At 35.1% G+C, this 60,319-nt stretch overlaps 2 protein-coding genes across 2 annotated transcripts; one reads left to right on the top strand and one right to left on the bottom strand.

Moving 5' to 3' along the window:
* Positions 1-8,356: 8,356 nt before the first annotated feature.
* LOC116010433 lies at positions 8,357-20,256 on the bottom strand. Its single transcript, XM_031249846.1, has 3 exons — positions 17,917-20,256; positions 8,574-8,634; positions 8,357-8,454 (listed from the first exon to the last, which is right to left on the bottom strand). The coding sequence occupies exons 1-3, from the start codon at positions 20,254-20,256 to the stop codon at positions 8,357-8,359; spliced, it is 2,499 nt and encodes an 832-aa protein (XP_031105706.1).
* A 12,146-nt stretch (positions 20,257-32,402) lies between these two features.
* Positions 32,403-36,485, top strand: LOC115999243. Its single transcript, XM_031239086.1, has 7 exons — positions 32,403-32,651; positions 33,258-33,375; positions 33,752-33,840; positions 33,943-33,989; positions 34,095-34,183; positions 35,271-35,404; positions 35,694-36,485. The coding sequence occupies exons 1-7, from the start codon at positions 32,553-32,555 to the stop codon at positions 36,381-36,383; spliced, it is 1,266 nt and encodes a 421-aa protein (XP_031094946.1). The 5' UTR covers positions 32,403-32,552; the 3' UTR covers positions 36,384-36,485.
* The last annotated feature ends 23,834 nt before the right edge of the window (positions 36,486-60,319 follow it).

Below are 60,319 nucleotides of genomic sequence, written 5' to 3'. Positions count from 1 at the left end.
TGATATAACTACAGTTTCATTCGATAATATCAAACACAAATGTGAAACTGTTATTCAGTATCTTTTCATATACACTGCAGTTACATTTCAACACAACTACAGTTACATTTTGATATAACTACAGTTTCATTCGATAATATCAAAACAAATGTAAGGCAGTATCTTTTGGAATGAACTGTAGTGTCAATTACGGGGCTCCGTCTCCCACTTACTAAAATGACGTCGTTTTGGGACCGCGGTCCACGATATAAGAACTGGTCTAAGATACTCACGGATCATCAGCATATGTTAAAGAAAGCAGATGAGTCCCGGAAAAATGTTGTTGCCATTGCAAATGTTACTCAACCGTCCTCCAAAAATGGATGGTCGTCTCAAGGTAACTCTTACGCAAATCGTCGCAATAGTAGTCAGTATGCGAATACCTGACCACCGTGGCAAAATTACAACAACGGACGCCCCTCTCATAATGGTTTGGTGTGTAAGTTTTGTAATATTCTCGAACATGAGGTACGTTATTGTCGTAAACTAGTCCGATTTTTTAAAGAAAATAACATATCTCATATTTCATTTGCGAGTTCTAACTCAACCCCGTCTGTCAATATGTCCACCGCCCAACTAGTGTCGACACACCCGTAGTTATTTGACAGTGGTGCTTCTCATCATACCACGTCGAGCACCACTAATTAAATTCTTTCAGCGAATATGGTGGCCGGCATATGATACGCCTGGGTGATGGTAAGTACCTTCCTATAACTCACATTGGTCATATTACCCTATCCACATCATCTCGACCTCTTTCTCTTATCAATGTTCTGTGCGTTCCTAAGTTACATAGGAATTTAGTGTCAGTTTCTCAATTATGCCACACTAATTCTGTTTTAATTGAATTATTTTCTAATTTCTTTCTTGTGAAGGATTGTCAAATAGGAGCACCGTTGATGCGGGGGGAGACCGTTAATGGTCTCTACTATGCTCCTACCTCACTTCTGCCCCAAGTCAATGGAACTAGTTTAATGTCTCTGTCTAATTGGCATCATCGTTTGGGCCATCCATCTAATAAAGTAGTTGGTCGTGTTATTAGCCGTTGCATCAATGTTTCCAATTTTCCATTAAATCGTTTTCATTGTATTTCCTGCCACATTAATAAGAGTCACAAGTTACCCTTTGCAGAAAATTCTATGGTAAGCTCTAGACCTCTAGAATTAATTTATACAGATGTTTGAAGTTCGTCTCAAAAATCAAGTGATGGTTATGCTTACTATGTTATTTTTGTGGACCAGTATACACAATATATTTTGTTATACCCACTAAAAAAGAAGTCAGATGTGGCTCTTATTTTCCCGCAGTACAATAGGCTTGTGGAAAATTATTTCAATCAAAAAATTATCTCAATCTTCTCAGATGATGGAGGTGAATTCATTAAACTTGTTCCTATATTTAATAGTGAACGGATTTCTCACTTCACCACTCCCCCTCATACTCCGGAGCATAATGGCACGACTGAGCGTCGTCACCGCCACATAGTCGAGACTGGTATGTCTCTGTTACATTCTGCTTCGTTACCTTTATCTTTTTGGTCTCATGTGTTCCAAACTGTAGTTTATCTTATAAATAGATTTCTTACACTTGTCTTGGATAATCAGTCTCCTTTTGCAATCCTATATAAGTCTCAACCCAATTATGCTAAGCTGCAGCCGTTTGGGTGATTGTGTTTTCCATGGTTAAAACTGTACCGTTCTCATAAACTGGAGCCAAAGTCATCATCTTGTATTTTTTTGGGTTACTCAAATTCACAATCTGCTTATAATTGTTATGAACCTAACACAAAAAGAACCTTTCTCTCTAGACATGTTAAATTTGTCCCAACCCAATTTCCCTACAAAACGCTAAGTATGAAAGATTCTGCAAATTCATATCCTCACCTCCCAAGTAATATTTGTCAGTTTGCTAATTTGCCTACACAGCCACGTGTCTCCATCCTGGGAAGGTCGCCTTCGAAGAACTCTCGCCTACCTCGGTCAAGCATACCATCACAATTGTCGGCAATGTCACCTACGCCGGTAGTGGGTGTCAGTCAGCCAGGGTCCTCTGGTCTGACGCTCAGTAAGAGTCCTGGCACATCCACTCGTCAAGTTGCTGCAGTGCCATCCCCTCTGCCACAGTTATCTCCTCCACATGTATCATCCCCTTCACCTGCATCGTAACCACCACTAGTATCATCTCCTCCACCTACGTCACCACCTCCACCTACGTCATCACCTTCACTTGCGCCATCTCCTTCACCAGTTTCACGCCTTCCACCAACGTCACATATGGCAGAGCTGTCATCTTCTCCTCCGGTGATGGTAGCAGCTTCGTTGGATCCTTCTCCAGCAACGTTGACCACCTCGCCGGCAGTCTCTCTTCCTCAGGTATATATTACTCGGTTTAAACGTAACCTGAAACCTAATCCTAAATGCGTTGGTCCATCGTTTGTTAATACAGTTTCTGTACACCCCTTACCTCCTTGTCTTGAGCTTAACATTGTGACCAGGCGTTGAGAGATCCTTTGTGGTGTAAGGCGTTGGATGAGGAATATGAGGCTTTACTTTGGAATGGTACTTGGGATTTGGTACCACGACAATCCAAACCAATGGTTGGGTGCAAATGGGTGTTCCGTGTTAAACGTAAGTCAGATGGTTCTATTGACAGGTATAAAGCACGGCTTATCGCGAAGGGGTATTTACAACAGGCTGGTCGTGATTTTTTTGAAACATATAGCCAAGTAATGAAGCATGTTACTATATGTGTGGTTGTATCTATTGTTTTGCATAATAATTGGCCCATACGACAATTAGATATTAATAATGCGTTTTTGAATGGATCATTGACTGGATTTTTTTTATGGAACAACCATCGGGTTACGTTAATGTGGATTGTCCATCTCATATTTTTAAGCTTAAAAAGGCATTGTACGGCCTTAAACAAGCACTGCGAGCCTGGTACCTTGAACTTAGTCACTTTCTGTTGCGTTATGGTTTTGCCAAGTCACAAGCTGATGCGTCTGTGTTTGATTACTCCGATAATGGCGTTCTTATGTATTTTTTGGTGTATGATAATGATATCCTACTTACTGGGAGTAGTACTATGTGTGTTGAGTAGTGTGTGCGAGCGCTGTCTGATGCTTTCGCATTAAAAGATTTTGGTTCCTTACATCATTTTCTAGGTGTGGATGTAATTTCAACTATGTCTGGTGTCTTTTTGTCTCAATCCCAGCACAATTCTGATATTTTGATCAAGTTTCACATGGATGGAGCAAAGCTAGTTTCCACGCCTATGAGTTCTTCAGAAGTTCTGCCACTTCCAGACTCTTCTACAGTTGTTAATCCTACAAGTTTTCGCAAGCTTATTGGTATGATGCAATATTTAAGCGTTACACGTCCAGATGTTTTGTTTATTGTGAATCGTTTGTCGTAGTTTATGCATGTACCATCCGCGACACATTGGTCACTGCGAAGCGTGTTCTACGCTACCTTAAGGAGACGTTGTTCCATGACCTACTTCTCAAAGGGACAACTTCCTTTCGGGTCACTACTTTTTCATATTCTGATTGGGGTGGCTCTGGTACTTTGAGTCGTTCCACCACTACGTATGTTTTGTATCTTGGTTTTAACATTGTTTCTTGGAAGTCTACGCGACAAAAGTCAGTTTCTCGTTCTTCTACTGAGGTGGAGTATCGTGCCCTTGCGAATGCTACTACTGAGGTTCTATGGGTTCAGCATCTTCTGCGGGAGCTACGAGTTCCTTTGTTTGGTGCTCCTGTGTTGCTATGTGATAATCTCAGTTCTACTTATGTCTGCAAGAATCATGTGTCCCATTCTAGAATGAAGCATCTTGCCATTGACTATTTTTTTGTTCGTGAGTTGGTGACTCCTAGAGTGTTGGTTGTTCGTCATCTTCCTTCTAAAGAACAACTCGTTGATATCCTCCGACAGATCTTCCATCTTGCGGGGCATGTTAAACACATAGCATGAACTAGTCTTTAGATAGTTTTGTTATTTACTTTTATTTAGCCTTCAATTATGTTTTTATTATAACTTCCTCTGTAAAGCTCTATTTATACCTCCAATGTAAAGTCAGGGTCAATGCAGTTTTATTCTACTCTTCACAATGATGACTTCTATTTGGGGCTAAAATAGGGTTACACTTAAATTAAAGGACAGAGTTAAAAGGTCATTATCTCTTATATTTTAAAATAGAGTATATATATGTGATAAACACCCAAGATAACTAAGAATTAGGGTGTGAATTGGGGTGTATTAGTAGTGATTAGCATCCTTTTGTGAATAACTTATGGCATTTCATGCTCTAATGCGTATATCTTGTGCAAAGCTATTTCTTTGGTGTTTTAGAATTTTCTTTACAGGTCCCGGGAGCTATTGGGCGAAGCATAAGGGCGTAACGAGCATTCGGAGCGAATAAGGAGTCCCGGGATGGGGCGAAAGATCACCCCATGCGTGGAATTGGTGTGGATCGTTTCTAGTGTTGATCCACGCTAGGGCTCCACGCGTGGACAAGAGTGCGGGAAGAAAAATAAAAAGGGCAATTTTGAGAAGGCTATTTAAAGGATCTAGTTAGAAATTTCAAAGTGGTTGGATCATTTTTCAGATTTTACAATTCTTAGATTATCATTCTTAGTTGAGAGCAACCTTAGAGAGAGAAAGAGCAATTCTAGATTTAGATTCCAATTGTTGAAGGATTGAAGAACAAAGATGATTTGAAGATTGTATTTCATTTTTATTAGGTGAATTCTAATCCTAATCTAGCTTTTATTTCATTTCCAATTGCAATTTACATTTCTCTATTTTGAATTAGATTTTTGTGATTTTGAATTCATGAATATGAGTATTTTCTTTAGGGATTGAATTGTGTGATGTTATGCTTGCCTAGTGTGGATCCTGAATTCTAATTGTGGAAATTGATTTATTCTATTTTGGAAATATGTTCTTGCTCTTTGATTGTTGATTTGGTTTGATTCTAAGTTGATTTGGCCAATCTCTTGGAAGATTGAGGCCTTGATCTAATCATGAGTAGTGGTTAGTGTTGAGGAAAAACTTTTGCAATCATAGATCCTATGGAAATCTAGGTGTAGATTAGTAGGAAGGTGTGAAGGCTAAGTGTTTGATAAAATGCCTTTAAAGCTTTTGGTTACCTAACAAGTATTCCTATGCTAGAGAGCCTTAGTACACTATTTGTGGAAAAGGATTGTGAGATCACACCATTGAATAGCCAAAATAGTTGAATCAATCTTCCCTTGCTTAAGTCACACCATGAGGTATCATAATTAGCATGATTCATTCCCTTGCTTATTACAATTGTTATTTTTCTATTGTTTACTTCAATTGATCACACTTTCCACCAACAAATGTTAACTCTATGCACCTTGATATCCTCATTTGTTCCATTATGCATTCACTTGAATAAAGGCTAAGCAATCTTCCGCATTACCTCCTTCGACACCGAAACTCGGGGAGTCTTGACTCTTTGTTTTATTCTTTTGAGGAACATCCATACCATATCATACTCACCACGAGAAAACTACTATCTCAATATGGGTTCAGGTGAGAACACCTCCTCCGCTAAAAAGTGTGAACACACCTACACCTTCTATCTTGAGAAATGAAAGGCTAAGATCTTATCATTACAAAATTTTCAAGTTTGCCACAATTATAAAATAAACTCCGCTCTTAAAAGTTTTCAATAATTATAAAATTGACCCGTATTTTTTTTTTACTATAACCTTCAACCATTAATGAACACTGATGGATGGCTGGGATCGGTTGTTACTTTTTACAGGAGGACTATGTTCTTATTTGATCCTGCCCTACATACATACATACATACATACATACATACATATGATTTTATAGGAGGACCATGCATGTATGTATGTATGTATGTATATCTCAGGTCAAAACCGAATTAGTCTCACAATAGAAGTCAAACATAAGAAAATACACACTTTTTTCTCTTAATCATACATACTGACACTTTTCATTTCTCAATTGTATGCAATAAGATTTTATCATGAACATTATATTAATAAAACTCTATGCACTTTCCTCTTTATTGTTATCAATTCAGTGGTGCTTGCATGATCGAATTCATGAAATGGTATTATAGAAATTCAACGAACTCAAAGCTTCATGATGGCCATTATTGGGGTCATCAAGTCAAGTATAGTTGCACTTTCATTTTGAGAATGCTATTGGTCACTCTACTGTTGAAGGCAAGCTAAGTAAACTTTTATTCCTCATATTAATGGCATAATAAATTTCTCAGGTATTTGGATCTTAGATACAGGACTACAGGAGCTACAAATCATATTACTTACAGCTTAGACTATATATTATGAATCTTATAATAAGATGATTAATGGGCCAACGGTTAATTTGCCAAATGGACAATCAGTTCTTATTACATATGTTAGAAATATTAAGCTCACTAAAAGCATATGGTTAATTATAAAATATATGTTCTCTATATACCTTCATTTTAATTCAACATTTTATAAGCTAGTAAGTTAACTAAGTATATTCAAAGTGCAGCTTGTTTGTTATGAGTAATGAATGTTTAATCCAGGAAAAACTTAGTATGTTGAAGACTGGTTTTGGTAAGGAAGAGAAAGGTTTACATCATCTGTTAAATACTCTAGCAAAGGCGGATTTCCTGTATGTTTGAACTATAAACATTTATGGTGTGTTTAGTTTGCACATGAGAATCAGAATCGAAATAAGAATCAAATACTTGGTAATGAAAATCGGTTTTGATGGAAGTATTTTGCATATTTGGTATGTAGTAGGTGAAATCGGAATGATTACTAATATTGATATTTGATTATGTATGACCGAGAATAAATGTCTTAAAAATACAAAACAAAAACAAAACAAAAAAAACAAAAAAATCAAGGCAATTATGCTGAAGTGATTATTTTAGGGGAGGTAAGATGGAGATGTTAAAACGAGGAATAAGTTCCCTGAGTGTCGTATTCACAAGGATAGCAACTTGGAGAGTTTAGTCAGTCTTCCGCTAACTACTGTGACAACTTGGATTTGAGAAAATCATAAAGCATATGGTTGACAAGAGTAATGCTAAGGAATTAAACTTAATAAAAAACAAGGCGGATGGGAGTAGGACTTATCGGATCTTGCACTCTTGGGCTACGGTAGGGATTGAAATGCCATTTGGCCTAGCTAGGGGGACTAAACGCACGATACCGAGTGGCGTCACACTCGGTCTCCTAATCCTCATTCGGTTAGGGAATTTCATCGAACACTTGGTCTACGAATCCCCTCCAAACCTCATCCTTTCGGATAAAGGGCAGGAGATGTAAGCATCAAGCTCTCACACACATGCGATATCTCGCCAAGTGTGTGATCTTAGACTCTCGAAGAGATCGGGGCCCTCGATTCCACAAGATCACTACAATCACACCCACAACATAGCTAGAACAAAGGTAACTCAATTCCAAATTCAACAATTTCAATTCATTAGTGCAAGATCCTTAATCCTAATCCAATACTAAGGACTAGCCACTAACAAGCATGATCATCAACATCATCAATTCAATTTTCATTCTCAAAGCAAGAAGGTAAAGAGAATGTAACTTGACAAAATCTAAATTGCAATTCAAAGAAAGGAAATGAGTTCACCAAACAGAAATTGAAAGAATTACTAGAAAATTAAGAAAGCTTGTTACCAAATTGAATGATGCAATTTGTTATGAAATACTATTATGAAAATAATATTTCCAAAAAAATAACAAGCACAGATACGAAAGGATTTTCTGGAGGATGGTTAGCTTGAGTCGTGTACTCACTACAATATCCTTAAAACCTTATTTGCTACCTCCCTTGGTGCTAGGAGCGTTGTAGCCTAGATTTCCCAGGATAAAACACTACTACTACAAAAAAAGGATACTACGTCGCCTAATTAACGTTGGTTTTTGACAAACTGACGTTATATGTCAATTAAATAAAGTAAAAGTAATATATATTATTTACGACGTCGGTTTTTGGCAAAAACCGATGTCATATGTTAAAAAAAAATTAAAGACATACGACGTCAGTTCTCCTAGAACCGACGCCGTATGTTCTAAATAAATTTATAAAAAATAAAAAATAAATACATACGGCATTGGTTCTCCTTAAAACCGGCGTCATATGTGATAAATAATTTATTTAAAAAAAATTAAATACATACGGCGTCGATTCTCCCCAGAACCGACGCTGTAAGTCTTATTTTTTTTATTTAACAACACATATCAGACTTCTCTTCATCCCTTCACCGCCATAAAGCTACTCCGCTGACTCTTAGTCTAGAGCCATTCCAGTATCCTTCCAACTTTACTCAGTCCAGAGCCACCGGCTCCAAGCCCACTTCCAACCACCCCAACGACAGCACCAATGCCGCTACCTACCATACCAATGCCCCGTCAGTGGCATCCATAGTACGTGCTCCCTCCCTATCACACCTGCTGCTTTCAGCTTCTTTCTTTGTTCGAGAATGACCTTTTATCCAGTTTAATTACTCACCTGTCCACAACAAACAGTGAGCCTCCAGACCATCGGCGAGTTGAAATAGCGAGTGGCAGATCTATCTCCAAGAGCAGCGAAAAGCGACATTGAACAGCGAACACCGCAGCGACGTCGACGGCGGCCTCCAAACCATCTCTAATAGAGCAGCGAACCTGACTACGGCGTGAGCTCCCTCCGGTCGTCTCCTTCAGGTACGTACATCTTATTATTATTATTATTATTATTATTATTATTATTATTATTATTATTATTAGGCAAAAACTTGTGTGAGACCGTCTCACCATGAGATGGGTCGGGTCGGATCGAGATGTAAATGTAACACTTATATGCACAAATGTCATACTTATATGCTCAAATATAATACTAATCAGGAGTAAAATTTTTGTTACTTATTAGGGTAAATATAATACTTTTAAGGGAAAATACAATACTTTTACATTTTGATTTAAAAGTATTACATTTTTCTTTAAAAGTATTATATTTGCCCTTATAAGTGAGAGACACTTGTCAACATTACTTATTATGAAAAATGTATTACTTTTTCTCTATAAGTAACAAAAATTGTATTTTTTATTAGTGTTATATTTGAGCATATAAGTGTGAGATTTGCACATATAAGTATGACATTTGCATGATGCTTTGACCCGACCCGACCCGTCTCACGAATAAGGATCCGTGAAACGGTCTCACACAAGTGTGACCCTTATTATTATTATTATTATTATTATTATTATTATTATTATTGCTATTATTATTACTATTATATTATTATTATTATTATTATTATTATTATTATTATTATATATGCAGTCATTTGGTAGTTGTTGTAATTGATATGCCGCTTAGGCATTAAAAATTAATATCTTATTAATTTACATCTTAGATATTAGATATGCCGCTTTCCATTTTTAATTTACTGTTTACAGTTTTTATTTATTTTTAATTAAAAATTGATACGACATCGGTTTTTATATAAAACCGACATCGTATCTATTTTCTTTAAAAAAAATAGATACGACATTAGTGGCTCTGTGTTGGAAAAAATGTTACGAAAATTTGGCTCGCACGGCCAGCCAATTTTCCGAACGACATTCGTGCTCGCAGGTGCCGGCACACACGAGGCAAGCCTTTTTAGGCTCATTTTGGGATTTGATTTGCACCTCCCCTACGCGCGAGAGAGAGCCTTTATGCTATACAATTCACTGAGCCTAAGAAAGACTCTTATATAAATAGTGGTGGAAATCTACTTCCCAAACCAATGTGGGACAAATGCTTACTTCAAAGCTTTTCTCACCATTTTTCCAACTCAAATGGGTCAACTTTGAGAACCAATTTCTCATTCACTCATTTACCGTTTTGTGCGTACTATATATCAATCTCTTCGTCTAACTACGAATGAACCCGAATCTGCTATGACCCGACCCAAATTGGAAGTGGACCCTACATATATTTGTACCACAAAATAGCCACTAAAATTTTAATTTTATGCTATTTTTCCAACACAATTCACAATCCATACTTTGATCTTCTTTCCAACCTTGATTTATCCACTTCCTCTCTCTAGATTCTCAACCCTAGCTCTCTAATCTAAAAATGAAAGTGTGAAAACTGAATTGAACTCCCCTTCTACCTGAAATTGCTCCTCTTTAAATACTTCCCGCGCTAGGCATAAGTTGCTCGTCCAAGCCATGTCCATGCGTGGAGGCTTGGCATAGAGAACTACTTGAAAGGTTCCGCGCCAGCTCCACGCGTGGACAGGGTATTTCCCTCTCCTTTTTGCTCCATCGCTTGCTCAGGTTGGTTACGAGTGTGCCACGATCGGTTCTTCTTCCTGTTGATTGTATGCATCGTCTCCCAACTTTTTCATGGCCCCGAACCTAGTGAATTACTTCAAAAACATTCTACGAGTAGCAATCTTGCAATTGTTAGCACATCAAAGCGTAAACACCACATATTGGTTCACTCAAAGGCATTTAATTGATGTCAACAGCCCTTAATTGACCCAAAAAGTAGGTACTCTTGGCACCTATCATATGCTTAATATAGTAATATACGAACAAAAAAAAACAAAAAGCTCTAATCCAAACTTAAAAAATTAGATTACCAATAAGATGGAATGATACACATTTTAATTAATTAGGGGATGGGGTTTTTAATTGAATGGGTAATCAAATCTCATAGTTGTGTTTTAAAAAGTTGTCAACTAAATACTAAGCTAATTATGATTTTGATTCTCATTACTAGTGTGTAAACCCATGAACCAAACACACCCTTAATGTAATGCAGTTACGTACCTTAGAGACTATACATAAAATATCAGGGCATTTCCTATGAATAAGCTACATGTGTTGCATACCATGAATTGAAGTGTTATTTTCTGAATAAGAGCTTGGTTTGTCACGCATGTCATTTTGCTAAACATAAAAGAAATTAAAGAGTTAATACCTCCAATAGTCCTCTGAGTAGTAGCAATTTACCAGTTATAGTCCCTTGAATTTTAAATGACCTCCAATGGTCTTCCAAGTTTAAAAAAATACCCACCCATTGTCCTAATTTAAAAAAAAATCTGAGTTTAAAATGTCCACGAGACGTCCTAAAAGGATCACGGGTAGTTATTTTTAAAACTTGGAGGACTATTGGAAGTCATTTAAAAGTCGAGGGACCACAATTGGAGGTATAGAGGACCATTGGAGGTATTAACTCGAAATTAAATCATTTTTCTTTTAATAATACTTCTTCTTCTGCCAATTTTGAGTTGATCCATACTGATATATATATGAGATCCATTTGCTATATGTTCTATGCAAGTTGAATGATATTTTCTCACTATAGTAAATAACTATAGTAAGTTCACATACATAGGTACACTTAATGACTCACAAATCTAATACTAGAAGTTTGCTCAAAGATTTTTATAACTTTGTCAATATGCAATTTTGTACAAAAATCAAGGTGATAAGAAGTGATTGATACGTTATTTTTTGTGGACATTTCCCTCTTATTTTTGGATTGACTTTTGAGTTTAAGTGCATTAAATTACAATCTTTAATGGTAGCTTGGTTTAATGTTAGGTTTGATTAGTTTCTATTGTGTTTACTAGTGTTTTGGGACCACTGGTGAACATGTATTGAAACAGAGGGAAGATTATACTGGAACAAAAGTGGGGTTGAATGAGGGGTAAGAATGACATTTCCAAAAGTTTGGAGGAGTTCAACTTTGAGTTCAAGTGACATATTGTTTAAGGTTACAACGGGTTAAGTTTGACCCGTCGAACCCTCCTCTTGACACGTCAAACTCATGTTGTAGTCTTTTTTGAATTTCCATCATAAGTTTGACTTTTCGAAAGACCAATCGATGCATCGAACTCCTACTCTACAAATTTCAAACTTTGTGAAATTTCTATTTTGCCCCTTAAACCTTAAACTGGGCTATGTTTTGGGAAGGCCAATGATTGAGAAATAGTGTGATCCTTTCTTTCAACAACACCACTATGTTTTAGAGTCCCTGCTACTAAAAGTTTATGAAGAATTCCTTGTTTTTTATAAATTTTATGTCACGATCTGATCTTCACAATAGTGCATCCTTTATCATTTTGAACAAATCGAATTAGTTACAGTAATTTCTTAAAACTCTCACTCTTTTATTAAGACGATTTCCCAAGTTTTTCCAATGTAGTTATCTACTACTACTAAAGTATACTTCTTCCTACTGATGCTTGAAAGATCTACTAGAGTCCACAAATCTGATGATGCCACTTCAATAGTTTGGTCTGCTTTCGTACGAGTGGGATGAGTCTATCCATGTGTAACAACCCTCCAAACATTTACACCTTGAGCTTGTAAGTATATTTTCGTACGAGCCTCCAGTAAGCATAATTTGATCCCACGAGTTGAGGAGATCTCACTTGTCCTTCCATTCTCAATCTTGAAGATCAATGTACAGAGGAACAACACAAGAACAAGGTATACACGTAATCACAGAGTAATATCAATATAAAAGTGTTGAGCCAAGAAGAAAAATCAAGAAAAAGATTCTTGAAACCTACTCTGATACCAAGTGAAATTAGCAATCCAATGCTAGGAGTCCAATTACTTAAAAAAGATTTAAGTGTTAGTTAAACCACAAAGTAACGAACTCATTTAAGTAATTTTAGGTTCCTAGAATGATTACTCATTAAACTACTTCAGTGACCATTTGTTAGGTAGTTCACCCAAATAAGAACACACGTAATAACAAGAAAGCAATAAAGAACACTCAAGGTTTGGTAACCTAATTCGGAGAATTCAACTCCTACATCTGTCCAATTCTTCATTGATCTCAAGGAAGCGATATACTGAATCATAATGAAGAACACGAAGGACTCAAAATTGTTAAGACTCAACTAATCTCTGAAGAGCACCTTATGTGAAAATCAACATGTGATCTCCCGATCATTCGAATTGAGGCTCCCCTCAAGTGTAGCTGACTTGTATCAATTCCATGAGAATAATCAGCTCGTAATCAGCAACAAGTGGAATGGTTGACTTGATGTAGAAATCTTTATCAGCTCAAGAAGATTTATCAAGTCATTTGATTTAGCTCTTCAAAAAACTCTCTCAATTCCAAAGTGTATATGATCTTCTCTATAAATTTCTTGATTTATTAATTGGTAAAGAGAGAAGATAATTCTTAAATAGTCGTTCCCTATAAAAGTCTTAGCTAAATAACTGCCTTGAACTTCTGCTTGAACAATCTTCTTGTTGGTTTAGTCTTCAACTTTTCAGTCTGACATATGAACAACTTTGAACCATCTTCAAACACTAGTTCAGACTCTATCTAACTTAGTACACTGTCTGAACTACAATTTGAACAATTGCTTTGTTCTATAAATACTTAACAACATAGAGGAGTAAAAAGGTATTCATTTGTAACATAACTTTCCAAATAATCATTTTATTAACAACTCTTTTTCTAAAAAATAATAAAATTAAAAAATACAAAATTTATATTTCTCGTTTTGACATATGTTGTTAACCGTCCTATTCATAAACCTTGAATCTATAATCCTGAGAGGATATGTTGTTCCTCAACATAAATAGTTCTATTGATTCCAATCATTGTTAGATAATAAAATATCTATCAGAAGACCTAAACTCATGAAGTATAAACTTTTCCATTAGCCGATACATCTTCTAAGCTAAGTTGATAGATTTGATGATCGTGTCCTCTAAAAATATTTGCCCGACGATCTATTAAGATCTATTAGAACCAAATAGCAAACTTTCTATCAGATGACTTCTGTCAAAGTAAAGAACCGTTGTATAATATAACGTTCTATTGATCATAGGATCTTCTATACAAGATCTACTGATTAAGAATAAAACGGATAAGCTTAGTCCTATTTTAGCCTTTTACAAGTGTCCTACCAAACGAAATACAATCGATGAAAATTTGGGAATTTTGAATTCTTTATCTTTATGAATATTAACAACATCAAAATCTAAATAGCATCGTTCCTAACAATAGGTACCTAACCTAATTAGCTTACAGAACACTATATATATGAAGTACTATTTTGTTTTTCAAATTTAAGAATGGAAATTGAACAATCATTAACAGAATGAAGATGATGTGGTCATATCTAGTTATGTAGAGGTATAAAAAAAATGGGTTGACTAGGCTAGGGTTGTGCGTCGAACAGGTTCGGACGGATCGGATATTGAATCTGCCCACCCGTTCAGAGTTTGAATATTAATTTGTTAAACCAATCCTCATAACAACTTTCTCCACCTACTGAATCACAAATAGTCAATATCGCCTCCACTGAGGCTGGAACCCACCCCCTTCCATATGGAGTGCAACCGAGTGCCACTAGATCACAAGGTCATGGCTGTTAACCCAATCTTTTGATTTTACTTACACAAAACTTGCAGATATCATAAATATCGTTTTCGGACAGTGCGACTCAGATATTCTGTTATTTTCGAGTTTAACTAAATAATTCAAAAATTATTAAATTTAGTTAATTAATTGTATATTTGTACAAGTGCAAACTGCAAACTTTGTACAATTGTATATTTGTACTTAGAAATTACAAATTTAAACAATTAAACCTTACAAAAAAAAACTAACAAAGACATCTCACAATTATCACACAATTGTTAATTAATACTTTTACAATTCACAAGGTAGAAACCATCAAAGATCAAACCATAAAGGCATAAAGCATTAAAGGATTTAAAGCAATTCACAATCAAAGACTAAGAACTCAAAGTTTCAAAGTATATTTCTTCAAAGTTCAAAGTCACAATTCACATAATCACAAAGTGTATCCTTCATTACATCTACTCAGGTAGTCAGTTTAAAGAATTCAACTTAAACAGTAAAATGCATGAGGTAACTGAGAATCTGAGATAAGTAACATTGTGTATATATATATATATATATATATATATATATATATATATATATATATTTTTTTTTTGAAATTTAGACTAACTGAGTCTAGGTCCAGGAATTTATAAGTGGCTCCCAATTTGATGGGTGTCGAAACCAACAAATTTTTAAATGCTTACTCTTAAGAATTGTAATAGCGATGAGTAAGGTCGTATCCACAGAGACTGGTTAGACTTATTTTTAGCAATAGATTTAATAAATAATGAGATGGGAATATAAACTTAAATAGTAACAATAAAATAGATAATAATATCAAATAGCAAATAATTATCAAGTAAATGTCAATGGCAAATGGTATCCAACCCAAGGAATGATATCAGTTTAATTCTAACAAGACAAATATTGATATGCAAACCAAATTAACTTTACTCTTTACTAGATTGGTTATGGTTATTAACAAGCTCTAACAACATGTCTTTCCTTACTTCGTCAGTAATTAAAACAAGCTCTTTAATTACTTCCCTAGCTAATAAACAACCCTAAACAAGCTCTTAGGATTTAATTTACTAACAACATTAAAAGAATTAGAAAGACTATCAATCCTAGCCAACAAACTCATAAGCTCGGTTCATTTAAGTTAGACTATATATCTTCATAACACAAACTGAAACTCAGTTATAATCAAATTGTGCTATTTGCTACCGACATTAGAACACTTAAACAATTACGGATTCAAGGTTCTAACTAGCAATTTCATGACTTGATAATTGAACAATGGGCCTTATTGCAACAATTAACCAAGCAATAATTCATATATATGAATATAACAGAAGATATATAGATAATAAAGCGCAAAGAATAATTTAGGCTAAATAAAGCTTACTGGTCTTGTAGAATCAAACTTCAATAATCCTCGAATTGGAAAAAAAATATGAACTCAGCAGAACATCGTAGGGAGTCTTTACAAAGTGAATAAGACTATTCTATGAAAAACTGATTGATTCTGAAAAGAAAAGCCATCCCTATTTATACTAATTTCAGCTCAACAAACAGCCCTAATTTCCCTCTCATCAATTCAATTTCATCCATGCATAAGCCTACGAAGTCGCCGCACGTTGCACCAATTTTCGGTCGACCGAATCTCCGTCGCAGCACTTCACGGACGTTCCGCAATTGTCGCTGGCCAAGTCTTCAATCTGCTGCTTCCTAATCCCTACGTACAGACTCAATAACTAAAGAAACAAAAGGAAAAATTGGGTTTAAATGGATTTGGGCTTCAAAACATGTAAAAGAAAAAAAAACATTAGCATTGGGCCAAATTAAACAAACTAAGTAGAAAAAGGAATTAGCCCAACTCTTAATAACAAATGTAATATATATATTTAATGGTCCAAAATAATCTTTAAGCTTAATTATTTGAATAATTATTATATTAGTGCAAAATATAAAATAAAGTTTAAAATAAATATAATGTTAAATAAATAAAACTAATTTATTATAAGAATCAAATATAAATAGGTATAAAAATAGTGCTTATCAAAATTCCCCACACTAATCATTTGTTTGTCCTCAAGCAAAGAACAATATTTAAGAAAAAATATATAAACTCATAACACTTCATGAACATTGCTCAAAAGTGTTTAAAGGGTGTATAAATTTCACTCAAATCAATTCCTATAGAAATGCTCTACCATAGGCTTGCATATCTTCTCATTCTCCACTACAAGATAACATGCATGACCAAATCATAAGGACTTTCTCCTAGGTTGTAATGGGGCTTAGGGCAAAGGGTAGGAATTATTTGGAAAAGTAGTTCAAAACGCCTTCAAAACTAGAGGAGCATGATTAAATGAACTAACTCAAAAATAAAGACCAAATGAACCCAATCACTCTTGTTATTTTGATATTTCAACTCCAACCAAATAAACAATCACATCTCATAAGACCATAAACTATTCATACCTTATTCTGCAGGACTACTAATAACAACTAAAAATGATAATTTCATTTTCTCTTTTTCTCTTTTTTTTTTGTACTGCTACTTTTCGTTTTTTTTTCTCTTTTATTTTTCCTTTCTTTTGATTTTTTTTTTGTAGAAGAAGAAAGGCAATTTCCACAACACATTTCACCGTCTTTAGTGTAGAAACAATCTCAAATTGAAACACTATATCAACTCATTTTCTATTTGAAAATACCAACCAAAAAGCTCGTAGAAGCCCAATGACAATTTCATTATTCTCACTCATATAGACACTTTTGCCAACTTCTTTCCCCACACTCAATCTTTATGCATTTACCCTATCAAAGCTCCCCTAGAGTTCCAGGCAAGGTTAAGGAAATTAATTTCAGGGATGAGGCTTATAATGTATGGTTCAATAAGAAGAAAAATACGGTTAACAGGCTCAAAGTGGGTGACAAAAGAAAATAATTACGGTATGAACGGGCTATTTGGCTAGTGAGGCTAAAAATCAAAGATGGCCTTAATCATATTAAAAATCATGCATGAATCAAATTAGCTTTAAAGAGAATCAAGGCAAGTTCTAGAGATACAAGTCCATGGAAGATATCACACAAGAATATAATAATTGGACTGAAGTGTCAGTCAAAGGCTCAAATATCTCACAGGTTCATGCTTGGTTAGTTTAGCCACCACCATATCAAACAAAACACTAACTAAACACTCATAATATGCAAGATCAATTATTCAATTATGTTATGAATTTTAGTAAAAATACTATTATTTTTTTTGAACAAAATATTTAATAGAAAAAGAAAGATTTTTTTTTTTCAATTTGAAAGAGAAGAAAATAATCATATCCCTTCCCCACACTTATTCTTAACATTGTCCCCAATGTTAAATAGAATGTAAAGATAAGAGAAAAATTAATTAAATTGCAAAACAAATAAAGGAGAGAGTAGAATAAACTCCCTTTGGGTTGCCTCCCAAGTAGCGCCTTTCTTTAACGTCTTTGGCTAGACGCCATTCTCTTCCTAACATATCCTCATAGTTAGGATTTTTATTCAACGCAACATTCGGTTTATCATCACCAATCAAATGACAATTATCTTCTTGCAATAAAATATCCACAACAAAAACAGATGACATGCCATTCAAATGTTTCATGGTAGTATTAAATATATCAAATTTAACAATGTCACCATCAAACTCCATTGTCAATATACCATCATGCACATCAATTTTAGTTTTAGATGTTTTCAAAAATGGCCTCCCTAATAAGATCATTGAAGAATTAGGGGGATTATCTTCTTTCATATCTAGCACATAAAAATCAGCAGGAAAAATCAATCCATCAACTTGTACTAAAACATCCTCTAGAACCCCGACAGGATAAACATTCGATCTATCAGCAAGTTGAACAATTACACCAGTTTCTTTTAAGGAGCCAACATTTAAAGATGAATAAACAGATAAGGGCATGACATTAATTGAAGCTCCAAGATCTAGCATTGCGCTATCAACATTAACATTTCCAATTTTGCAAGGGATAGTAAACATACCTGGATCTTTGCATTTAGGAGGCAACTTTTTTTGTAAAACAGCTGAAACATTTTCCCCCATGCTCACCATTTCATTGCCTTTTAATTTTCTTTTGTTTGTGCACAACTCCTTGAGAAACTTAGCATATCGAGGAATTTGTTTAATAGCATCAAGTAAAGGAATATTTACCTCGACCTTTCGAAATGTCTCAAATATTTCTTTTTCTTCTTCAGCTTTCTTGGATTTGGCCAACCTACTAGGAAAAGGAGGAGGAATTACCAAAGACTTTGGATGCTCTTTGATAGGTTTTTGATCATTTTGAGGTTGATGGACTTCTTTTTCATTTTCCTCATCTCGGTTGAGTGTTTTTCTCACTTGAGTATGCTCTTCCAACCCTTTTCCACTTCTCAGGGTAATTGCACTCACATTTTGTTTTGGATTAACAATAGTTTGTGAGGCTAACTTCCCTTGAGATTCCAATCTACTCACGGTAGATGCTAGCTGGCTCATCTGACTTTCTAAGTGTTGAATACTTGTTCTTGTTTCTTGCTGAAATTGTTGTGTGTTAGTAGCAAGTGACTTAACGATATCTTCCAATGACATACTTGAATTAGAATATGGTTGTTGTGAAGATGAAGGTTGTTCTTGAATGAGTTGTCTAGGTTGAAACTGTGGAAATTGTGGACGTGGTTTGTAGCTGAAATTTGGATGATCCCTCCATCCTGGGTTGTATGTATTTGAATAGGGATCATAATTTCGTTGTGGTTGGCCTGGAAAGCCTCCAATTGCATTAGCTTGCTCACAATAATCATATTGAAGTGTCAGACACATGTCTGTTTGGTGTCCAGTAGCAGCACATATCCCACAAGCTTTTACCTGATGTGTACCTCCTACAGCTAATTGTTGAACAAGAGTAGTTAAGTGAGATATTTTTTTCTCAAGGGAAGAAATGTTCACCTCATTCACTCTTCTAGAAGGTGCGTCCTGTCTACATCCAAATTGTTGTGAATTGGCAGCCATAATGGATATCAAATCTCTAGCTTCACGAGGAGTTTTGTTCACTATAGCACCTCCACTAGCTGCATCCATCATCTTTCTTTCCATAGGAAGCAATCCCTCATAAAAGTATTGAATGAGGAGCTGTTCAGAAACTCCATGTTGAGGGCAACTTGCACACAGTTGCTTGAAGCGTTCCCAGTACTCGTGGAGAGTCTCTGTGTCTCTTTGCTTGATGCCACATATTTCCCTTCTAATGCTGGCAGCTCGTGATGCTGGGAAAAACTTTTCAAGAAATAGTCTTACCATTTCATCCCATGTGTTTATTGAGCCTGAAGAAAGGTAAAATAACCAGTCCTTTGCTCGATCGGCTAATGAGAATGGGAAAACACGTAGTTTGATTTGATCTTCCGTCACTCTTTGCGGTTTGAAGCTCGAACACACCACGTGGAACTCCTTCAGGTGCTTATGTGGATCTTCATTTTCAAGACCACGAAATGTTAGGAGTAGTTGAATCAAACCTGACCTTAATTCAAAACCAACCTCTAAGGCAGGATGTTGAATACAAAGAGGTTGTTGATTTAGATTTGGTGCAGAAAGTTCCCTTAAAGTTCTTTGTTCTTCAGCCACTACTTGATTTTCGGCCATTGTTTGTTCTTTTTCAGAATCGCCACAAGAGGCAATTGATTCAGTTGTGGTACTTGATTGTAGAGATGTTGATGGCAGTACTTTACTTTTACGCAATCTAGTCTCCTTCTTTAACTTCTTTGCAGTCTTCTCAATCTCAGGATCGTATTGCAATTGACCCATACGAGAAGAACGTGGCATAAAAATAAATCTAATTGACACCAGTCCCCGGCAACGGCGCCAAAAATTTGATGGGTGTCGAAACCAACAAATTTTTAAATGCTTACTCTTAAGAATTGTAATAGCGATGAGTAAGGTCGTATCCACAGAGACTGGTTAGACTTATTTTTAGCAATAGATTTAATAAATAATGAGATGGGAATATAAACTTAAATAGTAACAATAAAATAGATAATAATATCAAATAGCAAATAATTATCAAGTAAATGTCAATGGCAAATGGTATCCAACCCAAGGAATGATATCAGTTTAATTCTAACAAGACAAATATTGATATGCAAGCCAAATTAACTTTACTCTTTACTAGATTGGTTATGGTTATTAACAAGCTCTAACAACCTGTCTTTCCTTACTTCGTCGGTAATTAAAACAAGCTCTTTAATTACTTACGTAGCTAAGAAACAAACCTAAACAAGCTCTTAGGATTTAATTTACTAATAGCATTAAAAGAATTAGAAAGACTACCAATCCTAGCCAACAAACTCATAAGCTCGGTTCATTTAAGCTAGACTATATATCTTCATAACACAAACTGAAAATCAGTTATAATCAAATTGTGCTATTTGCTACTGACATTAGAACACTTAAACAATTACGGATTCAAGGTTCTAACTAGCAATTTCATGACTTGATAATTGAACAATGGGCCCTATTGCAACAATTAACCAAGCAATAATTCATATATATGAATATAACATAAGATATATAGATAATAAAGCGCAAAGAATAATTTAGGCTAAATAAAGCTTACTGGTCTTGTAGAATCAAACTTCAATAATCCTCGAATTGGAAAAAAAATAAGAACTCAGCAGAACATCGTAGGGAGTCTTTACAAAGTGAATAAGACTATTCTATGAAAAACTGATTGATTCTGAAAAGAAAAGCCATCCCTATTTATACTAATTTCAGCTCAACAAACAGCCCTAATTTCCCTCTCATCAATTCAATTTCGTCCATGCATAAGCCTACGAAGTCGCCGCACGTTGCACCAATTTTCGGTCGACCGAATCTCCGTCGCAGCACTTCACGGACGTTCCGCAATTGTCGCTGGCCAAGTCTTCAATCTGCTGCTTCCTAATCCCTACGTACAGACTCAATAACTAACGAAACAAAAGGAAAAATTGGGTTTAAATGCAATCATTATTGCATAGACCATGGTCCACACAGCTGTGTGGACCAAAAATAAAAAGTACATTATTTTTATACTGAAGGTACATTATTTTTATACTGTAGGTACATTATTTTAGTACTGAAGGTACATTATTTGATATATACTGTCAAATAATGTACCTACAGTACAAAAATAATGTACCTTCAGTATAAAAATAATGTACTTTTTATTTTTGGTCCACACAGCTGTGTGGACCATGGTCCATGCAATAATTTGCCGTTTAAATGGATTTGGGCTTCAAAACATGTAAAAGAAAAAAAACATTAGCATTGGGCCAAATTAAACAAACTAAGTAGAAAAAGGAATTAGCCCAACTCTTAATAACAAATGTAATATATATATTTAATGGTGCCCAACTCTTAATAACAAATGTAATATATATATTTAATGGTCCAAAATAATCTTTAAGCTTAATTATTTATATATTTAATGGTCCAAAATAATCTTTAAGCTTAATTATTTAAATAATTATTATATTAGTGCAAAATATAAAATGAAGTTTAAAATAAATATAATGTTAAATAAATAAAACTAATTTATTATAAGAATCAAATATAAATAGGTATAAAAATAGTGCTTATCAATGAACCTAATTGCTAGATTCATTGGAGGTCACTTAACGACAATTAGACCTAGTGCAGAGATTAGTTCTATTAAGATTGTGAAGCAATAATATATATATATATATCAAACTTCTAAAGCAGTAAAGACTCAAGCAATTGATAACATAGTTCGGAACCTCATTTCCTACATCTGGGGGCATCACTCTGATTGCCCAACTCTTCATTGATTAACACTATGAAATGTACCACCGATTACAGTTGTGGATCACACGATTGCTATAGAAATTTTTCACAGCTCCATTCTAGAGTTCAACCATGAAGAGTTGACAAGAACTTGATCTCCCGATCTTCTTGAATTGAGGCTCTCCCTCAACAGTTGCACGAACGGCTTTACAGAGTGAATGCTTGCCCAATTAACTTCATAGAGAATATGTATCTTGTGTCAAAGACTCAAAGGTAAGCTTTGCCAAGATTTCTCTTAAACTCATACAAAGATCTTATTTGCTGATTTTTCTGTGTAAAATTGTTCAACATCCACAATAAAGAGTTGGCTCTTATTTATCCTCTTCTGAATCTTGAAAACGGTGGTAACTTCAGTAACCAACTCTGAACATCTTTTATGTTCTGGTGCAGATACTCATTCAGTGAGTTGTCTTCAGAGTCTTCAAAGTCTTCTGAACTACTCCCTATACTATAACCTAAGGATAAAAGATTTGACCAACTAGATTTGAACTATCTGGTGAACTAAATACACATTGTCATGAAACTTAGTACAACTTACGGAGTTCCTTAAAAAGAACTTTGTTTATTATTTTTATTAACATATATATATATATATATATATATATATATATATATATATATATATATATATATATATATATGAACATATATATATATACATATATATATATATATGTATGTATGTATGTATATATGTATGTATGTATGTATATATTTGTTCAATAATTAAGGCTCAAGATGCATTTTTTTCCATACCAAAACACATGCAACATACCATCTTCATTTCACTAATTCAAACAATGGTCGAAACATTATAATAGCCAATAATAACAAATTAGTAACTTATTTTACAGTTTTAAATTAAACAAAAAAAAAAAGCAAGGGTCCAAGGGAAAGTGATATACCAGAATACCAGTGCAAGGGACATATTGTGTTTCACTGATTCCGAATCATTACCATAATACCAGATGTCGAATGGGAAACACCTAAGTGCCTAACTACCTATGGGCAGCAACATTTACAAAAATGTTACCAAGCCACTTAGCAATTAGCACTAAGCCTTATAACAGGTTGCTTACCTCAAAGCCCTCAATAGTTAACACAAATATACTATGAGTACATCTTTAGCAATCCAAATAAACAATTAAACATATGTTAAAACAGAAATAACAATGTTAATGAAAATATAGAAATGTATTTACATCAAAATTGTTGGCAGTGTTCCGACAGAACTTAAAGAAGAACCCACTCAAGTGGACAATTCTGCACAAAAAGAAAAACAAAAAGTTTAACAATTTAAATTGGGACAAAAATAAATAAAAGGGATAGGAAGTTAGTAATTGTATGTACTCTTCTCTAATCTTTCAACCTCATCCATGTTTTCCTCAACAGAGATTTGGTGATTGGGTGCCCTCAACCAATCTTGTGCATAGACTAGAGCTTCCACAATTTTAGGAGTTAAGGAACTCCTAAAGGAATCTAATACCCTACCACTAGTACTGAATGCACTCTCAGAAGCAACTATGGATATGGGAACAATTAGCACATCCCTTGCCATTTTTTAGAGAATAGGAAATCTCACACTATAAACCTTCCACCACATGAGCACATCAAATTTAGTAGATTCTTACTCTTCCACTATATTTTCACTCAAATAAATCTACAATTCAGTATGCTTACTGCTTCCACCACCACTCTCCATTCTCTATTTTTTTTCAGCATGTTTTTCGGTCTAGATTAAGGTTTTCCAATTGTAGTTTGAGAATCAACATGAATTGATTCAGATTGCACAGTAGAGGATGCAGATTGCGTATATGTAACATTGTAGGTGGTTGCATAGTCAATAAACAACTCAACCATTCCACCTTAAACATTTGCAAAGCATGATTTGCCTTTTTATTCACCATACAACTGGCAAATTGGTGAGGCATATACTAAATCTTATCCCTGGGATCCAAAATATTGACATAAAATATCAAAAAATTTATTTTTTCTGGATCTCCCCAATTTTTTAAAACTTTAGTTTCATTTGGAACCCCATTTCCTTAAAAAAAAAAAAACATAGAAACATAGAAATATAGATAGAAAAATCAGAAACATATTCAATTATTCACACATAAATCTCAAAAAAAATACACAAAAGAATCAGAAACAGTTTACCTTTTCACAACTTGTTTTAGATCCAACCATATCATCCAACATGCAACCAAAATCAGAAATCTCATAAAAGAAAGTATTTGAAGTGACATATAGAGAACAAGATATTCTCACAGTCATCTCATAAAAACCTTTCAAAAGGAGGACAAAGCTTTGCACAGAAAGCTAATCCAAATAAGTAGGAACGAAATTAGATAACTCAGTAGAAAATGAGGCAACATTCTCCTCATAAGCTTCAAAAACCTTCTGGTAAATGGCAGTGTTTAGCATGATGTATGTGTTGTTCCATCTTGTTGGAACATCAAGCTGTAAAGCATATTTCGCTCCCACCCTAATAAGATCAACAAGATCTCTAGACTTTTTTAGTCTTGCAAGTGAGTTCCTAACCCATCTCACTACATCCCTGACCTTCTTAACGGAAGAATCAATAAATCTCAATCCACCACTAACTTCAGAACATGGGATTATAGAAACGAGGTTCAGGAATAATAACGGGAGCCCACGGCACCTTCACCGAGTGGCGTCACACTCGGACTCCCAATCCTCATTCGGTTGAGGCATTTCATCAAACATGTGGTCTACCACTCCTCCCGGATCTCATCCTTCCGGATAGTAGGGCAGGGATGTGGATGATTTAGACTCGCGAGAGGCCGCTATCGCGCACACACTCACTTCCACTAAGTCTACTATCTACCCCGGCCGGAAATAGAAGCAAATCAAGAAGAACATCACCCACACAAGACTAACACCCTACTTCATCATTTTCACAATCATTATGGAAGAATTCAATCATCAATCACAAGAGCTAATATGGGGCAAACACTCCCCTCAACTAATATACTCAAACATCATTCAAATCTAAGAACAAAACAATAGAAAATAAAAAAGCAATCGAATTGAAATAGCAATCTATTAAGAACAAGAATAGAGTAGATATACGTATGGATTCAAGAGATCTATTACACCTTCATTGTCATCTTCTCCACCAAGCTAGCTAGATCTACCCCTAACTAAGGGATCTAACACTAAAATTTAGAAGGGAAATCCTCCCCAAAAAGGGGAGAGAACAATTAAAATCAGATCTAAGCTAAGAATTGGGGGGTCCTCCTTCCAAAATGCAGGGGAAGGGTTTAAATAGTTCTCAAAAAGTTGAAATCCCAAATTCGCCCTTAATGACCCGGTTTACGTTTCTTCCAATTCAAAAATTAGGACTTCTTCAAGCACAGGGGTATAACATTTCACTACCTCTTCAACACTCACCTCTTTACAATCATCTTGTTCTTTTTCAACCTCATGTACAACCCTTGGATTGGCTTCCAAAGTCAAGAGATCATCTACAATGGGGTAGTTAACCCGTAATGAGCTTGTCTTCATGAGCTCCTCCATCATAGATAGCATTTTTGTTTCAATCTCTTCTAATGGAAGACCTTCCTCCTGGAGGGTAGCAAGATAATCTTTCAATTCGCTCTTGATTTCGACTTTCAAATTAGTTGTGTCCTCCTTGGCCATCTTTGTTAATGTTTCTATCTTTTGTTTTAAGATCTCAATCTCGTCTTTGGCCGGTGTGAGGTAATCACAAGGATTGGTATGGGTAAAATATTGAATGGAAGGTGGTGTTTCAAAGAAATGTGAGGCATTTAATTGTGATGGAAGTGGGTAATGGGTGTTTGGGTGGGAATTGGGGAACGAATATGGCTCGTGAGTATAGCTTGGTTCAATATTTTTCATCATTTGGACAAGCTTACTCTCAACACTTTGGAATAAAGCTTTAAAGCTCAAAGAGTTATCTTGAAGAATGGGGGATTGGTGAGGGAGTTCTCTTTGACAAGGTGGGGGTGGGTGTGCATATGGTGGTGGATTATGGCTATGTACATAAGAGGTGGAATATGGGTATGGAGGTGGTGAGTAGTGGTGTGAGGATGGATAAGGATTTGGAGGTGGGTAGTGATATGTTGGCGGAGGGTAAGCATAGGTAAAATGGGGGTAATAGGGATATGGTTGGGGTGGAAAATCTCTCCAAGATTCTCTTCCATGGTGTGGATAACCATGGGGATACATATGAGCACACATTGGCAAGCTTTCAAATGATTTTCAACAAAAATTCCCTGCACAAAGCTTAGCCAACAACAAGTCTTTTGCAACTAAAAGTAGTTGCAACTGAGCCACAAGATATGCAATACAAATAAGCTCACTTCTTCAATCAATCAACAAAAATAAGAAGACAAATTAAGCAAAAACAAAAAGCAATTCAAGAACTCTTAACAAACAACTTCAAAAATGTCAAAACAAAATTCAAATACCGTTTGTCATCCCCGGGAACGGCGCCATTTTGAAGGTGTAGTTTTAGTGGTGGTGAATAGATGCGGTAAAACGAGGAAGAAGTTCCCCGAGTGTCGTGTTCTCAAGGATGACAAATTGGAGTTGAATTAGTGTTGGCATTTAGGAGGTTAAGAGGTAAGACTTACAAGAATTACTAGGAGAAAATTTAATCATGGATTAAGGGTTGCAAAGGTGAATCAAAACTAAACAATTTAAAAGAACAAGGGGTTGAATTCCTTAATTAGCCTATGTGATTGACCGCACTATTAGAATTATAGAAACGAGGTTCGGGAATAATCTCGGGTCCTGTTTTGTCCTACGGAAATGACTTTGAAACATAATATAAGCCGAGTTTGTTGATTTGATCACATCAGAGTATTTTACGCACGAAGTGATTACAAATAGGTGATCAAACCGCACATTAATGCCCTAAAACTGACCCTAAACTCGACTATTCTTGGCGCTTATCAATAGGCTATGCACCTCATATGCATGTACTGAATCCTAACAGATGAACTACCCCAAGACAATAGTTTGTTTTTTAAAGACCTAGAAGGGATTTGAAACCTAGAACAAGCAACTCTAACAAATTTCCATAACCTATGTCCCTCAACAATCTAAAAGAAAAGCTTATCTATAATGGTCATCTCACACAAAGCTCTCCTAATAGCCTCTTGATTGAAAACCCAAGTCCTCAAAACCCTTTGTTCAGAGGTTGAAACAACATTGAATGTGAGAAGGGCTGCCTTGTATCTTTAAAATGAGGATTTTTTAGGCACCCCAGCATATGGTTTCTCAAAGAGAAAGTGTCATGCTTTTTACTCTCACATGCAAAGATGTTTGCAAAGTACATGCACTTCCCCTTAATCAATTTGACTTCAGAATCAAGTATCTTTTCAAAGTGATCTCAAACTTTGGATCTAAACTCCACCTCTTTCCTCTTCTTTATAGGAACAATAACAGAAGGCATAGGTTGTTGAGGATTTACCTCAATGCCTTCGGCTTCTACTCCATGTTCATCCTTAGTTGAGGTTAGAGATTGTCCAGATGCACTCATACTTTCCATCTATAAAGATGGGCATCTTTAAACAAATGTCCACATAAAGCATAAACAAACATACAAACTATAGATTAAAGTAGATTACATATTAAAGTAGCTTAGACTTCCACCATAAAATCCATAATCAAAGCATAAACAAACATACTGATTACATATTAAAGTAGATTATAGATTAAAGCAGCTTAGGCTTCCATCATAAAATCCATAATCAATTGATAAATAGACATATAGATTACTTATTAAAGCAGATTATAGATTAAAGTAGCTTTGGGCCTTAGGCTCCCACCATACAATTCATAATCAAATTTGAATAATCAAATCATCATTTATATTGAATTGTCCAAAATTTAGGTCTTTAGGCTCATACAATCAACAATTCAATGCCAAAAATACACAGTAGGCTTCCTATTACCATAAGCATAAAACTATATATCAGAATTTTGTTAAACTCTTCATATATATATGGAAAACCCCAAAATTTAGGGCTTAGTGAGTTAGTGGCTCACGTATAAATTAAGTCTCACAAAGTCACAATTTCATTATATTTTTACAGAGTATACAGAATATATCAAAATATCAAACAATATAACACAATAAGTCAAGAACCCTAGAAAAATAGTATCAAAAATGTTTTAAATATACTTGTTTTCTCCAATATTTTCTTGGAGAACTAGGGCTTCAAGCAATCAACAGTAAAAAACAAATGGCTTCCACCATGGCACCACCGTCCACTGGTATCTAGTACGGACTTGGAGAGCGAACAGTCAAATAGAGACAAAGAGTGAGACAAAGGGAATCACCTAGCTATTCTTGGTTCTTATGTGCTTATGAGTTGAAATAAATGCAAGCTCTATTTTTGGTATATTTGAGTGTTTTTATAGGTCCTAGGCATGAAAGTGCTAGGCATGAGGACTAGACGAGCAAACGAAGCGAAGAAGAAAAGCACGGGGCAATCTGCACACCTCTCCACGCGTGGAGAGAGGCGTGGAACATTTCCAGTGCTGATCCACGTCGGCCTCCACGCGTGGAGGCATGCGTGGACAAGAGAGGCGGAATTATTAAAGGGCAAGGGGAAATTTCGGGGAAGCTATTTAAAGGTTTAGTTAGGAAATTTTGAAGGAGTTAGAAAAAAAAGTTAGATCATAATTTTAGATTACTGTTTACTTTCACAACATTGTAGAGAAAAGGGAGAGAAAACCTAAAGAGATTTGATCTTTGATTTCAAGTTTGAAGAAGACATTACATTGAAGCTTTGATATTGAATTCTTCTAGGTAATCTTCACTTCTATTATTGTTTCCATTTCAATTTAGATTGCAATTTCAATTCCTTGCATGAATCTATATTTTGTGATTTCAATTCCTAGTTATTATGAGTAGCTAATTTCTCCATAGGGATTGAATTGAGCAAAGTTAAGATGCTAAGTGTAGATCTCTAGTTCTTAATTGTGGAGATTGATCTATTCTAGTTGGAACTATTATTCTTGTTCATGATTGTTGTTTTGTGTGAATTCTATGAGATTTGGCCAATCTCTTGAATGTTTAAGGCTTTGATCTAGGCATGTTAGTGACTAGAGTTAATGCAAGCTCCTTTCAATCATGGATTCCTATGTAGATCTTAAACTAGGTTAGCAGAGAGGTGTGTGTGTGATATATATATCATATATGTGGGCCTAGACTATGCCAAAGCCTAGTTTGAGCATGTTCCATTCGGGTCAACTCTATCTGACTCGTCTACTATAGTACTCAATCTAGGACTAACTTGATTTATAGTATGGATTGGGCTATCTAGGCTATCATTTTTGTCCGTAGTCCAGCCTAGTCTATTGGCTTGTGATTTTATTTTAGAAAAAAAGAAACTAATGGGGGTAATCATTACCCCTCATTGTTATTATCGCAAGATCTGCCATTAAGTTCTCAATTTTGAATTTCCAATGGTAATAAAAGTCAATGGCCATTTAATACTATTGAACGTCTAAAAACTTAGTTGTTCAACGGTAACATTCTTCCCTCCCCCCCCCCCCACCCCCATTTTCTCACATGGTCTTTACCCCCAATTTTTAATTATGACATAGAGTGAGAGAGCCTAAATGCTTTGCCATTAAACTCTCAATAATTTTGAATGGCCAATGGTGATAAATTAAAAGTCAATGGTCATTTAATACTATTGAACACTAAAAATTTAGTTGTTCAACGGTAACATTCTCACATGGCCGTTACCCTTAATTACGACAGAGAGTGAGAGAGCCTAAATGCTTTGCCATTAAACTCTCAATTTTGAATGGCCAATGGTAATAAAATTCATTGACCATTTAATACTATAGAACGGCCAAAATTTTTGTTGTTCAACGGTAATATTCTATTTTCCCCCCTCAATTTGTCATTTTCTCCTATAAATACCACTTTATTTTTTTCTCACAACTCAACCCAATCTCTTAATCTTTTTTCATTTTACTCCCCGTCGCTTAGTATTTAGTAGTTGTAATTTGTAAGTTTGGTTTTATTTAGAATATTGATTCTTGATTTCTTGTAAAAAAATATTACCTAAGTAATTTTAATTTTTAAAAATATTTACTTAATTACTATTACCTCAAATCTTCAATAAAGATTGATTATTAGATTTAAAATATAAATATACTAGTTTTAAAAACTAAATAATTTTGAACTAATAAGTTATAATAAAAATATGTAATTATGTAAATAATTAACAATTTATATACTACAATATAATTTTTAATTTTTAATTTTTTTAAAAGTTTTTAGGCTATGGCCGATAAGCACCTTGTGCTCAGATGACATGTAGTGACTCTGCCATATGGAAGGTTATGATATCAAGCCTCAGTGGAGGCGATTTGGACTCTTGTGCTTTAACAGGCTGAGAAAGTATTGATAAACAGATACTACAATGTAATAGGAATTTTAAGGCTATGGCTAGACCAAACCAATCCAAACAATACACCAAACCTGTCCATTAGGCACCCCCGCTCTATATATATATATATATATATATATATCATTAATAAAACTCTAATTAAGATATTTTAAATGACACACATTGATATTTTTATTTTTATGTTTTAAATTAACATACAATTATATTAAGTCTCTATAAGGTTCATTTTCATACTATTGTAGGTTTATTTTTGCAATATCAATGCAAATACATCATTATATGATAAACAATACTGTAATGCAACAATATTATTATAATTATGGATCTCAAATATATTCATTAATGAAACGTTGTAGGTTCATTTTAATTATATTGGTCGTTCATTTTCACAATACTGCATCATAATTATATTGGTGGTTCATTTTAATTATATTGGTGGCTCATCTTTACAATAATATGTAATGCAACTACATCATAATGCTGAGGAATCTAAAATAGGTTCATTAAGAGAATACTAGAAGTTCATTTATACAATGCTAAAGGTTCATTTTATCAATATTGCATATCCATCAATAAACAACTAAGATTCAAAATATATTAATATGAATGTCATCCAAAAGATCTCAATGAGATTTTTTTTAATGATATATTTTGTAACATTGATTTTATTTATACAAACAATAAAGGATAATATGTGTAAATGATAATTTGAAAATTGATGTCATCTTAATGAACATACAATATTGTTATAATAAACCTACAATTTTATAACAATGAATCATGATCAATAATACCTTTTAATGAACCATTGTCCATGATGCAAGGTAGATCCTACCATGCATGATTCTGATATAATAAGTTGACTAATAAGAAGTACACATTAGTATTTTATAGATTATTTGCACAACATAATTCTAAAAGAAAGAAACAAAATCAAATAAAATATGATCCAATCAAATTTAAAAAAAAATTAATTATTAATATAATGTAATCCCATTATAATAAACAACCTTGTCGAACAATTAATTGTGAGGACAAATTTGGGCATGTGTCAAGTGCAGAGAGTGAGATGTTGAGAGAGGTTGCTCTCTCATATTCGTGCTTGGGAATTGACATACAATCCAACAATATTGGTGTGAAGCAGTGAGGGTGTACTATCTATTCAATATACAATACTCCATGAATTACGGGATTCGATTTTGTGACCTTTTCTCAAAGTGAATTATAGAGGTGTCAATTGAGTACAATATACTTGACAATTGAGTATAATATTTTATTTAGACTTTTATAAATTTTTAAAAACTTACTTGGCCCATAATCTTAAGTCTTAACAACTTTTAGATTAAAAAAATTAATTTAGGAGGGTTAAAATTAATATTGTGGCAATATTGTAGTGGCAAAAGTAATAAATTATAAAGTAGTGGATGAAAATAGAAAAATAAAAATTTAAAGTTGAATAATTGCGCACACAAGCATTTGAAAAGGATAAAAGAAGGAAAATTGGAGTTAGGTGGTGGCCCGTAGAGTTCCGTTACTCTTCCTTTTCCAGCCGCCGTTACATCGGACTTGTCACTCTCCCTATCATCCGCCACCGCTATATATACACACCGCCACTCCCTCTCCACTCTGCAAAATTCAACTCTCTCTCTCTCTCTCTACAAAACCTCCTTGCTTTTATAGTTTTGAAATGGTTGCGTGAAAAAGAAGAGTAGAATCTTTGTTGTGTTTTCTTTTCTTGAGAGATTCAAAATCTTCCTCTCTCTCTCTCTCTCTCTCTCTCTCTCTCTCTCTCTCTCTCTCTCTCTCTCTCTCTCTCTCTCTTGTTCTTTCTGGAAAATGGGGAAGGCAGATCAGAGTCCGGGCATGAAAGCCGACGAGAGGGTTGAAGCTGTCCTTCAACTTCTCAAGAAACATGCCCCTCTTACTCTTAAGCAGGTACATATATATATATATATATATATATATATATATATATATATATATATTTGTAATGTGATGAACTCACTTCACACACATATTTGAGTTGTTACTCCTCCTTGTATGTATATATGTAGCCTGCATGTGCAACTTTAAGCCAAAATTATCACCATATTCCAACAAGTTCATCAATACACCCATGAAAGGTTTTGCTGAGTTGACAAAACCAAATTCCCTCTTACATAAGGTCAAGTGGTATATGTCAGAACCCGCTTAACTCATTGGTTCAATAGGTAATATTTGAAACAATTGACTAAGGTTCAAAATTCAGCAGTGTCAGGGATTATGTCCAAAGTGGACAGATCTGTTGTGCATACCCCTCATTTGATGATTTATATCTTCCCAAATAGTCTATAATGTTTGGGTTTTTGGGTTAACGTTTTGGGGCAAGGTAAATCGGGAAAAAAAGAGTTATGTGTTATCACCACATATATGTCAACTCGACTACATAATGGGATCGTTACCAAAACGGTTTATGTTATGTTAGGTATGATATTGTTTTTGGACTATATATATTTATGAGTGTGCATGAGATATTAAAGGATTTTGTGGGATGAAAAACAGGAAAAATTCTGCAACAGAAGGTGCGTAGAGAGGTTCTTGAAAGCGAAAGGGGACAGTGTGAAGAAAGCTGCTAAGCACCTAAGAAGTTGTCTTTCTTGGAGAGACTCTATGGGAATTGGTAAACTATTCTTTCTTCTTTTTTCTCCAAAATTTATCTTCTTTTTTTTTTTTTTTTGAAGAAAATGATATATAATCTCAAGATTATTAAAACCCATTGAAGTCACAAGCCATCTCCATTTTTTAATATATATTTTTTTAATTATTTCCTTTTCCTGCTTGATGTAAAGAGAGAATTTGAGAATCTTTCTACTTTCTTGTTTGTATTCTGATTTTGGGTTTTGAAAACAGGGTGAGCTGAGCTCATTAAAGTACTCAAAATATTCTTACGGTTAAAGCAAATCTATCACTATGTCAAAAAGGATAATATTAAATAAATAAATAAATAAAAACTTTTTATATGTCACTGTTTTTTATGTTATTTATATAATTTTCAGATCAGTTGATGGCTGATGAATTCTCTGCTGAGCTTGCTGAAGGTGTAGCATATGTTGCTGGCCATGATGATGAATCAAGACCAGTCTTGGTATACTATTTTAATTAATTATATTTCCCTAAATTAATTAATTTTTTTCTAATAATAATTCCTTTTACTTAATTGATTTTGTCAATTTTGTTTATTTATTAGATTTTCCGGATCAAACAAGATTACCACAAATTCCATTCACAGAAACAGTATGTACATTAATATACATTTTACTGAATTAAATAATAATTTCAAAAAAATTAAAGTATTTATTATTTTTTATATATTTACCTTTTTTTGAAAATATTGTGTAGGTTTACTCGATTGCTAGTGTTTACAGTAGAAGTGGCTATTCAAACCATGGCTAAAAATGTTGAACAGCTTGTCATTCTCTTGGATGCCAGTAAGTTTATTTATTTTGATTCTTTTATATATGATTATGTATAATTACTTAGTTTATTAAGAATTAAAAAATTTAAAAAGATTAATTGTAATTTTGATTTTTTTTTTTCTCTGTAAAAAGTGAACATAATATGTCACATGTATATATGACAAGATTTGTGTTGAATGCAAACCAACATTGCTTACATATATGTAACGGCTAGCCCACATGTAAAAAAAAAAAGTTTATTTCTTTCATTAGATCCTAATTCTTACTAATTTGCATTTCAAATCTCAACTTTTTCCGGATTTTCGGGTTTACACTATTGAAAATCATCAAATTTTCAACCACCAAAAACTAGTCAAAAATAAAGCATTTTCGATAAGAAATATAGTTAATGAATTTTCTTCTTTTTTTTTTGTTTTGTTTTAGGATACAATTTCGTTTAAATTTGGACCATAAATTTAAATTGAATCTTATCACTCATCCCTCATTATTTGATATATTTACCTTTAAAACAAATTTAAAAAAAAAAGTATTCTCTATTTTGAAAAGTGATGATTGCAAGAGTAATGAGAGTGTATACTTTGTACATAAATAAATTTAAAGTAAAAGGAGATTACAGAATTTGGTAAGAATTAGATTATTTGAAATACTCCAAAATGCACCTTTTTCTGAAATTTAATATCAACTTCAAATTCCAATATCACATAATAAAATAATTTGAATAAATTAGTAAAGTAATCAGAAATGTGATTGAACCTATATAGACAAACATTTAGGCTACAAGAGGCTGTAACTTTTTCAGAGATTGCCTAGAAATGCCCTAGAGGTGTAGTTTTCAAGTTTGAGAACATGAGGGGTATAAATTGAAACCAAAATTTTCATTTTTATTTTATTTTTCCAAAAACCCTATAAATTCACCCAAAAAGTGCCAAGAACTTCACTTTTTCTACCCTGTCAGAACCCAAAATCACTAAAAGGCCACAGTGAATTTGATTTTCATGTTTAAGTTATTGTTTGGTGTCATGATGAATTTCATGATGATAATTTTTATTGGGGATTGTTTGACTAACTATATATTATTGGGTTGGCATGCATAATGCAGGCTTTTTCAGATCAGCCTCAGCTTTTATGAACATATTGTTGGGAGCACTGAAAGTCCTTGCAGAATACTATCCTGGCCAACTTCACAAGGCTTTTGTTATTGACCCTCCCTCTCTTTTCTCCTATCTTTGGAAGGTAGGTACAATACCCCACTAACTTATTACACCTATATCTCTAAATTTTAAATGTGTTATGACATTTTTTGGTTTATGTAATAACATATCAGCATATAATATATAAACATAAATGTGCAATCCAACTATCAGCTTAGCCTTTTAGTTGAGATGGAGCACATGATTTAATTTGGTATCAGACACGTGAGGAAAATAAATGTTCAATTCAACTATCAGTTATAATTTATAAGTTAAATGGAGTGATAAAATAAAGCTTTACTTAGGGTGATTTAGTTTCTTTGTTGGTGTAGGGTGCTAGGGCATTTGTGGAGCTAGCATCATTGACCATGGTGGTATCATCACTTGATTATGAAGACTCTTGGGAATATAATGACTTTGCATCCTATCCAAGGGCAGCATCATTTAGATTGAACCCTTCATCGGTGACATCATCAACGACTAAGATTGGTGGTCCATGCTCGTCTTCAAGATTTGCTTTCAGCGTATCACATCACAACGACTCTCTCAAGCCTTGGTATCTGTCATTCACCGACACACCGACATCAAAAGTAGGTCCAACTGTCCACTCATCAGCCCTATTGGGCCCGTCCATCTCTCCACTCAGTGGTCGATCCATGTCGTTCGCGTCACCCATTGGGAGGACTCCACGTGGCAATATTAGTAACAACATGAGAAAGAGCTTCTTTCCATCCACACCAATGCCACAGAAGACTCAAGAGCTAGACTCAAGTGTTAACCATCCAAGAGTTACAAAGGCATCATTCTTTCAATCCCCAGCAGTTTTCTTTAAGAAAGTTGATAGCCACATCAACCGAGTTGACATGAGTCGAAAGTCATTTTTACCCTTCTTGAAGTTCTATCGTAGGCCATATGATGAAATGACTTATAGGTCAAAGATGAGACCTCCGTTGGGTGGACTAATCGCCATCGTCCCTCATCATCTTAAGCGCCGCCACATGTCTCTCTCTCAACGGTTTTGATGAGGCTAATGCACATAATATATTGCCATTAATTATTTATTGAAAATGACTATTTTGATGGGAAATAATTGATTAACTATTTGTTTAAATTATGTCAATGGAATTTTAATAGGAAAATATTATTTGTATTTTTTGGTATATATTCTTATCATGCGATCTCCATTGATTGGGCACAAAAAGAAAAAAAAAAAATCTCTCAATATAATTATTAATAATGATCAATTAACACATCAGGAATAAGGAAAAGATACTACTAGAGATCAAATTTATTCATGAAAAAATCCATCGAGAATTACTAAAACATGTAAGTATTTAATTAGCAACTGATTTGGTAATAAAATACTAAAATTACTAAAACATGTAAGTATTTAATTAGCAACTGATTTCATTGGTAATAAAATACTAAAATTCGTAAGTATTTAACCTCTAACTATTTAATTAGTTATTAAATTTATTGTTATTTTACTATATTCTTATAGTGAGAATAAAAATACATGTTGATTGACCTTAATTTAAAATTAAAAAAAAGTCACAATTGTTTTTTTTTTTTTGGGGGTCTTTCGTTCATCAAATGAGATAAGAACATACTGTGCAAATAATATTCTCTAATAGTAGTGTCGTTTGGATCGAAAATCGGAAAAATGACTTCTAAAAAGTTATTTTCTGATTTTTCTGTGTTTGAATATTCAAGGAAAATAAATTCAAATGGAAAATATTTAGTCTAGTTAATAAAAAAAAATAATTTGACAAAAATGTCTTATTAGATTTTTAGTTGGAAGAAATTATTATTTATTTTCGCATTTTATCTTCTCTTTCATTTCTTTTATAGTTTCCACATTTTATTACCACCAACACATACAACCACCAAACCACCACAACTACCACCACCACCACCAGTCCACCACCAACAACAACCACCACCATAAAATCACCACCAGACCACTAGCAGTAGCACCACCACAACACTACACCAACATCACCACCACCACCACTACCATACCACTACCACAACCACACCACCATCACCACCACAACACCATAACCATACCAACACTTATTATTATTATTATTATTATTATTATGTTTATTTCTGGAAAAATGAACCAAATAGAAAAATGCAATTTCTTAACTTTCAACCTAACAAAAAAGATAATTTTCTAACTTTCAACCAAATATTCAAAAATTAAATTATTTTTTAAAAAAAAATGAGTCATTTTATAAAAATCAGTTTTCGAAAAATATTTTTCAGGTTTTTAAACCGACTCTTAATTTTTCCTATTATTATTATTATTATTATTATTATTATTATTATTATTTACCATACAATAATGATTTATTAGGGGTTAAGAAGAATAAAAAAGAAATAGCCGACTCCGTGGTATGTGGGATGTGGAATATTGTGCCCCGGCCCCCTTGTTTAATTTAGTGTTATGGGAGATTTATTGCTACTATTCACAAAGCCTTGCATCGCACAAACCACAAACCATGCATCGGTACAAGATAGCGTGGTCGAAACGGTATACATATAGGTTACTAAAATTAATTCAATTACTATGACTTGTGTTATGCTTAAATTAAAGGTATATGATATTAATTATTGATATTAAATTTCAATTTCAATCCATTCCTTTTCTATTAAGATGTTTCATAATATTAAAAAAAATGTATTGCAAGAAATATGCAAATTAATTTCTAAAATTTTTAATTGGGACGCCATCCACACTCATTAAAATTTTGGGTATTGCAAAGCTTACATTGCAATTTTTTTTTTTTAATTATACTTGGCCTTCCTCTTTGCAAGTCTGACACGGCAAACTTGCATTGCAAATTTTGCAACTGCAATGTCAAACTTGCAAAGAGGAGAGAGAGGGCATTTATATTTTTTTATTATATTATTATTAGTAATATTTTATTAATAAAAGTAATAATTTTTATAAGTTGATGTGATAGTGGGTCATTGTTTAAAGATGAGAGAGAATTACATATATGGATGTAGAGGGCAAATTATGCCGTGTAAGGTGGACCTGGGTCCAAACAACGTCCTTTTTGTCATCTTTTTTTTTTTTAGTAAACATATTGCTGAATATAGAGTTGTCCAAAAATGTGTGAATGTAGAGTATAGAAATCGTGAATGTAGATTTATGATTGTGTGAATGTAGAGTTGCCCAGAAATGTGTGAATGTGGAGGTCTCAAATTGTGAATATGGAGTATAGAAACCGTGAATGTAGAGTTATGCATGTGTGAATCTGTAATAGAGTTAAGAAGTTCTAGCAACTTGTAGTCATGTAATGTGTGAATGTGGAGTTCTCAAGTTGTGAATGTAGAGTATAGGACCTGTGAATATAGAGTTTTGAATGTGTGAATGTGAAGTTTACAAATTGTGAATGTAGAGTATAGTGTATGTGAATGTAGAGTATAGTTACTAAACATATAATCTTGTAATGTGTGAATGTGGAGTTTACAAATTGTGAATGTAGAGTATAGTGTATGTGAATGTAGACCCAGGTCCATCTTGCAAGGTGGACCTGAGTCCATGGCATAACAAGTGAATATATAGTGAATAATTATAAATTTAGTAATGTGATATTTTGAAAATGAGAGAGAATTGCATGGGTGGAGATAGCCAGCCTAATAATAATGCGATGTTATGGATTGAATTTTGCATCTCTCAATCATTATAATAATACTAAGAAGTGAAAAACTTAATCAGGTCAATTTACAACATCTCAATATGTATTGCAATAACTCTACAAATTTATAGAATTTTTAGTTTTGACAGTTTATAAGCATTCAATTTTCTCTCAAAAATGACAATCTTATTAATATATACTATAAAGAAAAAAAAATTGTACAATTGTCACTTAACATGTGTAGTGAAGTAAAATTAAAAAAAAAATAAAATTTATTGGTGAATCTTTTTATCCCATTTTATTATGTTACGCAAAACGAATATATAAGGGATTCAACTAATATTATATTAGACTTAACTAATGTCATATGGGATCCTACGAGTATGTGATTTTGCTATGTTTAGTCTTAAATTTTCAAATTGATCATGCATGGTCCTTCCACTTTCAAATCGTTACCGTCTGTGGTCCAAGTTTACCACTCATGGTCCTTCAACTTTCAAAATTTAACTAGTTGTGGTCCTCCTGGAAGGACCATGGGTGATTAACTTGGACTGCGGATGGTAACAATTTGAAAGTCGAAGGACCACGGGTGATCGATTTGAATGCATGTTTATGACTAAACCTGGCAAAATCACATCACTCGGAGGATCATAGATGGTATTAACTCAATAATCTATTATTACAAATTCTCAATCATGCATTATAGTAATACCATGAAGTGGGAAACCTAGGTCAACCCATACACACTCAACTTTTGAAAGTTTTCAAAATTGAATGGGGCATATGGGGAATCTATTATATATATCCTTTGCTTGGACTTTATAATGATTAATTCCAAAATAATGGAGGTAGTAAAGTTTGAAAACTTGTAGCTAGCGAGTTCCTATATATTTTGGTCAGTACATATATTATATTAAGCATGGCAGAAGCTTTGAGTAGGAATATGTGTCCTAAGTGATGTCTGATCTTCGTGCAAAAGTCAAAAGGTTGCTTCAGTTTACAAGGAGCTGACCGATAATGTTAAGTTTTTCTCAATTCTGTGAATATAGAATAGAATGGACAAATAATTATGATTATATTAGTGCCAGTAGTCTGACTGCTTTCATAATGTAATACATGGAGTAATTATATCTAATCTGCATCTAGAAAACTAATAAAAGTGAATAAAAGTTAGATCCCCATCATTTATGTCTTCTTTTTTTTTTGTTATTTTTTATACATTATATTATAAATGTTGTATTATACAAGTTTTTTTGACAAAAACATCTTTAACGTTATAACTTTTGTTATTTTTTTATGTTATCATGTACATGCATCCATTATATCTTTCTTATATTCCTAAATCATAACTTTAGAAAAATGATAATAATATATGTAGACATTATATTAGAGTAATATAATTTGATTTCATTTACATTAATACTATTATTATACAATAATATAAATATTGTCTATACATTTCTTAAATTTGATAAACAAAATTTACTTTTCTTTATATAAATTGCAAAAGATCATAGGAATTAAAAAAAAAAATTTGTATAATTTAAATATGATTATTATTCTAATATTGAACATAACAGTTAATACAATTAATCAAATAAAAATTGAACATAACTGATTATACAGTTTTATTATTTCACTTTACGCGGCACCGGGTCTCTGCGGGTGCCGCGTAAAGTTTCGGATCAATTTTTTAATTTATTTTTGAGAATCCACTACACCTGTTTAAACAAGTGTAGTGTAAAGTGATGCTTATATAATCAATTTTGTAGCAATGAGTATTACATTTGAGCATATAAGTATGACATTTGCATGTTGATTCAATTCGATCCGACTTATCTCACAAATAATGATCCGTGAAACGGTCTCACACAAATATGACCCAACTTATAAAGAGTTACGGGTTTTATCATCGGTATTAAAACCGCAAACCCCATTAGTAAGCAAAAAATTAAAAAGAAAAAAAAAACACATATAGCTCATTTTATTTTTTTTTATTGAAAACACATCATTTAATCCTTCTTCTGACGAATTTTATTATTTTGGATGAAAACCTAAATAACACTAATATAGAAAGGCCAATGAAAAATTATATTTTCAGTATGAATTTCTTCCTTATTACTTGTAACTGAAATAAGAAGTTGTCGTTTTAGCTATTCAGCCCTTATTTTGTAATTCGATACTCTCTTAGTTGATTAAAGGATTGCCACTCCTTATTTTCATATATAATAGATTGTAAAAATGTAAATTTTTCATTTACAACCTCACACATACATGAGTAACTTGCCCATATGTACTTGATTGAGAAATGGGGAAAACAATATCATATCAATCCCTAGATCAATTAAGAGAATAGAATTGTGCTGCAAAACTAGGGGATGAATGAATAGCTAAAGTGACAATCTCTCATTCGAGTTATAAGTAAAAAAGAAAGAAATCGAAACTAAAAATATAATGTTGTCCTTTAATATTAGTTTTATATAAGTTTTCATCTAAAATAACATCCATCAAAAGGATAGCTAAATATATAAGCTACCTTGGTAACTAATTAAATGGTGCTATTGCAACTCAATGTTAATTAGAGACAAAAAATTACACTTATTCTATAATTTCAGGATTAAAGTGAAATGTTTCCTTTTTGTAAAGTTAAGAATGTATTGTGCTACAGTTAAAAGATATACTAAAACAATTAAAATTACATAACTGAAGAACTAAAAGCACATTTTTCTCTAAAACAAAAAGAGTTTAAACCAAGCTAAAAGAACTAAAACATAGTTCATTCCCTAGTTCAAAAGTCAAAACTAAAAAAAACTTCAATTCCCTTGAAAAGAAAGGAAAAAAAAAATTGTTACTCCATAGGTATCAGTTATAAAATTCCGGTCCGTATATATAACTTTTATTCCCTTTTGTATTTCCTTCTCCCAAAAGGATGAATCTCCAACCCAAGGGCCCCATAGAACATTTGGAAGGATGTAAATTAGAGTGAGTCAATGGCTCACACACAAGAGATCTGTCCATTTTGAACTTAATTTCCATACTACCGCTATCGAGATTCGAACTTTAGTCTCTTCTTCTAAATACTGCCTACTGAACTAGTGAATTAAACACATGCCGACACCCGCTTTGTTTTCGGATCCTTTGTTATATGGAGTGGATGACTGGCAAACGCAGTTTACGTATGGTTTGTCTTGTAATTGTTTGTCGACAAGCAATCAAGGTAGCTGACGTTAAACAATAAATATGTTGGTTGCATGTTTGTTCGAGATTTGTTGTTTGATTCTGGAGTTGGATTTTAGTTGTTGATAAGCTTTGATGTGGACAAGAGTGCATGTGTTTAATTTGTACTAGCAGCTAGCACAAGTCTCTTTTGAGTTTGCAGTTTATTGTTTTTATCTTTATTGCTTCATTATTTAAGTTCATTCAATTTTTATTTATTTAGTTTTAAATTTTCTGATTGTCTTCTTCCTTGGGTCTCACAAGAACAAGGATTGAACAACACGGAGAAGTGATAGACTGATAGAGCTTGTCATTGTCATAATAATGGTAAAACTAAGCAATAATTGGTACTCCTTTGTTGATGTGTGTATATATATTAATGTGTAATCTCTGATCATAGAGCTTTTTGTATGCAGTAGACACGGGGTGCTAGCCACTCGTCCAGGGAAGAAGTGAGAACGCATGTCATCTGTTCACATGTTCAGATCTACCGGATTAGAAATATTGATTTTTTTTAAAAAGCAATGGTATTTTCGTAAATAATTGAACAATAAAGTGCAAGTAAAATGTATTACACGTGCAAGTAATATATATTACAAGTGCAAATATCAGTTTCATATAGTAAACATCAGTGCAAGTAAATTGTATTATAAGTGCAAGTAAAATGTATTACATGTGCAAATAAAATGCACACTGAGCATCAATACTAAGTGCACCTAACATTACAACTAGTTGCACCTAACGTTATAATTAGGTGCACGAATGTTAACAAGGTAAGTTACTTGCACTTTTTGCTTGCAAATGTGCATCATCTACTTGCACTTATAACACATTTACTTACAACAAAGTTCAAGTTATTTACGAAAATGCTATCGCGTCGTTTCTTTAAAATTACATCTGATTCGTTGATCTGGACACGTGGATGATTGTGAATGGTTTTTATTTCTCTCTTAGGCGAGAGTTCTTACCTAAGCGCGCCCCTGTTATATATATATATATATATATATATATATATATATATATATATATATATATATATTGGTCCGTGAGAATCATGCAAAACACTTAAATATGCAATATGTAACAACTAAATATGTTAACCTGGAGCCAAAAGCCTTGAGGTCGAGCCGCATAGCTGTGACTTCTCAAATGAGAGGTCTTAGGTTTGAACCACAGTGTGGGGACATTGACTCTTTGTGCTAGTAGGTTGAGAAATTCTTTCTATGAACAGATAGTACTCAAAAAAAGATATGTTAACCTGGATAAATTTTAAAAATCAATGGAAAACTAAATTTTAAATTTAAATCGTAAATGTTAGACCCTAAGCAGTAAAAAGTGATCTTTAAACCAAATAAACCCAAAAACTCAGTCATAAACTCTAAAATCCAAATACTAAGTGCAATGTACTTTTATATTTTTTAAAAGTGCAATTTTTTAATACTAAATGTGCAAATGTTAATACTAAATGAGTATTTTGTAACTAAATTTGAATACTTGGAAAATTTTGAAAAGTATTGATTTTAGTGTTCAGATTTGCATAGTAAACCTGGTGATAATTACAAAAATACCACTACATTTTTTTAAATCTTATTATCTGATCCATCCAATTTTTTCAGATGTAAGGTTAAGATTGGTTCTTAGTTTTCTCATATAGACTTGTTCTCATATGATCCAACACACACACATATATAAATATATTAATGATTAATTAATGATCAAATGAGAATTGAACCCTCCTCCCGTGAGGACCTGCGAACTTGTATATAAATGCACACAAATGTCTACATAAATGCATACAATCTTTTTATTTTTATTTTAAAATTGGACCTTTAAATTAGAACACGTTTCTTTTTAGTAACACCATTCAAAACATTCTAAATTATAATAACAACCTTAAAGCACTTCATGAAAATTTCTGGTGATTTTCTATGTGAAAATGTGTCTAAAACGCAACAATATTCTTTTAAGAGTTTTTCGTACATTATTAGTGCTAATATCTATCTTTTATTTATAAGATTTAAATATGATGAAACATTATTTAATGAAAACTAAACTCCTATTTACACTTCATATATGTATTCATTAAAATATGATGATTAGATGATAGTTCTCTCTCAATCAGGGCTTCTTTGAAATTGGATAATATTTGCAAACATTGACACTTGCCCGTTGGAGAAAGTGACAGGAGAGGGAGTATTAGTTGGAAAATTTTGAATTTAGTACACAACAAAGTAGGCAGATGATCTAAATTGTTTTGGTGCACACATGTGCATAAATACAAGCTTGAAAATTGAATTTGGGGCAATCTCAATCGAGTTGATTGAGTTGTTATCCTGGTAACTATAATGTTCACCTATTAGCTTTTTTTGTTTGAACCGGTCAGCTACGACATTGTACATAGGCTGGTTTTCTTCAATTCCTTGTGATCCTTTGCCAACTAATGGCACAAGGCGGACTTCACTTAGAGCGTACTTTTGGGTAGCAGTTCCAAACTTTTTACTAAGCTTATATATATATATTATGTTGTGATATATATCATCGATTCAACTAATAAATGTAATTGAAATAAAAATTCGTAATTCTCTAAATGATAGGTTTAAATTTTCATCAAGATTACTCTATTTCCTCTTCTTCTTCTTTTAAATTTTTATGAATTGTTGTTATTGCAACATAATCAATTAGGTTTAATAACTGATAGTATCAACATGTCATTAACATCCTACTCGATACAATGGGGCAAAATTCTTATTAGCTGAAAAGTAGGTATGTAATAGGAATTTAATCATTTATTATCCATGAATTTGTTGAACTAAAAAGGGGTTGAATTAAAATTTCCCTTGGATTTGTTGGGGAGGGAAAAAGACAGCAGCAATGTGATTGGCCAATGTCTGGTTTCATTTGACTAAAATGTGGAATGTTGCATTTGTATGAGTTGCACAAATTTCAAACCAGTTGGACTTGGATGGACAAAACATGTACTAAATCATTGGTAATGTGTTTCTGTGAATGAAAAGAGTTGGAAAATGCCATATTCACTTGGTGTTTTGTCCCCTATGACTTTGGGTTCACCTAATTTTCCTTTGGGCAAGTGGTGAAATTTGAAACAAGAAAGCATTCCCAGATAACAGCTCATTCTTCACCATTTCCCCTGCATGATTGAAGCTTCAAGTTGCTTTCATATCGCTAGAGGAGTCAATTTTATGAGGACCACAAAATTTATTTTTTATTTATGTTTAAAGAAATACCAAGACTGGGAAATCAAGACCTAATATAAATCAATATATGCCCGATGAACTAAATGTTAAGGAGCTTTTTATAATAGGAGTATAGTAACTTTTTTTTTTTTTTTGAGAATAGGAATATAGTAACTTTTGAAATTCGAACCTTGTGAATAGAGCAATAGATGTTAAGAAATGTTTTTTTTTTAAATAATGATTGATTGTAATTTGACTCTAAAAGGAAGTAATGTAGCCAAAAAAAAAAATAAGATATTTCTACAATTTCGTGCATTAGGCTTGACATTGTGCCTTGATAGTGAATTCAACATATAAATATTGGTATTCTTCTTTTCTTTGGCAATTATTTTAGACAGATCAAATAGAATTAACATAGATTTTAGACTGTGAAAATCGATGGGTCAGCCCAAAGCCCAATAGTCAGTTAACCTTGATGGCCAAGCCCAATAGTTTAGCGTAGTGCCCAAAAGTAAGGATCGTTATACCGTGGACCAGGGTCCAAAATGCATTCTGGACCCTGGTCCGAAACGGTGCTGTAACATACGGATCTCATTACAATTTTTTTAAAATTAAAATATAACTGTAATTTGAACAACAACAAAAACAATGAAAAAGAAGCAAGAATAAAAAACACACACAAGTTCATTAGATCACAAAAACACACACGACAAAAGGTGAATATTTAACAACATTGTGAAATTTGAAAAACATGGAACATAAGAGATAATGCTTAGATTTATATTCTGCGTATCCTAACATTCGAATGCACAAACACATCACAACCTGTGTTACTAACATGAATACACAGAACGGTTGCCTAGAATACACAAAATATTGACACAAAATACACAGAACTCATCCTCCTAACATTTGAATGCACAAACACATCACAACTTGTGTTACTAACATGAATACACAGAACATTTGCCTATAATACACAGAACGTTTGTCTAGAATACACAGAATATTGACACAAAATACATACAACTCATTCTCCTAACATTCGAATGCACAAGCACATCACAACATGTGTTACTAACATAACTACACAGAACGGTTGCCTAGAATACACAAAATTATTGACACGAAATATAATACACAGAATATTGACACAAAATAGACGGAATCTCATCCTCCTAACATTTTGGTACGGGGTGCATAATGCATTGTGCACCCTGTTCCACGATATAAATTGCCCAAAAGTAACAACTGATTATAAATCAATAGAATTGGTCTCCGCAAATTTTACTGTGAACCGCGATCCACAATGGATTGTGGTCCATGCATCAAAATGACGTCGTTTTGATTAATGAAAACAAACGGCTGAAACGACTTCGTTCCGCACCGTTAACTTTCATTTTATATACACTGCATTTCCCTTTCAACACAACTACAGTTCCTTTTCGATATAACTACAATTTCATTCAACATTATACACTCAAATATGTGAAACTGTTATTTAGTTTTCTTTCAACACAACTACAGTTTCTTTTTTAATACACTGCAGTTTCCTTTCAACACAACTACAATATCATTTCGATATAACTACCGTTTCATTGGACAATATACACTCAAATATGTGAAATTGTTATTCAGTTTCATTTTATATACACTGCAGTTTCCTTTCAACACAACTACAATTTCATTTCGATATAACTACAGTTTCATTTGATAATATATAAACAAATGTGAGGCAGTATATTTGAGATGAACTATAGTATCATTTACGGAGTTCCGTTAAGACTTACGGCAACCGTTTCTTTACTTAATGAAATGGCGGTGTTTTGTGACCATGGTCCACAATGCATTGTGAGCCATAGTCCACCGTATAATGACCATCTTCCCTATAATTTAAGAGGGAAAATGAAAACTTTTTCCAACGAATGATAAGCTCATATTATTATTTTTTCCTTCAATTATACATGTATCTATACAATAAATACATGTATAATTTAAAGAGAAAAAATTAATCTGGCCAACACTTTGACTTTTAATTAGGCTGGCTCAGTACAAAAGGAAATTATTCTAAATATGATACAAGCTTAAAAGTGCCTCCTACAATTAGTACATGCTCAAGACACCTCATAGATTGAAAGTGACGCTTTTTCCTTATCTCTGTTAAATGGGCTTTTGGATTGTTAACAATTTCGGTAAAATAGGTATTTCAAGTCATTTTCATTCTCCAACAAATTATTACTTGTATGTGAGAATTAGAGTAAATGTAACAAAGAATATGCATCATTTGTAAATATTATAATTATAATTTTAAGATAATGCTAGTAACAGAATTAAGACTTAAATGTAAATTTAGCAATGATAAATTATTTCTGTTTAAGTCTTAATTATGTTGCTAGCATTAGCTTAAAATTAGTCTTATAATATTAGCAGTTTTTGTTCTTTTTTCAATATAAAAAAAAATTATTATGGTTGGGCCTACAAGGCAAGGTAGTTGACCTAGGGGAGAAGAAAAAACAAAGGTACAAAAAAAAAAGTAATAGCAGGCCTACAGGGCAAGATAGGTGACCCGCTTACCTTACGAAACCCGCAAGGCGTAGGAGGTGGCCCGTACGCATCTTCACTCGAGCTTGCAGGGCAAGATACGCTGCCCAATGTGCAACTAAAAATTACTCGTAGAGCAGGGTAAGCGGCCTACGTCTTGATGAGCACAAATGATGAGTGTAAAAAGGGTGTAATGTCGTTCCGCTGAGGATTGGTGTTATGGCACGAAACTGTGTGAATTACCAGGCACTAGAGTATATGAATTTAAAGAATCCAAGTAACAAAGACTGAATGATGTGGAATAAAAGAAAGCAATTGACTAAGGTGAAAACTATATGATAAAGGTATGAGCCAGATTAGGGGATTGTAATCTTGATGTTCCAACCAACTCAGGATTAGGGAAAGAATAATTAACCAAGGGATTTATGGGCAATGCACTGAAGAATTCAAGTCAGCTACTTTCGTAATCAATAACAAGAATTAGGCTACAATTGTCCCACTGTCGTGATGCATCAATTATAACCTTAAACACCTAAGCATTGTAAGCCCCCAAAATTACCTCTACTTTCATAGCAGGAAAATTAGGTTGAAATTGGTAAGGCTCGAGGTCTCCATCCAACTTTCGTTGTAATGAATCCCTCTCCTAGACTAGCAATTAATTGTGGCCATCAATCAATAACAAGTAGAAAGAAATCTCCAAATCAACATAAACCCTAGGCAAAAGATTCAATCCCTTTATGCAATAATCATAAACCGAACATCAAGATTAACCATGAACCCCTAATCCAGACCCATAAACGAATTACTCCCGCATGATGGGAGTAAACACAGCAAAGCAAGAATAAATAACCATAAACATCATAAGAAATAAAAGGGAAGAGAAACTTAACTGATAAAGAACAATTCCAACTTCAATCCAAGATTCCAAACTTGAAATAAAATAATCTAATATAAAAACTAGTCTAAACTATGTTGGGGAAGTATAAACTAAAAGCTAGGGTTCTGAACTCTGTAAGGGAACCTCCTTCAATTGTAGAGAATAGGTCAAATATATAGGAGGTAGATGGGCCTTGGCCCATTAGGCATCTTCCAATTCTTTTCCAACTTGTATTCTTCCTTGTAATTTCCTTTTCTTCCAGAACTTGTCCAAAATGTTCCAATATTCTTCCTTTGTTGTTCCTTGTAGATAAATTAGCACTTGGACAATATAACACATAAACAATTCCCAATTTCACTAGGATACAGAAAATAACCTTCAAAACAACTAGAATAAGGGGTGAATAATTGTACAAAATAGCATATATCACGTCTCGTGCAGCGCCCACAAGGCGTAGGAAGAGGGCCATACGCATCTTCACCCAAGCTTGCAGGGTAAGGTACGTAGCCCGGTGTGCGAATCTTCACTTGGACCTGTAGGGCATGCTACGTAGCCCAACGTGCAAAAAAAAAAAGGCTTGTAGAGGGTAGGTGGCTTGCATCTTATATGACGCCCGCAAGGTCTAAGAGATAGCTCGTACACTTTTTCACCCAGGCCTTGAAGGCAAGGTGTACAACCCGGTGTGCGAATCTTCACCTAGACCTGTAGGGTAGGGTACGCAGCCCATCGGGCAAAAAAAAAAAGAAAAAATAAGAGAGGAAAAACTTATGATCAATGCATTATCACGCTTCTCAGCGGTCAACGTATTATCCTCCCGCGTCTCAGTAGTTGACATATTATTATCCCACTTCTTAGGGGTTGACATATTATTATCCAGCTTCTCAGCGATCGACATATTGTTGTCATGCTTCTCAGTAATCGACATATTATTATCCTACTTCTTAGTGGTATTCTTATCCCGCTTCTCAACGGTTGACAAGTTATTATCACGTTTCTCAACAATCGACAAGTTATTACCACGTTTCTCAACGGTCGACATATTTATATCCCGGTTCTCAGCGGTCGGCACGTTATTATCCCACTTTTTTGTGGTCGGCATATTTCTATTCTGCTTTTCATCAATAGTCGACATATCTTTTATTCCGCTTCTCAGCGGTCAACATATATTATACGACTTTGCAGCGGTCGATGCATTTAATCGCGCGTCTTAGTGGTTGATATATTTTGCTTCTCGATTGACCGCTAAGTTACCCATCGGGGAGAGGCGTCTCAATGAGCTTGCGCGAAGGAAATGCGGAAAAAATCTCCCTTTTTTTCTTGCAAGGTATGTGTGAGAGCTAAGCCATCCTAATGAATAGAATCTAAGGAAGGTGTTAGGAACTGAGCGTCGAGCTATCCAAAACAAAAGAGAACCTTTCAGACCAAGAGTCGAGAGGGTCGATGTGTGTAGAAGGTTGGTAGTGTTTATACATTCTTTGCCTGTCAAAGACAAACAAAGAAAGTGAATGACTTATGATGGCTCCATGGGACCCTGGGGCCCATTTTATTGGGAAAGTCTTAACCCAAAGGCGGGTCCACTTTTGTTACTAAGGTAGAAGGAACCATAGTGACCAAAATAAGGGAATAAAATGCAAAGATGGTGCAACCAAGAAGGTTCAAACCCTAACTTCCCACTTAACAACACATGGTTAGTCTACTTAGCTACACCAACTCTTGTGTAATAGAGGGCAGGAAGCTCCACCTATGCATGCGAAGTGTGTAGGAATTTGCACATAATAGTACTAACCTCCAGCCAAAGTTGTCCTTTAGATTGCCTTTGATGTATGCTGTTGATTGTGTGTAGTTGTAGATTTCTGCAGAGTGTCTCCCACTTGCTCTCAGGTTTTTAGTATAGATGGTGTAAAAAATAGTAACCTCAGCAGTGGGGGACCTATTCTTATATAGCCTATTGAACCATCAATATAGGCCTTTGTAACGGTTGTAACAACAACCGTTACAATCTCTGATTTAATGGTACTACATTATGGCCATTGAAGACCATAATTGCACCATATTCAAATAGAAAATGTTACATTCTCCCACTTGGTGCAATTACAAACTCAAAGAAAACAAAAAACATGAACCATAGAGATACGTCATCTTAATGTGAGTAGTATCTACTATAATCACAATGTAACTTGTTCTCTACGCATTTCTTATGGTAATCAAAACATAATGGATAAACCTTATGTTTAATCCATGTCCAAAAATATTTTTTTCTCAACAAAATATGTGCAAAATACAATAACAAGAAAATATCTGAATGCTTTAAGAATTTCATATAATAACTGTAGTATGTAAAAACTTTACAAAGTTGGCGCAAGTCCCATTTTCTCAACAAAATCCCTAAACTTGAATGGCGGCATGCCTTTAGTTAGGGGATCAACAATCATCAACTCAGTGCTTATGTGCTCAATGAACACTTTCTTATCCTTAACACGCTCCCTGATGGCTAAGTACTTGGTGTCGATATGCTTGCTTCGACTCCCACTCTTATTGTTCTTAGCCAGGAAGACCGCAGCTGAGTTGTCACAATAAACCTTTAACGGCTTAGGAATAGAATTCATAATTCTAAGCCCTGAAATGAAATTCTTAAGCCATACACCTTGAGATGTAGCCTCAAAACAAGAAACGAACTCGGTTTCTATGGTTGAAGTGGTGACAAGGGTTTGTTTAACACTTCTCCATGAAATAGCTCCACCGGCCATAATGAAAATGTTTCCTGAAGTTGATTTCTATGAATCTTGAGAGAATAATGTGTATACGTATATATCTCAATCAGTAGAACTGTACAGACTATCACTACTTATACAAAATAGAGGAAACCCTAATGGGCTTATCTATAAACGGGCTTTAGGGTTTAACACTCCCCNCTTTTCATCAATAGTCGACATATCTTTTATTCCGCTTCTCAGCGGTCAACATATATTATACGACTTTGCAGCGGTCGATGCATTTAATCGCGCGTCTTAGTGGTTGATATATTTTGCTTCTCGATTGACCGCTAAGTTACCCATCGGGGAGAGGCGTCTCAATGAGCTTGCGCGAAGGAAATGCGGAAAAAATCTCCCTTTTTTTCTTGCAAGGTATGTGTGAGAGCTAAGCCATCCTAATGAATAGAATCTAAGGAAGGTGTTAGGAACTGAGCGTCGAGCTATCCAAAACAAAAGAGAACCTTTCAGACCAAGAGTCGAGAGGGTCGATGTGTGTAGAAGGTTGGTAGTGTTTATACATTCTTTGCCTGTCAAAGACAAACAAAGAAAGTGAATGACTTATGATGGCTCCATGGGACCCTGGGGCCCATTTTATTGGGAAAGTCTTAACCCAAAGGCGGGTCCACTTTTGTTACTAAGGTAGAAGGAACCATAGTGACCAAAATAAGGGAATAAAATGCAAAGATGGTGCAACCAAGAAGGTTCAAACCCTAACTTCCCACTTAACAACACATGGTTAGTCTACTTAGCTACACCAACTCTTGTGTAATAGAGGGCAGGAAGCTCCACCTATGCATGCGAAGTGTGTAGGAATTTGCACATAATAGTACTAACCTCCAGCCAAAGTTGTCCTTTAGATTGCCTTTGATGTATGCTGTTGATTGTGTGTAGTTGTAGATTTCTGCAGAGTGTCTCCCACTTGCTCTCAGGTTTTTAGTATAGATGGTGTAAAAAATAGTAACCTCAGCAGTGGGGGACCTATTCTTATATAGCCTATTGAACCATCAATATAGGCCTTTGTAACGGTTGTAACAACAACCGTTACAATCTCTGATTTAATGGTACTACATTATGGCCATTGAAGACCATAATTGCACCATATTCAAATAGAAAATGTTACATTCTCCCACTTGGTGCAATTACAAACTCAAAGAAAACAAAAAACATGAACCATAGAGATACGTCATCTTAATGTGAGTAGTATCTACTATAATCACAATGTAACTTGTTCTCTACGCATTTCTTATGGTAATCAAAACATAATGGATAAACCTTATGTTTAATCCATGTCCAAAAATATTTTTTTCTCAACAAAATATGTGCAAAATACAATAACAAGAAAATATCTGAATGCTTTAAGAATTTCATATAATAACTGTAGTATGTAAAAACTTTACAAAGTTGGCGCAAGTCCCATTTTCTCAACAAAATCCCTAAACTTGAATGGCGGCATGCCTTTAGTTAGGGGATCAACAATCATCAACTCAGTGCTTATGTGCTCAATGAACACTTTCTTATCCTTAACACGCTCCCTGATGGCTAAGTACTTGGTGTCGATATGCTTGCTTCGACTCCCACTCTTATTGTTCTTAGCCAGGAAGACCGCAGCTGAGTTGTCACAATAAACCTTTAACGGCTTAGGAATAGAATTCATAATTCTAAGCCCTGAAATGAAATTCTTAAGCCATACACCTTGAGATGTAGCCTCAAAACAAGAAACGAACTCGGTTTCTATGGTTGAAGTGGTGACAAGGGTTTGTTTAACACTTCTCCATGAAATAGCTCCACCGGCCATAATGAAAATGTTTCCTGAAGTTGATTTCTATGAATCTTGAGAGAATAATGTGTATACGTATATATCTCAATCAGTAGAACTGTACAGACTATCACTACTTATACAAAATAGAGGAAACCCTAATGGGCTTATCTATAAACGGGCTTTAGGGTTAGGAAACCCTAATGGGCTTATCTATAAACGGGCTTTAGGGTTTAACAACCCTAATGGGCTTATCTATAAACGGGCTTTAGGGTTTAACACTCCCCCTCAACTTATCTATAAACGGGCTTTAGGGTTTAACACTCCCCCTCAAGCTGTCTATAAACGGGCTTTAGGGTTTAACACTCCCCCTCAAGCTGAAGAGTATAGATCATATGCTCCAAGCTTGTTACAAATATGCCCAACTCTAGGAGCCCTAAGAGACTTTGTTAGGATATCAGCCAACTGATCTGCAGAGTTGACAAAGCTAGTCTTGATACTCCCAGACACAATTTTCTCCCTGATAAAGTGGCAGTTAACTTCAATATGTTTAGTCCTCTCATGAAAGACTGGATTTGAGGCAATATGAAGAGCTGCTTGGTTGTCACATATTAAAGTCATTTGAGCTACTTGGCCACAATGTAACTCTTGAAGTAAATGCTTCAGCCATATCAACTCACACGTGACAAGAGTCATAGCACGGTATTCAGCTTCAGCACTGGATCTAGCAACAACATCTTGTTTCTTACTCTTCCAAGATATAAGATTACCACCAATGAGTACACAGTAACCTGAGGTAGATCGTCGGTCAAAAGGACAACCAGCCCAATCTACATCCGAATATCCCACAACTTGAGCATGTCCTCTATCTTCATACAGTAAACCTTGCCCTAGGGCTCTTTTGATGTACCTCAAAACCCGAACAGCAGCATCCCAATGCGTATCACAAGGACTTTCAAGGAAGTGACTTAATACACTGACTGCAAAGGAAATGTCTGGTCGAGTGATTGTGAGATAATTCAATTTCCCGATTAGTCTCCTGTATCTCTCTCGGTTAGGCAATGGCCCCCCCTGTCCTGGTAGAAGTTTAACATTTGGATCCATTGGATTATCCACAGGTCTACAATCCAACAAACCAGTTTCTTCTAGAATATCCAAAGCATACTTCCTTTGAGAGATAACTATACCACTGTGAGACTGAGCTACTTCAATACCAAGAAAATATTTCAGCTTGCCCAAGTCCTTAGTCTGGAATCGACTGAAGAGATAGTCTTTCAGCTTGGATATGCCTTCTTGATCACTTCCTATAATAACAATGTCATCTACATACACAACAAGATATATGCATTTCCCACTAGAATGGCGATAGAACACAGAATGATCAACTTCACTTCGAACCATACCAAACTCACACACCACTGAGCTAAATCTCCCAAACCAAGCTCGTGGAGACTGCTTTAAACCATACAAAGAGCGGCGAAGCTTACAAACCAAGCCAGAAGACTCCCCCTGAGCAACAAACCCAGGTGGTTGCTCCATATAAACTTCCTCTTTAAGATCGCCATGGAGGAAAGCATTCTTGATATCCAACTGGTGTAGGTCCCAATGATTAATGGCAGCCAGAGACAACAACAAGCGGACTGATGCAATCTTNATGGGCTTATCTATAAACGGGCTTTAGGGTTTAACACTCCCCCTCAAGCTGAAGAGTATAGATCATATGCTCCAAGCTTGTTACAAATATGCCCAACTCTAGGAGCCCTAAGAGACTTTGTTAGGATATCAGCCAACTGATCTGCAGAGTTGACAAAGCTAGTCTTGATACTCCCAGACACAATTTTCTCCCTGATAAAGTGGCAGTTAACTTCAATATGTTTAGTCCTCTCATGAAAGACTGGATTTGAGGCAATATGAAGAGCTGCTTGGTTGTCACATATTAAAGTCATTTGAGCTACTTGGCCACAATGTAACTCTTGAAGTAAATGCTTCAGCCATATCAACTCACACGTGACAAGAGTCATAGCACGGTATTCAGCTTCAGCACTGGATCTAGCAACAACATCTTGTTTCTTACTCTTCCAAGATATAAGATTACCACCAATGAGTACACAGTAACCTGAGGTAGATCGTCGGTCAAAAGGACAACCAGCCCAATCTACATCCGAATATCCCACAACTTGAGCATGTCCTCTATCTTCATACAGTAAACCTTGCCCTAGGGCTCTTTTGATGTACCTCAAAACCCGAACAGCAGCATCCCAATGCGTATCACAAGGACTTTCAAGGAAGTGACTTAATACACTGACTGCAAAGGAAATGTCTGGTCGAGTGATTGTGAGATAATTCAATTTCCCGATTAGTCTCCTGTATCTCTCTCGGTTAGGCAATGGCCCCCCCTGTCCTGGTAGAAGTTTAACATTTGGATCCATTGGATTATCCACAGGTCTACAATCCAACAAACCAGTTTCTTCTAGAATATCCAAAGCATACTTCCTTTGAGAGATAACTATACCACTGTGAGACTGAGCTACTTCAATACCAAGAAAATATTTCAGCTTGCCCAAGTCCTTAGTCTGGAATCGACTGAAGAGATAGTCTTTCAGCTTGGATATGCCTTCTTGATCACTTCCTATAATAACAATGTCATCTACATACACAACAAGATATATGCATTTCCCACTAGAATGGCGATAGAACACAGAATGATCAACTTCACTTCGAACCATACCAAACTCACACACCACTGAGCTAAATCTCCCAAACCAAGCTCGTGGAGACTGCTTTAAACCATACAAAGAGCGGCGAAGCTTACAAACCAAGCCAGAAGACTCCCCCTGAGCAACAAACCCAGGTGGTTGCTCCATATAAACTTCCTCTTTAAGATCGCCATGGAGGAAAGCATTCTTGATATCCAACTGGTGTAGGTCCCAATGATTAATGGCAGCCAGAGACAACAACAAGCGGACTGATGCAATCTTAGCTACAGGAGAAAAAGTATCAGTATAATCCAAACCAAAGATCTGGGTATAGCCTTTAGCCACCAGCCTTGCTTTAAGGTGATCAATCTTACCATCAGGGCCCACCTTCACAATATAAATCCATTGACATCCAACAACAGTCTTACCCATAGGGAGAGGTACCAACTCCCAAGTGCCACTGGATTGAAGAGCCTCCATTTCTGTCAACATGGCTTGGCACCAACCTGGGTTTGAGNAAGAGACTTTGTTAGGATATCAGCCAACTGATCTGCAGAGTTGACAAAGCTAGTCTTGATACTCCCAGACACAATTTTCTCCCTGATAAAGTGGCAGTTAACTTCAATATGTTTAGTCCTCTCATGAAAGACTGGATTTGAGGCAATATGAAGAGCTGCTTGGTTGTCACATATTAAAGTCATTTGAGCTACTTGGCCACAATGTAACTCTTGAAGTAAATGCTTCAGCCATATCAACTCACACGTGACAAGAGTCATAGCACGGTATTCAGCTTCAGCACTGGATCTAGCAACAACATCTTGTTTCTTACTCTTCCAAGATATAAGATTACCACCAATGAGTACACAGTAACCTGAGGTAGATCGTCGGTCAAAAGGACAACCAGCCCAATCTACATCCGAATATCCCACAACTTGAGCATGTCCTCTATCTTCATACAGTAAACCTTGCCCTAGGGCTCTTTTGATGTACCTCAAAACCCGAACAGCAGCATCCCAATGCGTATCACAAGGACTTTCAAGGAAGTGACTTAATACACTGACTGCAAAGGAAATGTCTGGTCGAGTGATTGTGAGATAATTCAATTTCCCGATTAGTCTCCTGTATCTCTCTCGGTTAGGCAATGGCCCCCCCTGTCCTGGTAGAAGTTTAACATTTGGATCCATTGGATTATCCACAGGTCTACAATCCAACAAACCAGTTTCTTCTAGAATATCCAAAGCATACTTCCTTTGAGAGATAACTATACCACTGTGAGACTGAGCTACTTCAATACCAAGAAAATATTTCAGCTTGCCCAAGTCCTTAGTCTGGAATCGACTGAAGAGATAGTCTTTCAGCTTGGATATGCCTTCTTGATCACTTCCTATAATAACAATGTCATCTACATACACAACAAGATATATGCATTTCCCACTAGAATGGCGATAGAACACAGAATGATCAACTTCACTTCGAACCATACCAAACTCACACACCACTGAGCTAAATCTCCCAAACCAAGCTCGTGGAGACTGCTTTAAACCATACAAAGAGCGGCGAAGCTTACAAACCAAGCCAGAAGACTCCCCCTGAGCAACAAACCCAGGTGGTTGCTCCATATAAACTTCCTCTTTAAGATCGCCATGGAGGAAAGCATTCTTGATATCCAACTGGTGTAGGTCCCAATGATTAATGGCAGCCAGAGACAACAACAAGCGGACTGATGCAATCTTAGCTACAGGAGAAAAAGTATCAGTATAATCCAAACCAAAGATCTGGGTATAGCCTTTAGCCACCAGCCTTGCTTTAAGGTGATCAATCTTACCATCAGGGCCCACCTTCACAATATAAATCCATTGACATCCAACAACAGTCTTACCCATAGGGAGAGGTACCAACTCCCAAGTGCCACTGGATTGAAGAGCCTCCATTTCTGTCAACATGGCTTGGCACCAGGATTGAAGAGCCTCCATTTCTGTCAACATGGCTTGGCACCAACCTGGAAGAGCCTCCATTTCTGTCAACATGGCTTGGCACCAACCTGGGTTTGAGAGAGCCTCACTAGTAGTCTTGGGTATAGGCACAGAAGACAGATGAGACAGGAAGGCATAGTATGGGGAAGACACACGGTGATAGCTCAAGAAGGTATATATGGGATGGGGATTACGAGTAGAACGTGTACCTCTACGAAGATCAATGGGTGCCTCAGTTGGATCAGTGACAAATTCTAGTGGAATTGGTAGAACCGCAGCAGGAGGATCAGATTGGCTAGGTGAGTCAACAGGAGTCTTAGCAGGTGTAGTGCGAGGACGGCGATGATAAACCTGTAGAGGGGGGGGGGGTGAGGAGCAGCTAGAGGATCAGGTGGAGGATCAGAACGTTGGGCAGCTGGAGGATCAGTTGGAGGACCAAGGTAAGGAATATGAAGGACTTCTCGACCGATGTCTTTTGGAGAAGGCTGGAAGAAAGGGGATGACTCAATAAAGGTGACATCAGCAGACACAAAGTGCCTTTTGAGTGACGGAGAATAACACCTATAACCCTTTTGTAGCCTGGAATAGCCCAAAAACACACACTTAACGGCTTTAGGATCCATCTTTGATCGCCCTGGTGTCATGTTATGGACAAAACAAACACACCCAAAAACCCGAGGAGGAAGAGGAAAAAGATTAACAGAAGGATATACAATAGAGTATGGGGTAAGGTTGTTTAAAACAGAGGATGTCATGCGATTGATCAAATAACATGCAGTAAGGATAGCATCAGCCCAAAAATGAGAGGGAACATGATAATGCAATATCATAGTACGAGCAATTTCTACCAGATGCCTATTTTTTCTCTCAGCAACCCCGTTTTGCTGAGGTGTGTAAGCACAGGACTTTTGGTGTAACATACCCCGAGATTGCATAAAGGTTTGGAAAGGAGCAGATAAATACTCTTTGGCATTGTCACTACGTAAAACACGAATGGGAGTACCAAATTGGGTTTGTATTTCATTGCAGAAATTATGAAAGATTTTAAACAACTCAGAACGATTTCTCATTAGAAAAACCCAAGTACAACGTGAATAATCATCAATAAAGGTAACAAAATAATGGAAACCTAAGGTAGAATTGACTCGATAAGGACCCCAAATATCTGTATGCACTAAATCAAAGAGGGACACAGCCCGATTATTGACTCTTCTTGGAAAAGACTTACGGGATTGCTTTCCAAGATGACACGACTCGCAATCTAAAGACTCAACAGAGATACCCGGAACCATCCGATAAAGTTTGGATGGGCTCGGATGACCAAGACGACTATGGATAAGCAAAGGTGGATCTGTGGATGCACTGGCAACAACACCCCCTCGCATGTAGTAAAGACCCTGTGACTCAAGCCCTGTGCCAATCACCTTCCCCGTACTGCGATCCTGCACAACAACCGAATCAGCACAAAAGGTTATAGAGCAGTTATGGGTACGGGTGATTTTACTCACAAAAATAAGGTTGAAAGGACTATTGGGCACATATAACACAGACTCTAAAGGGAAAGAGGGAATGGGTGAAGCCTAACCAACACCAACAGCTGGAGTTTGGTGACCATTTGCTAAAGTAATCATGGGTAAAGTTTTAGAATGAGAAACATTAGACATAAGCGAGACATTACCAGAAATATAATCTGAGGCACCTGAATCTAGTATCCAAGTATTAAGAGTACTGGAATGAGAGAGACAAACGAGAGAGGAGGTACCAGTATTGGAGGAAGATGTGGTAGTGGCTTCTCGGGAGGCTTTAAACCGGAGGTACTCTTCATAGTCATTTGGGGCAGAACTATTGTGAGCCTGAGTCTCTGAACCAGTGGTCTGCACCATATTGACAGAACGTGAGGGCTTGCCATGCAGCTTCCAGCAGCGATCCTTGGTGTGCCCCACCTTGTTACAGTACTCGCTTCTACGGACACCACGACGACCACCATTGTTACTAGTATGTGTTAGGAACATCATGTAATAGGTTTTGATGATACCAACTGTTAAGTAGAAATCCCCAAGTCTCGACACATAGGCAAAACGTTGTAAGTTCGACAAGTAAACCAAGAGCGAAAATACAACCGGGTAACTTTGAGCTCAACTCGGAAAATATTTAAGCTTGAGGTAAATTTGTTTGAACATCTTAGAAGTCTCGTGTTGTAATCATATAGACAGATCAGAAGAAAGCATGGGACAACACTGGAGGAATAAGGGTCTGCGAGACATCAACTAAGTCTCGAGACATAAGCAGAGTTCGAGAG

This window comes from Ipomoea triloba, chromosome 1 (assembly GCF_003576645.1).
Source record: "Ipomoea triloba cultivar NCNSP0323 chromosome 1, ASM357664v1".
NCBI lineage: Eukaryota > Viridiplantae > Streptophyta > Magnoliopsida > Solanales > Convolvulaceae > Ipomoea > Ipomoea triloba.
The sequence above is the reverse complement of the archived record's forward strand: the minus strand, read 5'-3'. Positions and strand labels throughout refer to the sequence as shown.

Coding starts and splice junctions, on each gene's coding strand:
- LOC116010433 (XM_031249846.1), bottom strand. CDS start 20,256: ATGGGTCAATTGCAATACGATCCTGAGATTGAGAAGACTGCAAAGAAG. Junction 8,635..17,916: donor AATGGCGTCTAGCCAAAGAC/GTTAAAGAAAGG, acceptor TCTTGGAGATAG/ATCTGCCACTCGCTATTTCA. Junction 8,455..8,573: donor TCACTGTTTGTTGTGGACAG/GTGAGTAATTAA, acceptor TTGGTATGGTAG/GTAGCGGCATTGGTGCTGTC.
- LOC115999243 (XM_031239086.1), top strand. CDS start 32,553: ATGGGGAAGGCAGATCAGAGTCCGGGCATGAAAGCCGACGAGAGGGTT. Junction 32,652..33,257: donor CCCCTCTTACTCTTAAGCAG/GTACATATATAT, acceptor GATGAAAAACAG/GAAAAATTCTGCAACAGAAG. Junction 33,990..34,094: donor AAATTCCATTCACAGAAACA/GTATGTACATTA, acceptor AATATTGTGTAG/GTTTACTCGATTGCTAGTGT.